The sequence below is a fragment of the Diospyros lotus genome, chromosome 12, assembly GCF_014633365.1.
Source record: "Diospyros lotus cultivar Yz01 chromosome 12, ASM1463336v1, whole genome shotgun sequence".
NCBI lineage: Eukaryota > Viridiplantae > Streptophyta > Magnoliopsida > Ericales > Ebenaceae > Diospyros > Diospyros lotus.
This window is the reverse complement of record NC_068349.1, coordinates 11,101,160-11,162,107: the sequence shown is the minus strand read 5'-3', so window position 1 is coordinate 11,162,107 and position 60,948 is coordinate 11,101,160. Positions and strand designations below refer to the sequence as shown.

The following is a 60,948-nucleotide window of genomic DNA, read 5'->3' as shown; positions in this document are numbered from 1 at the left end:
TTTATGCACAATATTTTAACATTATATTAAACAAAAATATGCATATATATATATATAGATAGTTATTAATATATAGTCAGTTAGTATTCATGTCAAAGGCACCTTACTATATCTGTTAGGTTATTTTGTTCCTATTCATACACATCTGTTAGACAAAATTTTAGGTTTATTTTATTTTAGGGTCTTAAATGGATTGGATTTGTTAGATATCTATCGATTTTAGTAAAAAAGTCTATCTATCCTTGAGGTGGCCAAAATCACAACCCTTTCATTATGGGGCCGGGGAAGCTTAAGAGAGGATTTTGGTTGATGAAAAGGTTTGGATAGGATGAGGGTTTATCGTATGGTGTAAGATCATGGATGAATAAGAGAGGCTGGTTTGTGGGCTGGGCAGCTTTGGGCCAGCCCAGCCCGCGAGCCTTAAAATTTTGTCTTATGAGAAGAGAGTAGCATTTTTGTTTTTTTTATTTAATTCAAAATATATTTTATACTGATTTACATATATTTAATTAATTCGAAATATATTTTATACTTATCAAAAGATATATATATATATACATACGTAAATAAAGCTATAAGTAAAAATAAATACTCAAAAGAAAAGTGATGTGATGATCTCAAATTCAAAATATATTATTTATTCACCAAAATGTTTACAAAATAATAATGACAAATATGTATATTTCTCTTCCATTTTTCCTGTTTCTCTTCCTATTCACGACTACAGATTGTGCAATCACCCACATCATTACCCACTCGTTGTTTGCCACGTTGTTTCGACCAAACTTCTACTGCATCCGTCCGATCCACTCTCCGTTTCGATTTTTGGCCGTACCACCACCACCACCTGCTCCGCCGTGGCCGCCGCCGCCGCCTTCTTCCGCCTCTTCGGCGACCCATTCACCTCGGACGACGAAGACTGCTCCGACGACGACCTCTTTGAGGTAACCCTAACCGGGTCGGGCTCGCCCGAGTTGATCCGGAGCGGGAAATTGAGCAGAGCACGTGAGCCGCGCATGCGGTAAGCCGCCTTATCATACGCCAAGGCGGCGTCCTCCGCCGTCTCAAACGTCCCAAGCCAAACGCGGGCCCCATTCTTCGCCGGATCCCTAATCTCCGCCGCAAACTTCCCCCACGGCCGCCGCCTCACTCCCCTGTAGTGCTTCGCCCTCTCCGGCACCGCCGCCGCCGGATAAACAACCCTTTCCTGCAACTTGCCCATTTCCGTCGCAATCTCCGGCTGCTCCAACTTCACAGAAGCGGCGTCAGTAACCGCCGTGGTCGACGGAAGCCAACCGACGTTCACCGCCTCATTGAGAGCGCCAAAAACCAACATATCATCGGGATCGTTCTCCTTCAGTGGCAAATCTCCCCAGTTCTCCGTCCAGCAAGGGAATAAGCTGTTAACTGCCGGATTTTCGCCGGAAAGGGTCGCCGGAGAATGTGGATGACCCAGTAAGTAACGACTTACAGACTCCAGAACTGCCATGTCTGATTGCCAATCAGCTTCTGTGCAGATATTCATCACAGAATTAATCAATTTCGAATTGAATTTGAATCTTGTATTTGTGTTGGGTGAGGAAGAGAAGGGAATATGGAGCTTTTTCTTTTTCCGGTGGAGAAGAGGGGCGGGGGGTTTACATATATTTATAGGGTTGCGATTGGGAAAGAGGTTCATGAACTTAGTTAATTTAGATATTTCAAAGCTTCAACCCTTTTTCGTATTTGTCAAGTTGAAAAGTTTTGGACTGTTGTGGGATTCGTGTTTTTTGTCCATTCATTATTTGCGCGATCCAAGTTGGCTTGAAAGTTCAGCAAAATGGCTATAAGAAGAAGAGCGTTTTTAGTCACGTGTTTTAAATGGTGGTCCACGTCACACTCTCATCAGCAGCAACATAGCTGTCTCTCGATTCTCAAAGTAAAACCTTTGACAGGAAAGCTGCCTTCACACGTACCCAAGTCTCTTTTAACTAGCTATTTAATTTTGTTAATAGTGTCTTCATTTTGTTAATTTTGAAATACAAATAAATCCATAAAATTTAAAACGAACGAGTAATCCTCATTAGACTGAAATTAATACGAGATTTGGGAGTTAACAACATACAATCTATTCACTAAATTAATCATCTCAATTTTTTACATTTCTCTATTGCTGCACAAACCTAGTTAAAAAGAGTAGAAATTAAAGATTTCTCATCTAATAATCTTAGGGTAAGTTAGATAGAGATGAAAAATGATAATAGAATTCAAATTTCATAAAATTCTAATTTTCATCTAATTCTTAAGAATTCTAATTCTTTAATTTTAAAAAAAAAATATTTTTTGAACTATGATGTAATTTGAATTTCATAAAATTAAAAAATTATTTGATAAATTTTTTTAAAATTTAAATAAAAATAAATTTCACCTTTATTTTCTATTCTATAAAACTCATGCATGTAATAAATGTGAAGAGAAAGGAAAGGAAAGGAAAGGAAAGGGAAGGAAGGCAAGTGAAAGGCAAATAAAAAAATAAGTACAATTGCCAGGAAGCTGCCGACAGAATGGGGGGGGTAGAAAAATGGATTAAGCGACAAGGAAAGGTCGAATGATGGGGCCGGCTGGCCAGCCCAGATTCATCCATCCTAGACATCAAAAGTACTTTTATTTGGATAAGCCTCCCACAAAAGTTAATTCCAATTACATTTTGGCTGACTCCAACTCTCTCTACTCTTATATATATATAAAAAATGCACGGATAAATAACATATATAATAATTAATTTCAATTTAGAACACTAAAACAGTCTTGATATTTCTTTTTAATATTCTTTTATATATTCAGAGTTTATTTATTCCTAACGCTTATGTTTATATAATTTTTTTTTTCAAGTCCAACCGACCTCCACCTGCAGGCTTTATTTCAACGTGTTCATGAATGAAAGGAAGGAAGGAAGGGAAGGTGAGTCATGAAGCCTGCTCTGAGCCTCTTTTTTTCCTGGTCCGAAAAGACGTTTAACAGACATCATGCCACCGTTCGTCCTTGAGCTTGCACTTCCTCCATCCAAGTTGGTGCATTTCATTGGCCATCCCATGCTTTTAAATTTCTAGTGGGCCGGGTAAAGCTTTACTTTTCTTTTTTCTATTCTTTACTTCTTTTTATATTTAATTCTAACAGAGTATTTGTTTTTTTTTTTTTTTAAATAACAGCCAAAGCAGGAGGGACCTTAATTGTGACTAATTTGAGAGCTGAAAATAACCTATCGAAGAAGTCTCTACACCTTTTTGTTGGGTATATCTTTTAGCAATTAAATGAGCTTTATATCTTTTAATAGAACTATTATTTTAATACCTTAAAAACTTAAATAAAGGTAATATATATCGAGAATAAATAAGAAATGAAACAATATCAACTGGATATTTTTTGAACTGAATATAAATAAAAAACTCTCGAGTTAAACATGTTTGAGCTGAAGAAATTTAAGGGTGGATAACCCCTGGGAAGTTCTCATAGGCCCATCAAAGTAAGTTGTTCCGATCTTTTCTATCGCTCGATGCGGGATGTTACGGGTGGTATTAGAACCGACCCTGGCCGTGTGTTGGGATCATGTACTAGTTAAAAGTTGGGAGTACTAGACCGAGGACACTAGATGAGGGAGAGCTGGGACCAATTGTAAAGTCGTATGATGAGGACATTATGTGCTCAAGGGGGGAGAATGCTCAAGGAAGGAGAATGTAATACCCCAAGAGCTCAAAAAAAAGTAGTATATATTGAGGATACATAAGAAAAAAAATAACATCAGTTGGATACCTTTTGAACTGAATGTAGACAAAAAATTCCCAAGTTAAGCATGTTTGCGCTGGAGAAGCTCAAGAATATATGAACCCCTGAAAAATTCATGTAAACTCATTAAAATAAGTTGTTTCGATTCTTTCTATCATTCGACATATAATATTACAATCATATCTATATTTTACTTTTGTAAATTCACTCGCAGCCCATGGCATTCTTTCTTCAATTTTTTTTTTTTTTTGAAAGTAAATACTAAGTTTTCAATTGAATGCGTGCAACACATACATATATATATATGTACAATTGTTTCTGGGGTGATCATACCTCTTACCAAGGATGGATCTAGGAGTAGATCTGTGGAATGACTGACCTCCAGATTCATAACCCATTTCAGCTCTCCTCCCTTGCAAATCTGGGGAGGGCCGAATCTTGGGGGGTGCAGCTCGTGCTGCCCCCTAAATCCGCCCCTTCCTCTTATTAGTCAATTGTTTGGGAAAAAACTTCTTGGTGTGATAAGAATAAGATACTTTACAATTAATGAGCAAACTTTGCCTCGTCCTAGATATGAATGGTTATTTATCCATTGGGCACGCTTGAAAACTTTCCCTCAGCATGGCTTAGAACAATTTTAGAGAAGCAAATCATTAGACAATGTTGATGTTGTGTTGGACAAGCAACAAGTTAGTTACCAACATCATCATCATCCAAGTCATACAAATTCATTGGTGTGTTTTACAGAAGGATTAATTTGATGTAACATATATAAATTATTATTATTATATATAACGTCATTGTCTTTTAATTTGTCCTCTTATTCTTATATATAGACAATTTTTTTTTATTTTATTTGAAGGTACATGAATAACAACCACATGTTATCCATCCAAATAACGCGATGAATGATGAAAAAAATAAAAATAAAGAATCCTTCAGATAAGGCATTTATTTAATGCATGGGCTCACCACGCCACCCCAAATATCTTTACTTTTTTTAGATCAACTTCAAACATATTACTTATTGTATTCCTTGCTAATTAATTTAATAACCATTCCAACATATTTCACATTTTAATTAAAATCTCCCACAATAAGAATATAAATGCTCCATTTCAATTTAACTAAAAGATTAAGTGATACAAAATCATATCTGAATTATTGATGGGTCCCATGATTAGTTATTTTATGAAAAACCAATAGTACCTACTATTATGAATATTTAATATTTAATATATATATATACTTTGATTTATTTGCGTGTCTGAGCGTCGCTTGATTAATCCCATGAACAAGTAATCTTCCCCATTAATGCATATTTCTAATAAATTTGAATGCGATCACAGTCTATGCACATTCAATATTAGACACTCGACGTAGTTCATGTGAGAATTATCTTTCACCCTTTATTATTACCTTTTACCTAAATATTGTATTTCAACAATAATTCTGTCTTCTAAGTTGTCGCATTGATTTGAACCCTGATAATTCATGTGAAATTCTAAGTACTTTACTATTGTGTCATGCTCGTGAAATTAAATATTTAATATAATTGATTCCAACTTTGTTGTTGCTCTTTTTTTGTCCCTAAAATATTTTTTTTTTAAACTCAACTTACTTCTAAATTAAACTATTTTAATAGTCTAATGATGAATTTGATTTTAAAAAAAAAATTAAGAGACTAAATTCACTATAATCTAAGGGTATGTTTAGTTGTAGATTGTTTTTTTTTTTTTTTTAATTTTCAAATTCTATTTTCTATTATATTCAATTTTAACATTTAAAATCCCACACGGACACCTGCGCCTATCTTAGTTGCAGGCAGGCCTGTTGTACGTGGTGAACAGTTATATTCAAAGTTTGATTAAGAAGAAGTCTAACAGATCAACGGTCTAGGGAATATAAAAAGTGGCACGTGCCACCGTAACCTTGACCAATCCGGTCATATTATTTGACTTTGACTGCAGACGATTCCCCATTTTCCGCTTCCTATTATTAGAAAGGACGTTAGGATGCCGTAACTTGGGCCCCACGTGCGCCGCAACCCTTCTTGCAGACTTGACTTTTCCAGTCAACCATCGATACAAACCGACAAAACAGCAGAGTTCGTCCATGCAAAAATTGACCTTTTTGGCTTCATTTTTACTAAACACATTATGAAATTAATATAATAATGCAATTAATTACTATATATATATATATATTTAGGTAAGTATGCAATGTGAGCCGCGCGCGAGGGCACGTCACTTATATGTCTCCGCAGGTTGGCTTGCCACTCTTACCTATCATTTCAAAGTTATGCTCTTAATTGGCTCCAATTAGAACTATAGAAATTCGTAATTTAATTTATTTTAGTATACCAAACCATCAACATTTAATTAAAGAGTCTTCATAGTTCATTCGACTTACCTCAATTTACTTAATTTATAAATTACACCTGGATTATGTTAGAATTACAACTTCAAGCAAATTTAAGTTAGGATTGGCCTTAATGATGAGTTACGCTACACAGACTTATTCGACAGTGACAATTTTAACAAGTTATAACACTTTAATAATGCTTGCATTTCTAAAATATATAGAAACCAGATTGATTATGTATAATTAAGCATGAAACACACACCATGAATGGATGGCATACTTGGTAAAGGATCTCCACATTCTTATTCATTCTTCAACTTCCATATATCTTCTCCATCTATCACTTGCACCTTTGTTTATAGTTATTGTTGTCAAAATATAACAATAAATTTCTTTATATATAGTAGAAGAATGTCTCAATCAGAGTTTAGAATGCATAGCAAATAAAATTATAAGTGTATAGTTTTTAGCATATCTCAATCAAATGAGGGTTCTCTTCTTTATAAAGAAGAATATATTGAATAAATCGTATTTTTCGGGTGGCACATATCAGACACATTTCTGGATTTGTAGGCGGGTACATTGGACGTAAGTTTGATTTATTTTTCATGTGAGATTAGATTTTTTGGGAGTCTATAGTCTCTCAAAAATATTTCTTGCATTGTTTGAAAAGAGACTTCCGGATTTGGATGGCTCACAAGAGTCTCTTGAATATAGATTTTCTTGTGAGTAACCAACATATAAAGCTCTCCTGGAAGGATCCCTCGGTGACATCGAGAGAGGCTTCCAAGTAGAATCATTTGAATCTCTCGACATGAGGTCGATAAATCTTCTTAGTCTTCAAGTCATACCGATCTCTTGGTTAATTACGTGACTAACCTCTCGATTAATCACTGAATTAATCTCTCAGTCAATCACTTGATTAACATCTCGATCAGTGATCACTTAATGAATTGTAGGTCCGAGTCTCTCAATAAACTATGAGCCTTCTTTCTTGGATTTAGATTTATCATTAGGCATAACAATAGCTATTTAACTTTTCATTACGCACTTTGGGTGCCTCAATCATTCGAAAAAGGTTCTCAGGATTCTTGAGAAATTGTTTTGTAGGCTATAGATTGATCTAGCTAGCCATCGTAGCTAAATTAGTGACTTGGTGTCATTATCACCTTACATCTAGATCATATATGTAACGCCTCGTTAATGGTAAATTAAATTAAATTTTGGGTAATTTGATTTAAATGGAATGTCAAAATAATTGGTTGTGGTTAAATAAAATTAAATTTTGTGATTTTAAGGAAATAAGAAATTAAAATAATTAATTTTGTTATTTTAGGAATTTCTGAAAAAAGAAAAAAATTGAAATAAATTAAATTGTGAGATTTTCAAAAAGTTCAGGGTGTTAGTGTAATTAAATAGGGGGTCAGAGTGTAATACAATGAAAGTTGGAGGGAGGCTGGCGTGAATCGCGAAAGAAGCCAAAAATTACTTTAAATATAACTTAATGCAGATATTGGTTGAGAATGCATGCAGGCACGAGCGGTCGCGCGCGAGGGCGACCAGGTTTTGGGCATGGGATCGAAATCGGGCGGGCGACGGGGGGAATTTTGGCTGATTTAATTCAGCTCCTAGACGTCAAAACGACGTCGTTTTGGGCTCAAGTCGGTGGCCGCCCCAGCGCTGCCACGTGGCCGCGCGCTGGCCACTCATTTTGGCCATGATTAAAGCCCGATTTCGGGCTTCTTTTTTTGTATCATCAGTGAGCAAATTTTGACAGAGAATTTTAGTGAGCTCGCGAGGGAAATTTGAGAAGTTTGATGCTTCAAAAATCGGATTTAAACTCTGTTTAATCCCTGATTTAATATTCCAGGTATGTTCCTAAGTTAGTAATTAATATTTTCTGCGGTTGAAATTTTAATTAGGGTCCAATTTTATTAATTTTGATAAATAATTGGGTTATTGCAGTTGTATAATTTTGACCGCGTTTGGTCAAAACGAGTCTAAGGTTATCTCCGGAAAGACAAGTTCTTTATACCTTCATTGTCGATTCTTTCGATGTCAATTTATTTGACCTCCCTTCGTTGATTTCGACTGTTAATAAATTATGGAATTTAAACGGTGTGTTTAATAATTTAATTTATTAACCTGGTTTCGAGGGTATTATTCGTTGGTTGCCTACGGGGGTTTGTATTACCCCCAAGTCTATGGGAATGATGTCGTACTCACCCGAGGCTAGGTTCTTAGCTATCGAGTATTATTATTGGATTTTCGATTATTTATTGGCTAGAATAATTGGGCAATGGGGCAAGGGTTAGCTGTACGGTGACGGTGTGACTGTTGTACGGTCTATTTTAAGTCGTCAGATGGTCTCTCCTAGTCACTGACCGCTGACCGGTGTCAGGCATTGCTAACTAGCTCTACCGTTATGTGATTATAGCATGCCTGATTATATTTTATTCTTGTTGCATGGTTTGGTATGCACATGGGCACGGGCTGCATGATGGGATTATCATGATTTGGTTATGCTTGATCACGGACATTCTAGATTGGTTAGATTGCATCCAGCACGGGCATATGCATCGCGTGTGGTTTATTATGTGGGCGGAGCATGGCTTGATGCCTGGATGTATGGGCGCCTTGTATCACGTTGATGCTCATTACGCCTTGAATTTTATATGCATTGCATGGTTACTGGTAGTTATTAGTTCTCGGACGGGAGTATCGTTCCGACGGAGCCTTTGGCTCGGCTATCGAGAGTACCGGCAGGGATACGGGTGACGGGAGTACCGACCCGGGACAGTGCACACAGGTTTGTGGAGATTTATGTTGCCTTTCAGGGCAGCGACAGGTTGGTATGGGATTTGGGTGCCAGGTGTTTTATGTGGGTCTCAAGGACCAGTATATGTTTTTATTATGCGACACTGTTGCATTGTTGCGTCACATGACTTGTGTATACATGTGGGTTTATTTTTGGGATGATCTCTTCTTCTGTTTCATTTACAGCCTTCCTTTTCATATAAACTTGCTGAGTCTTGCGACTCACCTTGTTTTCCATCATTTCAGGTAAGGGTAAAGCTAAAATCGAGGGCGAGGACCGTGCCGCCTAGCAGCTAGCCGTGTCGGTAGGGTGTACAGTTTGCTGCCCCCATCTTCTCTGATGTTTTGTTAGGAGTTCTGACTCTCATTTTTGACTGTGTCGGGTTGTCTCTTGTATTTCCTACACATTGGCACAAGTGTCTGTATATTTTTATATACTCCGTGACCGCTGTTCCAGCGGGGTACTTGTGGGCGTGCATGTATATTATTTTACTTCCGCTATTGTATTTTCATATGTATGCATGTCGGGGTATTTTTGTCTTATATCTATTTCTCTCTCCTCTACGTAAGCGCTTTCGTTCGGATAGACCGAGTGGTTGGGATATCCGGGCAGGGGTGCTTACAATATAAATTTGTTAATATGATTTTTTAAAGGATAATAATAATAATAATGTTTATAAATTAACCTTTCATGGTAACATAAGGTCTTGTAGGTATATAGTTATAAATTTGAACTCTCTTATGGGCGCTCTTAATGTGTAGATATATATATATATATATTCCTTGTATTTTTTATGTACCAACAAAAGGGATCATATTAGAATAGTAACAGTTCGATAATCAACCTTGAGCTCTTATAATTTGGAGACTTTTCATACAAATTATTTGTGATTTATGTTTAGTATAGTTAAAATCCCAATTATATTTTACTTTGTTTTTCAAAGATTCCATCCGAAAAGTTAATTCCTCTCTTGCGTGCATATATTTTATTCTTATAATTTAATTTTTATTGTTTTCATACTTTTATATGTTGCTTTAATTTTAATAATTTTAATCCAAGTATCAAATCCAATTCCTTGCTTGGGCTATTAACTTAGAAATGAATTAGAATGGGTCATGGGTCATCGGTCATGGATGATGGGTGATGGTGACCGAGGAGAAAGCAAATGATAGAAAGGGCTTTAAGTGTGGAATTTATCCAATTTCATATAAAGAATTTATTATATAATAATAAATCAGCCTGTCTAACCTCTCAATTTTGATGAAAACGTGATGAAATAGGAAGGTGCAAGGGGGCTTCTGGGCTTGGTTTGGGGGCTTAGAATATTACTAAGAAATGTGCCACTTGTGCTAATTAATTACAATATTGAAGAATATTGGAGGATATATATATATATAATTGTGTTGAATGCACATGGCACGGTCGCATCAATACTCTTCAACTATAGTGTTAGTACTACTGCATGAGTAGTTGGTTAGTTAACGAGTTTGAATTTCATTCTTCAACTAAACTAATATTAAATACAAATCAAGTCACCTTTTATAACGGAAAACATTAATTAGTCAAATCATCGCACATATTTTAATGCAGACTTTTCCTTCTTAATATATATTTACAAGTCACATTTTTTTTTTTGTCTAAAACTTTATTATTTTAGGTATGATTCTTTTAATATTGCGGCATAAACATTAATGAAATAATAAGGTGACTGATTTATTTATATGAAATATTGAAAAGATAGCCAGCCAAGAGGCAAGAGCTGTATGTATATATATATATATATCAGTCATGAATGATTTCGTAAAATTATTTTAGGTTTTAGAATTAGCAAGGAAACTAAAATATCATCATCTTTATAAGAGCTCAAGGTTGATAATGAGTTCCACGACATAAGTTTACTCTTTTTTGTTCTCTCTTTACACACAATTACACGCTAAAATAGATTTATTTAAAACCAAATCTAAGGGGTTGTTTATTTGTGGAAAACTATAGTAGTTTTTTAGAAAATATTTTCACATAAATAAAAAATTAAAAGCTATGTTCAAAATAATTTTTTTTTTCTAAATTAGATAACAAAAAATAAATTTTCTATTTTATAAATTTATACTGGACTTCAGAAAATATCTAAAAGATGTTTTTTTGCTGCATTTGTAAATTTTAACTGTGTTTTTTCACTTATTTTTTTTTTTAAAAAAAACATGATTTTCTACTAAACAGTCCTTGTTTCGAATCCTCCAAGTGACATATATCCTTTTTCACTCAATTTTTGAAGTCTAAAAGTGGTTTCATATTCAATAGAAATGAAAGTATTTTTTATTTTTCTCTTATTTTTTATAAAAATAAAAACATGAAAATAAGGATAAAAATTAGATACAAAAAATAGAAATATTTTCTACAAGTAAACAGCCTCTAAAGGTTTCTCTTTCAAGGAAATGGTAACTAGAAGAGTTGTACATTTAAAATTTTTGAATTTAATATTATTTTTAATATTTATATAGGTACGAACAAATCAACAAAAGGTATCTTTCAAGGAAATGTTGTTATTACTTATTAAAATCAAACTCATGGCTGGCAGTAGTGCTTTATTTTCTCCATTGGACAAATGTGGTTCGTTGTAGATTTAGAGTTTTAAATGAAGGCTCCAGCGTTGCGTTGAGTTGAGTTTTGATTTTCAACTCTTAAATATTGACCTGAAATCTTAATTGCTAGGTGTTGACGACTCAGATAAATTCGTTTCTGCATTCGTATTTTGAAATAAGTTACGTCATCTGACTTCCCTAATGACAAGTCGTAGAAGATAGATCCAAGGCCTTAGGTTCCATGCATGGCTAGCTGTGCTGTGCCCTAATTGCCTACGGCCACCATTGCACCGCAAGGCCTAGGCGAAGGCCATGATAGCCCTAGACGACCTCAACCAGTCGTGATACGGCCTCCCGCGCGACGGTGGCCTCCTTGCGGCTAACGGCCATGGCAGATTTCACACCTGCCTTGCCATTTGGTCCCTCAACTTTTGCTCCCTTGCAGTTTGGCCCTGACTCCCCAAGCCCTCAAGTTTTCCAAATTTGCACTTCCACCCCCCCAAACTTTGTAAGTTTACATTTTAACCCTCAAAATTTGAAAAAATTTCTCCTATGTCCCAAAATAATTACACTCGAGTCTTTTAAAAAATTCTCAGGTATTACAAGTACTCATGTTAGCGTGCAGAGCCTAATTATCACTTTGGTGTATATTGCCCTTACGCATATATATTGACCTTTGCAGTAAGGTCAATATGGGGGTTGGAAGGGGTGTGGTAAACCCTTTATCCCGAGGTTAGACGAAATTTTATATGTAATTTTACAATGAAGGCAATTTTGAGTTTTCACACGTATTTTTCGTTGTTCTAATTTTTACTTATATTAAGGTAGTTCTTGGATAACGTTATTGTGCATTCTCTTGTAATCTCCAATTTGGTTATAATGGAAAATCTTGCAACGGTGACAAATGAACGTAACTCTCACATTGAGAGAACCACTATAAATCTCGTGTGTTCTTCTTGTCTATTTTAATTATTTTTTTCTTTCTTCTATTATTTAGGATTGGAACTTTAATCCCAACAAATTAGGTAGTATTATCTTCGTGTTTTAGTTTTGAGTTTTGAATTTATTTTCAGTTTTGTCTTTTGAGTTTTTGGTTTGAAATTGCTGAAAATGTTTTCTTTTTATTATTCTGAAAAACTATTTTTCAAAATAAAAAACTAAAAAATGTGTTTAGTTTGAAATTTTTAGGAAAAATTATTTTATAATATTTTATTTAATGAATTTGAGTATTCAGTAAATTGGAACAGTTTAATACTAGTATATTATTAAGTAATATATACATTTTTAGATTGATGAATTTTGCAATATTTTTTTTTCTCTTACAAAATTAAAATACAAAAAAATAAATTAAGAATTTGAAGTTGAATAATGTGACTGCAACTTCAATGAGAAAACATCGAAATGATCCGAAAGATGTAAACTATTTTCTATTTTAATTATAAATTCGCATAAATTTTGACACAAAAATAAGATATGCGAAATTCATATTGCCATGGATCAATGTTGGCAAAAATGGCATCTCTAGATCTAGGAGCAATGAGAGCCATCAAAATAGAAAATAAAGCTTATTTTAGATCAATGGTGTCCACAGACCTCTTTTCCAAACATCCTCAAGTAATATAAGAGATCTAGCCTGTGTACTCAGTTGTAAAGAAACTTTTGCAACTCATGGTTGAAAAGGCGATCGAAACAAAGTGGTTCATTGATGGTTGGCCCGAATGTGAAGCAAGGATGAACAATGTAGGTGAACGATGAAATGGTAGAAGAAACAACTAGTGAAATACGAGGTGATGCCACAATTCAAACGACGATGGCTGTTTGGCCAAGGATTTGGGTTGCAATAAAGAAGAGCGAACAACATCGACGACGAAAGGCATGGGTGGTTGAATGATAGGAGATGGGCAATGACGGCTCATGATGGTGGCAAGCACGGTTGATAGTCGAGTCTTGCAGAGAAAAAAAGAGGGAAGGAAGAGAAGATATGAGTCAACTTGAATTTTGGAGAGAGAAAAGTAGAGTAGTGTTATTTTTTGCATTTTGGAGATTTTAGTGTGTTTTGTTTTGAATTTTTTTATATATTTTTTTATTTTTGAAAATATGTAAGTAAATATATTTTTATTATTTAAAAAAAATTAAAAATTAAAAACGGGATAAACACAACAAAGAGAAAAAAATCTTAAATTTTCTATTATCTAATAGCAACCAAATTTAATTTGAATCATAAATTTGTCAATGATTGTGACTAATTCAAGGCATGCAGTCATAGATAAGGTGCAATATCTTATTTTCAACCATCAAATAATTTTATTGATTAATTAAATAATTTAAAAGATAATACACTTATCATTAATTAATAAAATTAAAAAATATTATATCAATAAATAAATTTGATAAATAATTTTTATAAATTAAAGTGACATGTATAAATTCATAATAATTTTATCTAAAATTAACAACAGAGACTAACTATAATGAAGTATTGTTAATTTTAAGTAAAATTATTATATATTTATGTGTGGCAACTAAATTTATAAGAATTATATATTAAATTTATTTAAATAGTAAAAAAAATACAATTTTATTAAGAAAATAGAGCATAGAAGGATGAGGCGGCAAGCAATGAATGACTGAATGGGAATGGGTGTGGGAGCGGGACGCGTTGACTCCGACAAAACTGACTTGACCGTTGTACGTTGCATCGAAGCCTGAAACCGAAAGCAACCATTATTCATTCATTACATCACGTAGGCCTCTCTCGGTCCCACGTCTTTGATGCTTTTCTTCCAGTTCTTGTCTTGTCTGCAAAAGGTGACGTCGCTAAGCGCTCCCCGCTAATTATCCCACATGAGAGGGGTTAATTATGATAGACACTGACGCATCATATAGTAGATATAATGCATAATATTTACAAAAAAATTACTCTCACATGAGGATGAAACTCTCATATTATGACTGTCATGACTCGAACTTATATCATTGTTTGTAATTTACTACCTGACTGTCATCCGTGCTATACCCGTGGAGCCTTTTCTTTTCTTCCAGTTCTGGTTGGCCACTTTGACCACTGAAATAGAGAATATTCACTCTAAAATGTAATATTTATTATATATAAAATATGATTAAAATAATTTAATTTAATACTAATATAACACGATAAGATGAGAATAATCTTGTAATATACTGCACAAACAAACACTTATCTTATTTATAATTTTAAAAAATACAAAATAAATCACACGCATGTCTCTGTAATTTAAGTCATTTATATAAAAAAAATCTCTATAACTTAAAAATAAAAACTAAAATTAAACTAAATTATAAAGGTTGTTTGATAGAGGTAAAAAATGAGAGTGTAATTCTAATTCTCACTCCAACCCCTAAGAATTCCAATTTCTTGATTTTAAGGAAAATTTTTATTTTTTTAATTAAAATAAAATTCGAATTCTATGAAATTGAAAAACTGTTTGAGAGAATTTCTTGAAATTTAGATAGAATTCAAATTCCATCCTCATTTTTCACCCTTATCAAACACACCCTAACTTTTATTCAAAATCTTATACTTTCTCTACTCAGCATTCATAATAGAGACGAGCCCTCTAATGCAACGTGTTCAAAATATTTCTTATCCTAAAATATTAAGAAATATAAAAAAATATGCTTTCGATTTGAAAAATACAATTGTTTTTCTATAATCATATTGGAAATAGAAACAATTTTGTCTCCATGGGATAAGACGACCATTTTAGAGACAACAGTAACTTGTATTTATGTATGTTTGAATAAAAAATGAAATTCATGTTAATGTTTGATTAAATAATAATTATTTGTACTATAAATTATATTTATAGAAAGATTCCTATATATTTATTTATTTATATATTTTCTCACATAATTTTCTTTTCATACTTGTAAAAAAAATGTCATATTTTTCATTTGTTACGTATCATATATTATGTTTTCGTGCAAGCTAGTACGAGTGCTCTAATTTAAATAATTATATTTTTTAAATCTCAACATAAATATTGTCTTAATAATCTTATGAATTAAGAAATTGGAAAAAGAAAAGGACTAACTAGTTAGGCTTGCCATTTGTAATTATTATAAGGATAGCAGTTATATATTTTTCGATATTTGATTCTATTCATATGCTTTCATTTAATATGAACTTCCAATCAACAAAAAATTTGATTTTATTTCATTACACCTTTTACAAAGAGGATTATTTCATTAGACTTTTTATTTGCATATTGATTGCTTCCTCGCTCGCTAGCTAGCTATTGGCAAGTTCACAGAAATTAAGAGGAAATTAAAATTGTCCTATCAGTAGTTTAATTTGCGTTATTTATTTTTTGGACGTACAGTGCCTGCTGCGATAGTATTTTCTCGATATTTTGGTATTTTCTGTTATTTTTAAATGATAGCTAGGAAAAGCCCATTCTTAATTATTTTGATCGAAAACGTAAATGATATAATTTCTACAATATTAATTAAAGTAAATTTAGAATAGAGTCGTAAATTAATGATGTATAGTTTGCTTTGTTACGACGTCATTTTCCACTGGGTTTGACGAATTTGGTTAATTTGTGACTGAATGAATGAATATAATTAATTAATTAAGAAAGTGGTGGCTGATGATTAATTAAATTGTAAATGATTATATATATACACAAATGACTGACGTCGAGGCCAAGGCAAAGACTTCAACGGTACGTAAGATTATTATTATGTATTCAAAGACAAAACAGTCAAAATGCATGTAAATTAAATCTTCCTTGGTTAATGACCATCTAATCTGATCAAATAGTGATCTCCGTTGCACGCACGTGTTTTCTTCAGTCTCGCATTCTTCAAGCTCGCTTAATTACACGTCTTTCTCACATCTTCTTCATCCATCCATCCATCCATCCATCCATCCATGCTCTTGCATCCTTTCGTTTCGTTGGAATTAAGGCCCCCTTGAGAAATTTAATCAGACAATCTATTCATTTTAGTGATCACCTACGACATTTTGGTGATACCATTTTTCAACATCGTCACCCCAAATATTAATGGAAACTATTTTTACCGTATATATATATTGGAAAATAATATATACAATAATCTTTTTTTCATATCAATATATATTGTTTTTCAATGTTAAAATATTTTATGTTGGATTAAATAATAAACGATCGAAGAGTATAAAATTAGGTATATCTTCGTATTTATCATTATTATTTTGGTAGTATGAACCCATAATATTAATGACGTTGGTATATATTGAGACCTACCTAGCTAACAAGATATATTATTGGTGCCATAGATAATTCTTTGGTACAATTAACTCATGCAACATTTTTTTATTAATAACTATCTAGAAGCCGACTAATTAAGCGTAACCATGTGAACGATGACTCAAAACTTTTTTTCTTCTACAAATACAATATATAATAAACAAAATCAGCGTAAAAACGTCTACAACAATAGCCAAGGCATAACCCCACGCAAAACAAAACAAAACAAAAAAGCCAAAATGCAGCACAACAACAGCAAGCAACAACTAAACAACCCTCAAACAGATGAGGCAATTAAGACACGAACACAAGGAATACAACATCTGATAATTAAAGATGGCATCAAAAGCACTTCAGCATCGATAGGGCCAGAAAGAGTTGCAGCAAAGCCTTGAGAACAAGGGAAACTGTCAAAACCCGCAACCACCCACCACCAAGAGTGCCCCCCCCCCCCCCCCCCCCCCCCCATTTGCTATATATGAAGGCTGAAAGATGAACAAACTGTCAAACTTCAAGGTACGAAGCTGGCGACTCAGCGGAAAAAGGAACCAGGAAACACCAGAAGAGCCACAAATGATCCAAAGGGGAGGGGGGAACCGTCAATTCCAACACCACCCCCATTCCACCTTCGCCTTGTGGCAGCAAATATCCCGCCAAGCCACCTTCGCCTTGTGGGAATCAACCTCATTCTCGCTCCAAAGGAAGTTCCTAATCATCCTATCAACAATCTAACACTAAAATAAATTTTAATTGATAAAAATATATTTTTTTATTATTATATATAAAATAAATATATATTTCTATATTAAACTAAATATATATAATATTTTTCAAAAATATTTTTTTAAAATTTTTATTATTTTTGAAATATAATTTCCATCTATTTTTAAATTATGCAAAGGTTAATAAAAAAAGAAGAAGAAGATAAAAAACAACTCGCGGAAGATGGGTTTTACTCTAAGATTGCGTTTGATAGAGGTGGAAAATGAGAATGGAATTCTAATTCCATGAAATTCCAATTCTTACCCTAACTCTTAGGAATTCCAATTCCTTGATTCAAGGAAAATCTTCACTTCTTTTAATTAAAATGGAATTCGAATTTCATAGAATTGAAAAGTTGTTTGATAGAATTTTTTGAAATTTAGATGGAATTCGAATTCCATCTTCATTTTTCATCTCTATCAAACATACCCTAAACGTCATTGTCTGGATTGACTTCTAACCTTGTAACCCTAGCAATGGGTTTAATAGATGAAGGAGAGAGGGAGATAGCAATGGGTTTAATAGATGAGAGAGAGGGGGAAGGGAGAAGGCATTGAAGAAAAAGACCCAACTATGGTGGAATCTACTCTCTCTCTCTCCCCGTTTCTTTGTCTCTCTCCCTTCGTTACTAGAGTTATTCTAGAATAGATGGGCTGGGTTTCTTAAGGTTGAGAATAGGTGAAAACTATTATTGTGCCAATCAAAAGGTCTAAACACCTTTATGTTTTTCTCTCTCTCTCTCTCTCTCTTTCCCATACCTTAAACAAGTGTAGTAGAAATCTCCATGTATGGCCAAATAAAGAATTTTTGTGTTTATTCTTGATTTTTTTTTTTCGATTCCCATCATCAGTTTTTATTAATCTTTTTTTTTCTATTCACAAAGATATAATTTTTATTCCCTCATTATAAATATGTTCATTCACTAATCAATGGCATCAAGAATGATATAGGATATTTGCCTATTACTGAACTGGGAACCTGTAAGAGAGGGACAGGGAGTGCTCAACTACCCTGACCAAATAAACTGGTGGCTGATGTCGAACCCACTAGATTGATTGGTTGGAAGGTTGTTAGTTAGCTACGAGAGAGAGAGACAGAGAGAGAGAGAGAGAGAGTATTTAGAAATTTTTAACAGTTGTAAGTTAATTTATAGCAAGGAAAAAATTCAATAAGGTTTGTATGGTAAGGATAGTTGCTATAATTTCTCATATCTTCGGTACTTTTTGTTTTTATGCTAAACGTTACTGTTTATTTTACCCAAAATTTAAAGAAGATTCAAAGAAAAATGTGCGAGATTCAGATGAAAACATGAAATAAAAAAGAAGAGGGGTGTTGTGTTGGCAAGAGATCAAATCATATATTTCATACTTCTCTAAATTATTACAGTTATAGAGTAGATATATATATATATATATATACAGAGCTAGCTTATACAAAAACTACAAGTATTACGACTGTAATTGTGGATCCATGATGACCCTATATATGATTGAGGAATTATAGTTCATGATTCAATAACTCAAGAACAACTCACGCTAACACTCCTCCTCAATTTGGTACGTATATATCGATGAGTCCCAATTTGTCTAATGAGTTGTAGAATATTTTACTACATACTGCATTCGTAAAAATATCTACTAGTTGGTCTTCGAATTAAATGATCTTTGCACGGAGATGTTATTTGATGAAGTGTCAATCTACCTCCACATGCTTCATCCAATCATGCTGAACAGGATTATGTGAGATGTCAATTGTTGTCTTAGTGTCACAAAATAGATTCATCTCGAAGTTGGGAGCAAAGCCAATTTTATTTAACAGTCTTCTAAGCCACAGTAATTCACATAGCCCCTTAGTCATACCACGAAACTCAGCTTCAGCACTAGATTGTGCAACTACCTTATCTTTATTACTTTTCCAAGTAACTAAGTTCCTTCCAATAAAGGTGAAGTAGCCCGAGGTGGATTTCCTATCCATGGTGCTCCTTGTCTAATCTACGTCTGCATACCCTTCTACTCTTAGGTGGTTGCTCTTTGAGAACATAAGCCCCTTTCCAGGGAAGGACTTCAAGTATTTTAAAATCTATATGACAGCGCTCATATGATCCTCACTTGAACAGTGCATAAATTGGCTTACCACACTTATTGCATATGTAATGTCGGGCCGCGTGTGAGAGAGATAAATAACCTTGCCTATTAGTTGTTGGTATCTTCCTTTATTTGTCGGTACTTGGTTGGGATATTCCCCAAGTTTGTGATTTGGAATTATTAGAGTATTTGCAAGCTTACAATCTAGTAATCCAGCCTATGTTAGAAGGTCTTGAATATATTTTCTATGAGATAGAAATATACCTTGCTTTGATCTAGCAACTTTAATTCCCTTAAAGTATTTGAGTCCTCCTAGGTTCTTTATTTCAAATTCAGATGCCAACTGCTCTTGAAGTTTTGCTATTTTCTCTGAATCGTCTCCTGTGATGATCATATCATCTATATAGACTATCAAAGCAGTCACTTTGCCCTGCCTATGTTTCAAGAACAAGGTGTGATCAAAATTACTTTGCTGGACCCCATACTTTCTCATTACTATACTGAATCTCCCATACCAAACTCGAGGCGATTGTTTTAGGTCGTGTAAAGTTGCTTGTAACTTGCAAACAACATTGTCTTTTGTGTTGGCTACATATCTTGGGGGAATATTCATATAAATTTATTCTTTAAGATCACCATTGTAACGACCCGATCGAGCGATAGGAAGAACCGGAACAACTTATCCTGATGGGCTTACGCGAACTTCCCAGGGGGTCACCCATCCCTGGATTACCCCAGGTTAAGCACGCTTAACTTGGGAGTTCTTTGCCAACATTCAGCCCAAAAGGTATCCAACTAGTGTTATTTCCTTTCTTATACTATCCTCGATAAATACTAACTTCTCTCTGGGCTCTCGGGGTATTACATTCTCCCCCCTTAAGCACATGACGTCCTCGTCATGCGACCTTACAATCGGTCCTAGCTCTCCCCCCGATGCATGGCCGATGTGGGATTCGCCTAAGGTGCCTACACGCACCCCCCATAGGGGCCTACACACACCCCCTTCGGGACTCAGCCTCCTCGCTGAGGTTTACCCCACCACCACGCTCAGAGGCTCGGGGGTTGGCTCTGATACCACCTGTAACGATCCGATCGAGCGATAGGAAGAACCGGAACAACTTACCCTGATGGGCCTACGCGAACTTCCTAGGGGGTCACCCATCCCTGGATTACCCCAGGTTAAGCACGCTTAACTTGGGAGTTCTTTGCCAACATTCAGCCCAAAAGGTATCAGCTGGTGTTATTTCCTTTCTTACACTATCCTCGATATATACTAACTTCTCTCTGGGCTCTCGGGGTATTACAACCATGCAGGAAAGTATTCTTCACATCAAATTGATGTAATGACCAATCAAGGTTTGCGGCAAGCAATAGTAGTATTCTCACTGTATTTAGTTTGGTTACGGGTGAGAAGGTCTCCTGATAGTCAACTCCATATGTATGCATAAATCCCTTTGCTACAAGTTTCACCTTATACCGCTAAACTGTTTCATTTGCCTTATATTTAATTAAAAACACCCACTTGCACCTTACTGTCTTCTATCTTTCAAGTAGAGTGACAGGGATCCACGTTTTATTTTTTAATAGCACTTCCATCTCCTTCTTCATAGCTTGGACCTATTTAGGATCTTTCATTGCTTCTTGAACATTGATAGGAATTTAACATGAGAAGAGTTCGTCTATGAAAGCCTTGAGAAGTTCAGGAAGCCTATTTGTAGACATATAGTTGGCAATTGGGTATTTCAACCCTTGGCCTTCAAAGTCATGAGAGTATCTGTCTGGAGGCTTACCTCCGTTGTGCCTTTATGGCAACTCATAGTGCACAGGAGTATCGTTAGCAACTAGAGGTGTACTTGGAGAGTTCGGGGAGCTTACCTTAAGAGTATTCTCAAGAGTTGGGTCTGTGGATATTGTGGGACGAGGAGGCGGTACTACTTCTGCTTCAGTGGTATGCTTTTTCTCTTCATGCTTCTCACTAGTTTCTTCACTAGTGTCCTCAGGTGTATATAAGGCTTGCTGTCCAATCAAATCCTAGCTAATCAAATCTCAGCCAGTTTAGCTTTTCATTCCTAGACTCCCCCTGAAGAGTAGAAGTAGGGTTGGCAGAAGGAAAAAAATACTTGGATTCCAAGAAAGTGACGTCCATTGTCACATGGGTATGACGGGTAGTCGGATTATAGCAGCGGTATCCTTTTTGGTGTGGACCATATCCCAGAAACAAGCATCGAACGACACAAGAATCAAGTTTTATGCATTGATTCTTGTGTAGGTGAACAAAAGTGACGCAACCAAAGACTCGAGGTGGAATCATTAAGGCCATATAGGTAGAGTAATGGCAATGGATAGAGTTTGGAGATGAGTCTGAAGCTTAAAAGCCTTAGAATGCATCCGGTTAATAAGGTGAACTGTTGTAGGGACAACATCGATCCAAAACTGAGTAGGGACACAGCACTAAGAAGAAGAGCACGAGTAATCTCCAAAATATGCTGATTTTTTCTCTCAAAAATGCCATTTGGTTGCGGTGTCTGAGGGCAGGAGGTTTCATGAAGCAAGCCATGGTGGGTGAAATAATTGCGGAATTCTCAATTCACATACTCTCCGCCATTATCAGAGCAAAGTATGCGAATCATAGCAAAGAATTGGGTTTTAACCATCTCATGAAATGAGAAAAAAATAGAAAAAACTTCATTTTTATTTTTCATCAGATATAACCATGTCATTCGAGTGCAATCATCCACAAAAATCACAAACCATCGAACACCAGACACAGTGCATTTAGGATATGGACCCCATACATCAGAATGAATCAGCTGAAATTGTATTTGACTCTTATTCAAACTCAAGGGATAAGTAACACAACGAATTTTAGCTAAGACACATGTCTCGCATTTAAAATTCAAATCCGACAATCCTGAAAATAAAATAGAAAAAACATATTTTAGATAACCAAATAAAAGATGTCCTAACCGACAATGCCACAACCAAATGTGCACCTTATTTCGATCGCTGGTGTTGTTTGCATGGTTAGCTCGACCAATGCCAAAATCTTCCATATAGTAGAACCCCTCCCTCCTTCTAGTACCACGCCTAATTATCTCATTGGTGAGAATATTCTAAATAAGACAAAATGTATGATAAATTAGAACAACACAATTTAACTCCTTCGTGACTTAGCTTACTGACAATAATTTATGTGACAATGATGGCACTAGAAGGGTATTGGTCAGGGAGAGGGCTGGTGATATTCTCACTGTACCAACCCTTTTTACCAGAGATATGTCTCCATTAGCATTAGCAATGCTAATAGGTCGAGGAAATGATCGTTCTGAAAAATCACTAGCATCATATGTCATGTGATCGGTTGCCCCTGAATCAAGAATCCAATTGTTATAAGATTTAGTGGAATTGGTCCCCAAAAAAGCCATACCTGCATCCAAATCCACCATTGTAGCATGGATAAGGGATAGTTGGGGCACAACAGAGGCTATTGCAGCCTTGCCAGTACTGTTTGCTGCATTTTTGCTTATTCCACCATTTTTTTTGCTCCCATCCTACCGCCCTTTTGCTTGTAACTCATGCCACCAATCTGAGTATCGATGTAGTTTGAAGCATGTATCCCTAGTATGTTTTGAATTTCCACAATGAGAGCATTTTGTCCCATCTGGTAGGCCCTTTGACTTAGAAGTTGAATTGAACCTTCCATTTATTGACAAAGAGTTGGTTGGAGTAGAGGGTCCCTATTTGAGACTTCGTAAGGCCAACACCGCTCTAGCCATGTCTTCAACATGATAGGCTGTCATCATCACTACCTAACGCACAACTTTTCTGCGAACATGAGCATATGCTTGTTCCATCGTGGGAAATGGCTTAAGTTACAACACATCACTTCTAATATTATCAAGTTTATCATCCAAACCATCAAGAAAGTTATATACTTGATCCTCCTATAATATATTGTCAAAGTGTTGGATGTTTATTGAACATTTCATGAGATTGAGGTGGCGAAAATCAATCTCCCGCCATAGACCTTGGAGGTCATTGTAGTATTTCTCTAGAGAGCTGTCACCCTGCCTAAGTTGCGGCTACTCATTGTCAAAGTTCATAAACCTGGGCTGCATCACTTTCATCGAAGTAAGTAGTTGCAATTGCATCCCAGACTTGCTTTGCCGTTGAAAAATGGATAAAGTTACCAATAAGAGATGGATCCATTTAATTAATCAACCATCCATTCACATTTGCATTTTCGGTCCGCCACCTACGAAAGGATGGGTCGGTTGTTGATGGTTGCGAGAGATCTCCTTTGATATAGTCGAGTTTATCCTTGCCCGAGATGTACATCTCAATGACTTGTGACCAGAGGACGTAGTTTGTACCGTCCAATTTGATGCCAATCAGTGTAGTTCCTGAATTGGTGGTTGGAATCGGTGTTGGAGCTTTGCTCAAAGCTTCTGTCATCCTTGCCACCAGTTCGTATAGAATAGAGGTAATGGTTGGGGATTCACCCGAGTGGGAGTCGTTGTCAGCCATAAGAGAAGAATCGTTGTCGGCTATAGGAAAAGAATGCAACTTTGTTTCACTAGGGTTGGTTGAATGGAAGACAAAGGATCGAAATTTTCTCTAATACCATGTTGGCAAGAGATCAACTCATATATATCATTCTACTCTAAATTATTACAAAGTTAGAGTAGATATATATAATATATATATATACACACACACAAAGCTAGTCTATATAGAAACTACAAGTATTACGGTTGTAATTGTGAATCCATGATGACCCTATGATTGAGGGATTAGAGTGCATGATTCTAGCCTGTGATATCTCTTCAATAACTCAAGAACAACTCGCATCAACATGTCATTGGTATATTGATGCAAATGGTGGAGAAAAAAGCCTTCAACCTCCAATTTTTTCCAATCTCACCCTAAAAAAAACATTGTTTAGGGGTGAAAGAAAGAAGTTAAAAGCAGTGGAAATTGGCCAATTCAATATTAAGTTCTAGGTTCAAATGCTTCATTCATTAAAAAGTAAGTCAACAGACTTTGTATACATATGAATCGGCTAGTTTTTATATATGTACATACCAAATTAATCTAGGGTTTTGGATTTAACATTGGTGGAGTTGGCTGCCTCTGTTTGGATTCCTCAAAATCGCTTCCTAGTGAATCTAGACAATGAAAAGGAGAAGGAATTAGAAGTGTTATTGGATTGGCAAACGGGAGCTAGCGAGAAGGAAGAAGAAAATGAAATATATAACAACCGAATACTATTTTGGTGTGGAATATAAGATGGCCAAGGATGAAGGATATATGGTTCAACATGAGAAAATTTGTGAATTGAGCATCTTGTTTGTTGTAGGGGACGGGGATGGGGGCGGGGGCGGCAGAAGCAGACACAGCCAATTCCAGACAAATTTCTTTTATTTCTGCAATATTTTATCTTTGCTTCCATTCCATTCCATTCCATTCCATGGCTACTTGTCCTCTACCTCTCGTCCTTTCCGTATTCACACATTCTTCCTGTTCCAATTTTCTAACAAAAACAACACCGTGGAAGCTTGAAAGGCACGCTCATATATATCTTCCAGCTACACTACAACAGACAACATTAATTCTGCTTCACGTACGTACCCAAACCCAAGAAGAATGTTTAATCCCCATTCCTCAATTTGTTAATCAACTTTATCACTCCTCATCATCATAAACCGTTAATTCTGCTTCAATTTATTAGCATCATAATAGCAGTAATAATAATATTATAATATAATTTGTACCGGGTCAAGAGGAATCGATGTGGGATTTTTTCAATGAATATTTAAAGCAGGATTCAGATGCCAGCTCGTCGGGCGGATTGGACCTGGTTGAGAGACACAGGGTCATTCATAAACATGAATAGTAGTAGTTAAATTAATAAATAAATGCGCAGAGCCGGTTGGTTCAGTTGTTTGTTTAATGCTTCTACTTAAAAAAGTAGTAGTTTAACAAAGATGGGGCCGGGTGGTTGGGATAAGACCAAAGACTTAGTTTGTAAACAAGATCATGTGACTGCTTCAATTCTTAGGGAGACTAGCTAGAGGGACTATTGAGCTGAGTGTCTCTGACTCTGGGTAGCTACTCGATCCAAATCACGGGCTCTGTTTGTCTTCATGTGTCTTTTTTAGACGTCTAAGATACCACCAGCCAGCATCGATTTTAATGCTGGAGACTAATTCTCCTCTTCCTCGTGAATTTAATTGAATTGATGATGTTTTTTTTTCTTAAAATTATCAATCTTTCCTGTTTCGTCATTTATGTTCTTAATTTTGATAGATGAGATAAATCACAAATGAAAATTTTATCTCATTATGCAAGATAAGAAATTAAATCACGACTTACTGGTACGAATCTCAACTTATTATGATCCAACCACTTGACCTGTGTGTTAAAAACTGATAATATCTTCTTTTTTGAGAATAAATTGACAACTTTATTATGATTAAAAATATTAATTTATAATACAAATAAATTATAAATTAATATCTGATAAATTTTTTATCATTAAATATTAATAAATTATATATAATTATTAAAAAATATATTTATATAATATTTTATATTTAAATTTAATTTTAATTCATAAAAATTTCAAATATATTAATATAATATATATTAATATATATATGTTATACATATAGAGAGAGAATGACAACGAGTTGGAGATGACAACTCCGTGATGGAAAGTTGGAGGCGGCAATAGAGACCATGAATGAGGAGATAGAGGTGACCGGTTGGGGCAACGGCGATGGGTTTGAGGCAACGATTTTGGAAACTAGAGATAGGGATGGGTTGAAGTTTGTAATGTTTAAAGGCAAAGAGAGAGTTGAAAATATAAGATTTTTGAAGGGTAAATTTGTAAAATATTTGATCATCCATATAATTTGATAAGAAGGTGTTGAGAAAATCTAGACAAGAGAATTTTTTCAAAATACTATTAAAATAGTGTTTAAATTCTTTAATTTTTAATAAATATATAATTAAAAAAATAATAAAGCGTTTAAGCTATTGACAGCTTATAAGCAGTCAAATTGAAACGCCAAACACTCTCGACATTTCAAAACTTAGTATTCAACAATTCAAACACATTAGAGGGAGTTGTTTTTATATCTCAAAATGATAACCTTTTTATAGATCATAAGAACCATCTTAGTATATTAGTGTTAAAACTTCACATCTAATAATAATATAATTTACCAGGGAAACAAACATTTTCATATTTTATTTTCTTGTTTTGAATGAATAATTAAGATACTTTATAAAAATAAAATAAAATAAAAATACATGCATATAACATAATAATGTATTGAAAAATCTAGTTCCCAAAGATTTCGTAATTAAATTTTAGAAAAACAAAATTGGCTGGTTAATCTGACCAACTTAAAAGGCTTGATAGATAGGACGGAGCCCTATTGTGTACAACGTGGAAAGGTCTCCACTGCTATTTATGTCCATGAATGAGCTGAACTTTTCAAATTGTCTCAACTGCAAATTGCACCCCGATTTAAAGCCATGTGACTCAGTTTGCCGGGCGGCTTTGTCCACTACGCTACAACGACAACCTATCCTCCTCCTCCTATCCCATGCAAATGACAATTCAAATGGCCTCACAATCATACCTTTCGCATCACATATTTATTATAAGTCAAATTTTTTTAAACCAATTAAAATAGGGTTCATCTAAATTAGACAACCGAATTTTTAAGGACCCAAATATTTATTAATAATAATATATGATTATATTAAACACTAAAACTAAAGTGGAAGGAATTAGGAAAATACATGACAAATTGTATACATGTTATCTGTAAACTCACTCTATTATATATAATACTAAGACTTGCTTGGTATCTTGCCGGTGCACTCTTCCAAATTTAATTTCTAAAACTCTAAATATTCTTCAATTTTATTAGAAGTTTTAAGAATTTTATTGTTATATGTTTGCTAAACTGAAATTAGTTCGGACTCAATCCAGATTTAATCGAGTTATATTGATTTTAATTTTATTTTATAATTCTATTAATTCGGAGTTTAGATTTACAGGAGATAAGTATAAGATGCTCTGATAGAAATAAAATATAATTTTAGCTTCTTTTTCTTTTATTCTTGTAAAAGGTTATTTTTTTATTTTCACTTTACTTTTATCTTCTGGAAGAATCGAAGAAAGGAGGTTCCGCGCTATCCAAGGCAATGTAACAATAACACAAACCGGAAGTGCACAACGTGACGGAATCAAACTTGCTCTGATTAGACCCGCCCGATGGAGCAGATTGAACGGCCAGGATCGAAGGATGAGCTTACTGGTAAACGACAATCCCATTATTGCATTTGACTCCCACTTGGGGGTGAGGGAAGCTTCGTCTTTGCAGCGCAGAAATCAACCCCCAGCTCCAGCTCCCTTCGTCCTCAATCCCTTCTCTCTGTATATATACCCTTCCAGTCTTATCTTCCACTCTCATTAACTTCTCTCCAATTATCCTCTCTCTTTCTCTCTCACTCTCTCTCTCTCGATTTCTTCAGCTTTCTGTAGATTTATTAGAACTCCCCTTGAGCTTGATTACTGTTTCTCTGCCTTGTGTTTCGACAAAACTTGAACTTGAGCTCAGAAATGGCGAATCAAGACGAAGTTACGGCCCTGGAACTCATCAGACATCATCTTCTCGGAGAGTTCTCTCCTTTAGTTTGTAAGACCGACTCACTATTCTTATCTTCGGACTGTAAAACGGATTCTGTCCATTCTCAAACGGAGAGTTCCGATTCTTCGATGACGATATTCGATTTCCTGAACTCCAATAAAGGAGCTGATAGCAGTGATGATTGTTTGAATTTCGTCTCCATTCCCAATTTGATCAGTTTCGGGCAAAGCCAAACGGATTTTTCCGATTACGAGGCAAAGCCGCAAGTGATTGATCTGACGACGCCAAAGGCGGAGAGTTTGATCGCTCGGAAGCCGTCGTTGAAGATCGATTTGCCGCCGGTGAAGAAATTCGAGTTGTTGGAGTTCGGTGAACCGGCTAAGTTCACCGTTTCGGAGCAGCAATCCGAGAGTACGGAGGGGAGGCGGCACTACAGAGGCGTGCGACGGAGGCCGTGGGGAAAGTTCGCGGCCGAGATCCGAGATCCGAAGCGGCGAGGGTCTAGGGTTTGGTTGGGGACATTCGACACTGCTATTGATGCCGCTAGGGCCTACGATCGCGCCGCCTTCCAGATGCGAGGCAGCAAAGCGATTCTCAATTTCCCTCTCGAGGTTAGCAAGTGGAAAAATGCCTCCTCGACGGCCGTCCCAGTCCCGGACGGCGGCCAGAAGAGGCGCAGGGAAGCCGAAGCGGTGACGGAGCAAAGGCCGATTAAGAAGGAAAAGTCGCCGGAGCACGATGATTCGGCAGAAAGCACCCTGACTACGGGTCCATTAACGCCGTCAATGTGGATGCCGGCGTGGGATCAAAATGGCGATAGCATGTTTAACTGCCCGCTGCTGTCGCCGTTATCTCCCCATCCATTGATGGGCTTTCCCCAACTCATGGTCATCTAAACAAGAAAACTTCATCTTCACCAACTTTGAGCTGTAGTGATCCTTGTTTTATACAAGGACGCCGATCATCTATATCCTTTCGTCGTACAATTTCCCTTCACCGTTTGCTTTGCTTCAACAAGTTTTCAGTACATCTATTTTCATAATCATAAACCTTGCTACGGATATGCAATAATAACCAAAAAAAAAAAAATAGTAACCAAATTGAATCTGTATATAATAATCAAATCGAACTGGCGAATTAATCTCAACTAACGGAGCGAACTGAAATTGAACCAACTGAAATCTAAATCAAATTAATCAAACTAATAATCAAAATTTGATTATGTTAAATTATAAATTGATATAGAAACAAATTAATTTACAAAATTGATACAGAAATATAGAAATAATATCAATTCATACAAAAAAAAAATGAAAAATCATTTATAATGAGGAAGAACCAAAGGAAATACATAGAGATAATACAAATTTGTTTGAACAAATGAAGGAAATATAAACGAAAAATCTGTAATACAAAGGAAGAAATACATTATGAAACTAACCTACCTGTCAATACTAACATCTGTCGACGGTAAGTTGTTATTGGTGTGGGTCGATTGTCCAAACACAAGAAAAAGAAGAAACAAGGAACTGAAGAAATGATGTGGATTAGGTCGGTCGTCAATCTAGGTCTAACGAAAGAAACAGTGAAGAGAAAAACGGGGTGATTGATTGCTAATAGCATAGGAAAAGGCGTCAAAGGTAGAGACGACAATTATCGATGGTGACAAACACAAAATTGATTAGGGTTTGATTTGTGCTGTAGGGTCTCTCTCTATCAGTCTTGATCTCTCTCACTTTCGTCTCGATCCAACCTTCCAAGTGAGTGAATCTATCTTGGGTGTCGGGATGGTGGTCACGGGTTATAACATATGCACAGTTTAGTTCAGTTCTTCGGTTATTTTGGTATAAATAATTAAACTAAATTGAATAATCGATTTTTAGAGAAAAATGTAATCGAATAGAATCGCTCCCTATGAAAAATCGAACCGAGGTTCGATTAGTTAATTTGGTTTACCCGAACTTCTATTCACCCCTATTCATTGCCATACTGAATTATATTGATGCAAGTTAAAACCAGAATTCATGTCCACTCTAATAGCAATCTCTATCATGTATTTATTCTATATTATAAATAATTCACTTTAAGTATAACTATTATAAATTTAAATAAAATTATTATGAATTTGTGTGTCACATCAAATTACAAAAATTATTTGTTATAATATTTTCGGAACAAGAGTTGTTAAAACATTTTGTTAAAGTACATTATATTACACATATTGTTTTCAGTAGTTTATGAACAAGGAAAAGAATAGGAACACCATTCATTATACATGCATACTGCCTGCATGGGCCTAGGCTGATGCCTCAACGATACATATATGCTGGAGTTTATATATATATATATATATATTCACGGAAAAAAATAGGAATACCATATATACGTTAGACATGCAATATTATGTGTGCATGCGCTAGTACTAGTAGTTATCTTACTAGTATATAACAAATACTATATTTTAGTATTATATATGATCAGACACTGTACGTCTGTCAATAACTTTAAGAATATGTTATAATAATAAATTAAAAATACGAAACAGAAATATATATAGCGATACAAAATACACTTATATATTTGGAAATAAATAAATTTAATTATAATGGCAATGAATGAACGACGTCGTGCGTGGTTAGTTTCTTTTCTTCTAAACTCTTCCCCTGGCTCTACGACTTATAGATGAAGATAGATTGGATGAATTGTTCTAAACGATTGATTATTCTTGTTTTTGGGTGACAATTAATGATGGATCGATGTCTGTAATGCATGGTCTTCTTCAACTGATCTCTCACATGACATCGCTAGTAGCGCTAGAGCTGGCTCAACGGCGGTCTCTCCAATGCATGCGATTCATTCAAATTGACAAGTCATCCAGAAGAAAAAATTCACGGGTAAAAGTGACGATGATTGCGATTGAAATTAATGGCGAGATAACGTCCACCTGATCTAATGCTTAGAGCCAGTTAAGTAAGATCAGGTTGACATTTAATTTGGAGTTTAATTTTTGTTTAGTAGGTGATGAGCCTCACGGAACTTCCTTCCTATTCAAGATGTCAAAAAGTATTAATGGAATCTTCGTAACCGTAACCATAACCATAACCATTCATACCCCAAACCTGCTGCAAAGGTCAGAGTCAAAGGGATATTTATTTATTTATTTATTTACTAATTGTGTGAACTGTTTTGAATGGCCACGAGATGTGAGGGAAATGATGACTTCAGACATTGAATGTTGTCACTACACATTGCTTGTTTGTTTGTTTGACGAAGGGAGCATTAATTATTATATATGATGTTGGAGTTTGAGGTGCCCAACATAATAAGATTTTAGTTTTTGATTAAATAACGTTATATTTATTTTACTTAATTAGAAGTGGTTAATTGAGTGCCTTAATTAGGTGCCAAATGTCGCTTTCGCATACTGCATATATACATATATATATAATTTTATCCTTTCTTTAATTAATTCATTATTCTAATTCTAATTTTATCATGAAAAATCTTTTTCTTCTAATTAATTATGCATATATTGTTAGTACGTATTTGTAATTACTTCACTGCAAAGCAAGAATCATGCATGTGTTGCTTCTACGCCATATATATATATATATATATAATTACCGGCCCCTCTTAGACTTTTATATGCATCAACCTAATCATTAATTAATATTATAGTGCAATATTCTAAAATTAATTAATAGAAGGAAGTGATGAATGGAATAAGACAAAATTTTCAAGATAAGAGATAATAATAAAAAAAAAATTAAGAAAAATTTGGTATGAGACTCTTAATATATATATATATATATGTGATCATATGTGTTTTATAGAAAATATAATTATAAATGAAAATTAATGATAAATTAAAATTTTTATGTAATCATTCGATAATATTCTTGTTGTAGAGTGAGATGTTTTTAAAAAATTATAAAAAAATATTTATCCAATAAGCAGCCATTATATATACAAACCAACCTTAATTATATTATAAAATTTTTAATCTTTGAATTATTATAGTAATATATCCAGTTTTTATCTGTTATATCTGAGGCAAACTAGTAAGGGTAATGTGGTAGTGTATGGGCCCCACCACCTCCCATGAGGCCCGCGTCCTATCCCTCAAATTATCCACGGAAAGGAACAAAAGAATTTTAATAATTGTATAGAAATTCCATGAGAATAATGTTTTGCAAATAAAAATGGTTAATTTAAAGAAAATTGTCGGCAACAGCCGATCAACGGTGATGGACGTTGACTTGTCAGATTGAATTTTTCAATATACAAGGGGATGTAACTGAAAGTTGAGTTGAAATTGTTGACCAAGTTAGTCGACAAAGGGCAACCTGGTCAGGTCTGTTTCCAGCGCAGAAATTTCGACGAGCGGGCCGGAAGAAGCTGCTCCAGCGGGGCTCACCATCCTCTCGATTTCGCTTGCCTGCCCTGCCATCCAAATACTAAAAGTTGAATTTCTGACCTTTTTTTGACTGTTCCCCATTGTCTTTTGCCGCTCTAACCATTAATTTTACCCGCAACGGTCCCAGTCGGAGGCATCGTTATTGCTGTATCATTGCAGTTTCAATTGTCACCTTCAAAGGAGGAGATCACAGCAAATGAGGAGACAAACAAATGTGGCCACCACCAAGACCAACAGAAGCTGCGAAACCCAAGGAACAGTGGAGACGAATAGACAGAGAACGGAGGAGATGAATAGTAATATTTATTTATTATTAAATTAAAAAATAAATATTAAAATTTTATAATAATAAAAATTATAAATAAGGTAAAAAAAAATTAGAATTAAAGTTTATTGATAAATAAAATAAATAGAAAGTATGGTTGGAATAAATATAATTTTTGAAGAAAAAAAAAATATTTATAATATAATAGAGAATAAAATAAGAAATGTAATTGGAGATAGCCTAATAACTTCTTTACTTTTACAGTTCCCAACTAATTAATATAAATGCAAATATATATGGTCAATTTTTTATTGTATGTACGCCTTTGATTTTTTATGTTTTAAGAATAACTTTAAAACAATTTGTGATTTAGTTTAATTAAGTTAATTAATTACACCTTAATTAAAAAAAAGGAAAAGAATTCATCAACAATCAAGACTTCCCTATTGAAGCCCTTGCCATGGAGTTCCAATGGGAACCTTATTAGTGATGGGGTTCCAGAGGGATTGAATCAATCTATCGTCATTTCCCTTTAAGAACTTATAGTGTCATTTACCATAAATAAATAGATATATATATATATATAAAATAACAGCTTAGAAATCACAGTACCCCACATATAAAGTATTTAGAAATTGTGCAAACTTAATCCCAAAGAAGGTTTGACTCATCGTGGCAAAACAAATCAGTGTAATTAGGGGTGCTCACTGAGTAGGTTGATTTAAATTTTATATGAAATTAAATGAAAATTAATTATAACTTAATCTGAACTTAGAAATTTAAAATTAATTTAATTGCAAAATAAATTTAAACAGTACAACCTAATTAAATTAACTTTGATTTTTTATTTCAAAATTTATACATTTATACCAGAATTTTGTAGTTCAAAGATTGTGTTACACAAATAAATTAATATCCATAAAATTTGTTTTAACCAAAATTCTGGAAAACAAAAACAAATTTAATCTGAACTCTGAGCCCATGTCAAGTATAATAACAAATAAAACAAAAACATTGAGCCAAATTGAACTAATTAAGCACATTAATTTAATTTTTCATAACATCTCTAATTGTAGCATTTTACTAAGAGCTGGAACCTAAATTTAGTGCCAAGAAATATTACTAAATTACATTATGGCTCAGTTTGTCTGAATGTAAGATATTTTTTTATAATTTAATAAAGATTTTTGTTTTACTTTTTATATATATCCCTCTTTGTCCGTTTGGTTGGGCCTGCCTATTAGATGGGCCAGGCGGTCCAATATAGAAGCCCATATGAATCAAGTGTGGATCCTTTACTTATTTTCTGTTTTGCTAAAGTTTGCTTTCCGGATTAAATCAATAGAGTAAGGCACATCCAAAAACATTCCAATGGCAGATGACGTGTTCTTAATTAAGATTGATTGATTGGTGTGCCTTTGATGGGTTCAATATGAAACAATCAAAGCCTTAAGCCGGCTCACCCTCTAATCTAATCTCCATGGGCCATGCCATGCCACCACATGATCAGCTCACGACCAATTTTCAACAAGTTTGTTTTTTTGCAATTACACTTTATAGGCGGATGTCATTCTATTAATATTTTTATTACTTTTATAATTATGTCTGTTATTGTAGGACGATTTAAGGTATTCAAACATTTTCAATATTCTTTTAAATGGCACAAATTATGTTACTTGATCCCATACTATGTCTAGTCTTCTTAAAGATAGAAAATTGTGGAGAATTATTACTAGAGATATCAAAGCCCCCTAAGCAAGGTAAGAAAGGAACTGATGTTAAATTTGGGGAACATGATGAAGATTGAGATTGTAAAAACTATCCTATCATTACTTGGTTTCCAAATATATTGATTTGTGAAATTCATGAACAATTTGGCTATTATGAATCTACAAAGGAAATTTGAGATATGTTGACAAAATAATATGTAGCAATTGATTTGACTTTTCAATATCATTTTTCAAGTGTTCTACACCACATGACATGACTCAGGAGCTAAGTCAATCTATCTTGGATTTTTATGCTCAGAGGTGTTCCGTTTGGGATCAAATTGCTATGTTAGAACCTTTTCGGGACACCATTGAAGATCGATTAATTCAATTTTTGATAGATTTATGAGATAAATTTGAGTATACATAGCCTCTTTGTTGCACATGGTACAACTACCAATCTTTGATCAAGCTGTTGCTCAATTAGTTTCAAAAGAAACTCGTCTTAGATCCCTATGCTCCCAACATGGTGATTCAGTTAGGATAGTTTTTAATGTTCACTCTATTCCAGTGGTGGTGGTTGTAGCTACATCTGTACCTAAGATTGGATTTAATTGCTCTAATGAATGTCGTTATTGTAAAAAAAAAAACCCAATCATCATATTTTAAAGTGTCAAAAGTTGGCCGGAAAATAGTTTTCTGATTCCACAACTTTTCAAAAAAATCTCCATAGTTTCAAAATAATCCAGATTCTGCTTGTTCTGCTACTAGTGTTGTCAATTTTGATGCTCCTATTGTGTGACATGTGGCAACTAGCATGCCCTCTAGGCTAAGGCATGTTAAGATCCAATTTTCTATTTTAGTTGTATCCTAAATCCTAAACCCATCCTTAGAAGGATTCGCTTTTTCCAACTGCATATAATCTGACTACATCTCCAACGTAAAGGACCACTTTACCCTTATTACACACTGGTCCAAATCAGGAAAAAGGACACACTCGAGCAAAGCATTCCCCTTTTTGTTAAGTTAAATGCAATTTCTATTTAATTACCATCCCTATCAAACAAATTTCGTTTGTATATATGACTTAGTATAAAACAAAACAATAGAATTTGGATTGTAGTATGATACTATGAGTGTGGACTATTATTAGGATAGTATTTATGTAATCGTAAATCACTTTACTAATCATTAATTAACATATTTAATTCGTAATCATTGGGCTAATTTTTAATGTATAAGGTTGCATTCTAATTTGTGCGTGCCAGAGACAGAATTGCGATGGAGAAGTCCACGCCCGCGACGGGCCGGCGGCTGGGCTAGCCATTTGTATCTTAATATATATATATCCTTGTGTGGGTAATAGTGGAATATAAAATGAGACACCGAACCTGGAAGAATTACAAAAACGCCACTGCTTTTCCAAGTAATAGTGCTGCCGTGGTGTGGAACATCACGAGTGATTAGCCTAACTTACTTTAAATTTTAATTTGAAACAAAAGAGTAATAGACAATCACTTGATTTTTTATCGATATATTTTGTATAATTTTTTTTTCTTCAATACCGTTACCATTCCTTGAACATTACTATGGTTTCACAAACCTAAAGGAAATCATTTATACTGATTTATAAAAATTAAAAATTAACTATATAAATAAATAAATAAGGCCATATTCACTATTAATTTAATTTTCTTTCGCTAAGTAAAAATTTTAGCGAAGAGAAGGAAAGAATTTAAGATTTTGCTTGTCATCTAAATAGTGAAGCCCTTTCCCCCCTCATTGCTTTTAGCGATTATTGTCGTCTTTCGCCGTAATCATCGTTATTATTGTCATCATTGTAATTATAATCACCACAAATCATCAAAGTCTGAAGAAGACAAACATGACAAAGTATATTGTAATAGACTTGTCATCGATTTTGTAGACGACTATTGAATCAGGTGGTCTAACATGACAAAAAAGAAGAGGTTTATAGACAGAAAGAAAGTAAAAAATTACAACAAATAAATAGACGAACAGATGCAATGGAGACGGTTGGTCATGACAAAACCCATGGAACAACAAAGAAGAACATATGCAGTGGAAGAGACAAATAGTAATATTTATTATTAAATTATAAATAAATATTAAATTTTTATAGTAGTAAAAATTATTGGTTAGGTAAAAAAAATTAGAATGAAAGTTTATTAATAAATAAATAAAATAGAAAATAAAAAAGAGAGTAGAATAGGGAGTGTGGTTAGAATAAGTATGAGATAAAAAAAATATAGAGTGAATTATTTATAATATAATAAAAAAATAATAAAGAGTTTGAAGGGAGAAAATGTAATAAAAACTAAATAAATAACCAAAAGAAAGTAAAAGGTAGAAAAGGTAAAGGGTATTTTGGTGATTTAAGGATGAAAAACAGGTGCCTTTCCCGTTTTATCCCCACTGGACTTTTCAAGTCACATTTTTCTTCGTTCAAATCCTCAACCTTCCACTGCGTTCAATCGTCTGTCAAAAAGGGAGTCTTCTAAGCCCCGGAAACGCATGTCTCTCTCTCTCTCCCCCCGCTTCACCACACAGCAAGAACTCGAAAATTCCAACTGAAATCTCTGTAAGCCCTCTCTCTCTCTCTCTCTCTCTGTAAGTACAGGCAGAGTTCAAATTTAATTACCATCCTTTCCCATTTCAGTTTCTGGTGTTTTCAGCTTCAGTCCATTGGTCATTTCACTCGAACTGTTCTCGAATTCTCTTAGCCGTTGAAATCGTGATTTTGCCACTGCTGTAATTTATGCCCTTGAGTTTTTGACGGATGAACTGATATCTATCTTTTTTCACCCATAAATTTCTGTTTTAGGGTTTTACTTTATCTACTGTAGTTGATGCTGAGCTTTGGGTCTTGAGAATTCTTCTGTTGGCGATTGAGAATTGGTTGATAGACTGATAGATACAATGCGGTTATTTCCGTTGAGCTCGAGTTCCTCCCAGGGAGGAAGTAATCGTGCTCAATTGTATCTCAATGTCTATGATCTCACCCCCATAAACGACTACCTCTATTGGTTTGGCTTTGGAATCTTCCATTCAGGAATAGAAGGTACCGTTTCTCCTTTCTTTTCTTTTATTTTTTCAAAGATGTTAAATTGTTAATCCTAAAAGATATCTAGTTTGCCGTCCAATTGTTCAACGTAAATTTGGCTACTTTTTCAAGATCTTTTATTTGAAGTTTAATTTGACCAAAAACTATTGGTACTCAACTTAATCTGGATTTTCCATTCAAGTTGTTTAATTTATTCTTGAATAGAATGTTTTTATGTAATACTTACCCAAAGAAAAGAGTAATTTCCATAGTTAGGTTTATATAATTGAAGGCGACTGTGGGACTGTTATATGTCCGTTAGTTGCACTGCATCCCAGTTTGAGTGTGGCAGCACTGTACTTCATCTGCAAGTGGAGAATAAAATGATTGCAATAGATCAGATAAGAAATGAGTTCAAAAGCTATATATATAAAAATGTCGAACATAATATTCACTAATTCTCAAAAGTGTAAAAAAGAAAAAAACAATAATGAAATTCAAATCATAGATTAACGTTGTACGATATATAGAAGTAACATTTATTTCATAATACTACTGTTATACAATAAAAGATATTTAAATTTAAATTAGATAGTAAAAAATTATCCAAAAAAATTAGATAAAGTTCCAGTGTCAAAAACTATCAAGAAAACTCTATTCTTTCACAAAGAATGCATGCCAAAAAAGAAAAATAAAGGCACTAAACACTCCACCAAATCTGTAAGTAGACTGAATTTTGACCAAGTCATCATTATTAGCATGTTCGTTAGCGTGCTTGACATGTATTCTGATGTGTGATGAGGTATCACTAACGGCCATGATGCATGGTGTCCTAGTATATTTTGACTTGTTCGACAAATATGTATGCTCAATAGTCAATATGTGTTGGAGTATCCATGCTTCCTAGATAGATGATAAAATTCCAATTAGATAATGTTTCTATTCATATTCTTGTTATCGTGCTTTCTTTTTGTTATCTCGAGGATCCAATTTATCATGACTAACAGATCTGCATTCGTGTTTTCAATCTAATAAGTATCTAATCACTTCTCTGGGTGCGTGCAAGTCTGTGTGATCACCCATCCATGGTCATGCCTGTGACATGTTTTTTTTGTTCCTATAAATTCTGTTTGGATGTGTAGCTACTTGTACCATGAATATATTTAATTAAAATTTTTAGCTTCTGCTGTCAACTTGGCTTCTTGGTTTCTCTAATTTTTCCTGGTTCGTGTCTTATCTCATCCTTGAAGTAACATGCTTTTACTGCATTGGATGATAGTGCATGGTTCCGAGTATGGATTTGGAGCACATGAGTATTCCACCAGTGGGGTATTTGAGGTGGAACCAAGAAGTTGCCCTGGTTTTGTTTTCAGAAGGTCAGTCCCTTTAGGCAGCACAGACATGTCTCCCTCAGAATTTCGGTCATTCATGGAGCATCTTTCTACAAGATATCATGGGGACAGCTACCATTTGATTGCCAAGAATTGCAACCATTTTACAGATGATGTTTGCATGCGTCTTACTGGAAAGCGTATTCCTGGATGGGTGAATAGGTTGGCTCAATTAGGTAGGAGAGAAATTCCTTTGTTTGTGCGGTCATTTTACATCTTTAAAGCAGAAAAGAGCTCAACTTTATGTATTGCTTTTGCTCCTGGTAAATTGCTTGTGGGTATGTGATGCTGTGTTGGAGTATCTGATACTGAGCTAAGTCTATAAAAATTACAACAATGCAACATCTCATGCTTTAATCATATCAGGCGGGGTTAGTTGCATAAATTCAAGCTCTCCAATTATCTCTATTCATGGCCATATTGAGGCCATTATATTCAATGTCATATCTAATGATTTTTCACCAAGTTTACTTTGGTCTTCTCAACCTCTTTTGCTATAAACTTTTTTAGTTCTATCAACTTATCTTGCACGTGCATCTATTGGCCTTCTTCTCACTGTTGAAACAATCTTAAGCATGTGTTGTGTATCTTATCTCCAATGGATGCCATTTTAACTTTATTACAAATAATGTTATTTTTAATTCTATTTATTCTTGTATGATCGCACTTTCACCCTAACATCCTTTTTTAAGTTAGACTCATAATTTGCATATGTTATTATGGTTTTATAGCCTTTTGACACAGATTCAAAGATCCCTTATTTATCTGGTGCTGAAATTCTTGGATATCTTGAAGCCTGATTTTTTTTTTTTGGCCATGTGAATCGAGGTCTAGCTGTCATTCCTGACTAGTTTTTCTTTTTCTAATTCAATTTCCTTTTGAAGTTTCAGGCTCTTTCTGCAACTGTCTACTGCCAGGAAATATTCAGGTCTCAGCAGTCAGACATCTGCCTGATCATCCAGCTTATTCTGGTTAGTATATTTTTTTGTTTGAACAACCGTTTTTATAGGCTAATAACTCTCTAATTTCTTACATGTTTGCCTGTATGAGATTTCATGGACGTTGGGTGCATGAGAATTAGAAAATCTACTACATGAAAAGCCTACTATATTTTGAAAAATGGTTTAAAACAAAAGGAAGTTGCATTTTTTTTTTTTTGATACATATTTTATTAAAGTTGCAAGGAAAACTTCTTGTTCTGCCAAGTTTTATTTAGCTTAAGTCTTTTTTGCCAGCTATTAGATATCAACTACATGGTATTCTATCCAGGGTTATAGTTTCAATTAAACCACAATATGTCATGCTTTTATTTATTCTCTCGCCTCAATTTAATTTTAACCTCCCGTGTCTCCTAGCAGTTCGCCTATATAGACATAGTGGGTTCTCCTAACTAGGCCATCTATTATCTACCTTAACACGACCAAACTATTTCAACCTTTTTTTTTTTTTTTTTTTTGCATTTTAACTAAAATAGATGCTAGCAATGTTATTCCATGGGTTCACATACCTTGGGAAAGGTAAGGGGAGGGGTGTGTGGGGAGAGAGAGTGAGGGGAAAAACTGCAATGGTCGAGTAGGCATTGGGAAGGAATAATAGTAATAAGGGTAAATTGCCTCCGTACTCCTTGTGGTTTGGGCTATTTGTATGGATTCCTTATAGTTTAAAAATGTCTCTAGAGGTCCTTGTGATTTATTGTTATTGCTGGGACATGCTCTCCCTTACAAATGACGTTAATTGCACTGAAATTAAGTTAAATTAAACCAAAATTATAGGGACCTCAGAGATATTTTTAAATCACAAGGGGTCTTTGTGCAAATGGCCCAAACAACAGGGGGTCTGGGGCAATGCACCCTAATAATAATATTGATAATAAAAAATGAATGATGGGAGAAAATAAGTGGAAGGCAGGAGTAAATGGAAATGAAACAGAAACCTACTATTAAGATTTAGGATCACCCAAGCATTTCCTAAGAGGAAGAGTAGTGCCCACGTATCCTTGATACAATTAATGGTCAGAAAATTGCCTAAGAGGGAGTTCTTCTCCGCCCTTATCCTTGATACAATTAATTCGGATGACAGGGACCGCAGGTTCCCAGCTGCACAATTGTGTCGTGCCCATCATCCATGGAGATGAATCTGACCCAAATAAGATGAGAAAATATGGGATGTGAGGAGTAAATATGGTTAGGAAATTTATGGCCATGTTGAACTGGGTCCCCTCATCAGTGGCAGAAAAAACAGAGGTGAAGAATTGATGATGACTGTTGGAAAATACACACGGGGAAGGGGTAAGGTCATAAGACATCTCCTAGTGCTTGTCTTCCCGCTTTGCCTAAACTTTGGTAATACTTATTACGAACAGACAAGTAAAGACTCCAGGGAAAACAGAACAAGTTCAATTGCAGAGAACATACCTTCATGGCCGGAAGCTTACACAAACATACACACAGAAAATATAAATCGCAAACTGAAAAGAATAAAGGGGAGGCCAAGGTTTTACTGGTTCACCCCAAAATAGGCTATGTCCACGTTGAGCTTCGATGAGAAGAGCTCACTGCACTATGAATGAAGAATGGAGATTACACCCTCAAACACTCTCTGTACATCAATGGTTTTCTACTAAAATGCCCCAATAATCACAAATACAAATTAGATGCTAATCCTGTAGAACCAGAGAACAAAGAAGAAAACTATACAAAGCATTTACAGAGCAAACGAAGGAACTCCCAAAAACCCTAGCCCGAAGACGACAACCTCTCCCTTTCTCCCTCTTTCTTCTTTTCACTCTTCTGACGCTCCATATCCCGAGTGAGATAAATAGCAATTCTTGACGGTTGGGATGGAGCATCATAAAGGTTGGATGAGCGGCTGAGATCACATCGCGCAACACGATCACTTATTCCAACAGAAAGGTAATCAGGCGCCTCATGAACAGAGTGGATGGTTGCTGCGTGTGACCATCCTACAGGTTCCACTTGGCAGCCTGTGGTTGCTGCATGTGGCCATCCTATCCGCTAGACCACACGACACTGTTTGATGCTTCAACTAAAATCACATTAATACTCTCATAAAAAATAAATGCTAAAATGAAGTTGTTTAAATATCGGAAAAAATAAGTACTTATTGTGAAAAGTCCAACATTTATTTCCCAAAGGAAATGGGAAAGAAGGATACTGCCATTTCAATGCAACAAAAAATGATGGATTTGGCAGTTCAAATGTTTGGGCATTTATTAAACTCTTTCACATTGTCTTGTAAATGCTAGTAATATTGTGCAGGAAAATGACGACGTTTTGTATTTGCACATAAACACCAAATATGGATGTTTTTGTGTGTTTTTCATAAATGTTGGGAAAAGTTATTATTCTTGTAGTGAATGTGGGTAATAGAGTCTGCTAGGTCTAGAACATTCTATAAAACTTTCCTTTTAATATGATGTGTTGATCACATGAATCACTGAAATTTATGCCTTTATTTAGTTCATTATGCGTTAATTATATGCATAACGTGTACCAATCTTGTATAAAATGGAGCTTAGGTACTGAAATTGCTCACTTTTGGTATGAGTTGGCCTTCAATATTAGTTATTCCCTCCTATTTTGGCAATTCCCCACATTGTGGGATAAAGGCTTGGTGTCACCCCCCCGGCCTGCCGTGCTGAAACACACACAATTTTGGCATTTATTAAAATTTTGTTCTATATGTTTAGTATTTTTTGTCCCTCTTAAACATGTATTTCAGTTCGATTCTATCATCTTATAAACATATTGAATTACCAACAACATTCTAATCTAAAGCATTTATCCCCTTATTTTCTTTTATCTAATAAAATAATAACTTCACCAAATAAATCCTGGTACCTCATCTTCTTGTATATATTGATTAGGTGAGCATAACTAGACATGTCAAAGGGGCTGGGCCGTCTGTGAAATAGCTTGGTCTACCAAAGTGGCTGGCCTGTTCTACCCATTTAGCACTTTTGGCCTGTTCTGAATTTAAAATATTTTAAAAATAAAAAAATAAACAAAAAGTTGAGGAAATATTAATGTATCCAACATACAATTATTTTGTTCGTGTTTTGTTGCTTAGAAATTATAAGTTGGAACTTAAATCTTAAATCTTCTTAGAAACTAGAAATCTGTTATGAAATATGATAAGTTATGGTTCAAAATATTATTAATTGTGGATAAAAAAGTAATTTTTTATAATAATTAGTCTAAAACTTTTAATTAATTTTAAATTCAACATTTATTTTTACGTTCTATTTTAATAATATTATTTTATTTGGTGTAGAAATAAAAGAAAATAAAATAAAATCTTCTGAGATTTACAATTTAAAATTCAAAACTTAAATGGAAACTTTCAAGATGGTATAATATTTAAAATTTTATAACTAAATGTAAATATATTTGATAGAATTTTATTTACAATTTATAACATTTTTTATTTTAAAATAATTGTAAACAATTTAAAAAAAAAATTGAAGCATTATTTTGAAAAACAAAGAGGCCAGCTCATTTAGCCTGTTTAAATGGCCCATTATGGGCCAAGCCTGGCCCAGCCCTTTTAATAAGGGCCTAGGGGCTGCCCCCCACCCAAACCAACCCACCTCCACCTCCACCTCCACCTCCACCTCCGGAGGTGGTTAGGCCGGGCCTGTTTGATACCTCTAAGCATGTCTAACAGAAAGTGATCAGTACTTGAAGCAAATCCTTTGTGTAACCTGCAATAATATAAGAATAACTAATCTTTGTATGATTGGTTGTCTCTTCTTGATTGTGGCTCCCGCATGCCATATCTTTTGAGCATTTCAATGTCTGATATGATGCCTTTATCCAGGCCTACCATGTAGAGGTGCCTTTTCATTTGCTTCCTCCAACTACAGTCCATTTTCATGAGGGATTTAATACAGTTTGCAGCTTATGCTATCAGTTACTAACTCAACCGTTTCCCTTTATCTGAGTTTTGGATTGGTTGCATAAATATAAAATACTAAATCTGCATAGGTGGAGTTTCATGAATTTCTTTCAACCCAAAAAAGCAGAAGAAAAAGAAAAATTCATGTGCTGAGTGATATCTGTGCCATCAATGGAATGAGAAATCGGCTCAATGATTTTTTTGTTTTATAGTGCTAGGACTCAGAAAGTCATATTACTCTGTTCGAATGCATCTGGATCAAGTCTCTTCTCACATAGTTTAGCATTACTATTTAATTTTGAATGCACCTGGATCCCATCTTTGTTTGGACCACGCTTACTGTGCTCAGAGTTATTCTTTGACTGAGGTGATAGATGCTATTCTTTGCTCCCTAAGGCTCACCTCTAGGGTGAGTTTAGTAACCAAGGAGAATCTTCCAAGAGAGGTATCCTCTGTTCCTAATGGAAGTCTTGCCAATTACCTACTACCTTCCTTCTTGATATCCTTTTCTGCAGCTTGCTATTTGTCCTAAAACTAAACAAAATAAGCAGGAGATACTCAAAGTGGGTTCCCTTATCCCATGGCTTCTATAAAAGTGAAGAACTAGTAATTTTTCTTCACGTACCCGTTGTATCTTAGTCTCTGATTTTCCATCTTGTTTGTTCATTCTGTGAAAGTTGAATACTCTTGAATCAGGTGACATTTGTTGAACCATTCTTCTAGAGTGATAGATCTTGCACATTAACGTCTGTTCAATGCTCATTTGATTTTGAGCGAATATGCTGACTATTGATGTGGGTTGGCCATGGAACTGCTAACCTTTAATGCCTTTTTGTGTTGTGTTGTTTTGTTTTTGGTGCTGGATTGGGGCTGACATTGGGATTCCTTTGCATCTGCAAACTGACATTTATTTGAATGGAGTGTTATTCCTTGAGAGCACATGAATGTGGTGCAGTACTTAATATTTTTAGAGAGTAGCATTACATGTATGTATGTAATATTGTATGGGTTAAATGTGTATCCTTATTTATGGAATGGAATTATACAGAATCTATGTTCATGCTGATATATACAGAAATGAAAGGAAATCTAGAACAATAAAAAGATAAAAAGAAAGCATAATGTTTATAGGTTATAGAATATCGTTATATTTGTGGCTTTTATTTATTTATTTTGTGTCCGCTGATCCAAAACATTTGGATAACAGATGGGGGGACAGATTCAGCTGCGTCATCTGAGAGTGAAGAGGGGGAGCTGGATGATCATCTATTAACTATGACGAATGGCGATGTGGCTTTTGTGAAGGAGAAGACAGTAATGAGGCTGACAAAAGATGTCCTTTGATATTTTATTTATTCTTTTCCCTCCTATCATTAATTCCCTTTCTCGGGTTGCTGTTGTATGTAGCGTATAATCTCTCAACTATCTCACTAAATATGCTCGTCTCTATTAGATTCTTAAAATATATGTTTATCTATGTTATATATGTGTCCCTTGTACCTGTTGGTTGTCTGTTTTATTCTGATTGAAGCTGGCTTTCCTTTTTGCACTGTTGTCCAAAGACAGTATCGAATTCCCTGTTTTTGCAATTGTAAAAATGTTGCTTCTAAATTAAGTGGAAATCTCCCCCTCATGCTATTCATCTCTAGTAAAAACGAACAATCATAATGTGATAACTCATATGAAAATGTTTAATTGATATTATATATTTATTTAAAAATTATAAAAAATAAAATTTATTAAACGCTCTTTTATAGTTTTTAGACAAATATTTTTATATATTTTACATAGATTGTCACATTATTTCTATTTATTTTCACTGAAAATAAATAGCATTACTCTATTTTTCATACTTCGTATGGAACTGAAGTATTCACCACAAATCACAAGGCCATTATTTAGTGAGAAAGAGGATGAACTAGAAATATTGTGTCGCCTACGTCACAACCAAACACCGTGCATATATGGTAACTGTTAATGATGGCCCATTCTTTGTTTGACATGAGAGGAGACCTATCCTTATATAAAAGAGTTTCCATAGATCTTTCCATCTTTGACCTAATGGGTTTTTATGGATCTACATTAATAATTTGATCCATAACACAAAATTTAGAGTATTAATAATTTGATCCATAACGCAAAATTTAGAGTATTAGTCCAATTTATTTAGATTAATTATTTATAGATTACTAAATATCTTATAAGGCCAATTTATCTTAACTTAGATTTGATTTACATAATACAACTCATAATTAATGTAAACCCATTATATGAAAATTCTCTACATTCTACCATATGGGTGACATTAATTGTGATAAGTCTAAGTAAAAGATTCTAAAAAATCATTTTCAAAACTTTAAGAGTCCAAATTTTACAAAGAAAACAAAATTGTTCTTTAGACAACTCTAACTTAACCTTTGGTTGATCTTTCGAATCGAATCATAATAGTCACTATATCATTGAGTGATTAGATGCATCGATGAGCTTGATTGTCAAGTGATTCTCACAGAAATCCATGCCAGTCTTTGCGACAATCATACTAGGGTTTTTATTGACCCACCATGAAATAAGACGCTATAAATCTGGTGAAAAGGTGTGACACATACTAACGATTTGCGAAAATACCACGAGCTCCCTCCGCCTACCTGTAACAAATGAGCAGCCCATGGCCCTTCGCCATATGGGGCATGGACCTAATCGGGCCACTTCCAACGGCTTGCGGCGGATGCAAGCATGCTATTATGGCTGTTGATTAATTCACCAAGTGGGCAGAAGCAAAGGAGCTCGCATAGATATCCACTACAAAAGTAGAAAAGTTTGTATGGAGCAATATTATCTGCAGATTCGGAGTTCCTCAGCAAATAGTCACGGACAATGGAACCCACTTTTCTAGCGAGTAGTTCGTTTAATTTTGAGGATCACTAGGGATCAAGAAGAGCTTCACGGCCGTGGACCACCCACAAGCCAACAGACAAGTCAAAGCTGTCAACAAAATAATCAAGCAGACATTAAAGACCAAGTTGGAGGCCAGAAAGGGAGCCTGGGTGGACGAGCTACAAACCGTGCTTTGGGTCTACCGGACCACAACTCGCACCACCATGGGAGAAACTCCCTTCTTTATGGTATATGGGTCTAAGACAATGATCTCAATAGCAAATGAAGTGATCAGTAAGCATAGAGCCACATTCGATCCAGAAAACAAAGACTAGCTACTCGCCACGAACCTTGATTTACTTGAGGAAGCAAGGGAGCTAGCTCGCATGAGAGTATCAACCTACCAACAATGAGTGGCGAGATACTATAACCCGAGGGTTTAAGTCCGGTACTACAACGTTGGCGACCTCGTGCTGCGCCTTGTTCTCCCCGGAACTTGTAAGAACAATGATGGGACATTGGGCCCAAACTGGGAATGCCCCTACACTATAAAAGAAAGTCTTAGCAACGGAGCGTATCATTTGGCCGACATGGATGGAGCTATTCTCCCATGAGCTTGGAACGCGGAGCATCTCAGACCATATTTCTGATAAGCAACGTCTTTTCTTTACATGATGTTTGACTGATGTTCCGCTTATGCTGATATTGCTCCATTAACGAACTGAATTTATTATCATTGCTGACAGCACTTATCATTTCTGCTTTTCGTTAATAGCTAAGTGGTAAGAAATAATTTTAATCCGGGGTTAAGAGACTATGGTTTGCGAGCTGGGGCCCATTTAACTTGGCCAACGTGCCATGGTTTGCGGCTTATCTAAGCATTCATCTTAGTCTTCGCCCTGGGTCGAGGTTGGTGAACTGGAGTCCGTTCATCTTAACTAGAGTGTCATGGTTCGGCGTCTGTTAAGCTATCACCTCGGTTAAAAAGTCATGGTTCATTAGCTGGGTCCTCTTATCTTGACGAAAGTCATGGATTGCGACCTATCTGGGTGTTCATCTTGACCTCGCTAAAACCCTTAAAAATCATGGTACGTTAGCTGGGATCGAATTATGATCTACCTGGACGTATAACTTGACGACGAAATGTGAATTAATTTAACGTTCAACGAGCTATCGTATGTTAGCTTGGATCATGACCTATTGGACATACGGCTCGAACTAACGATATCTTACTCAAACATATTATCCAAAGTTGCTTGTTTTTAAGATTTATCATTTGTGAGCTAAAGGTATTCTTGAATTAACTAAATTTAAGTTCGTCTCTGTGTTCGGATTTCAGTTCATAACAAAGAATGAATAAGCAAGAAATTCCATTGAAGGAGAAAAGTGTATTGTTTTTTAAATCCAAGTACCAAAAAAGAAAAAAGAAAAAAGAAAAATCCCTAATGGCTTAGAAAAGCTGGGCTCGGAGCAGCCGCATTTTGAGGAGCTGGATTGCCAGCGTCTTCAACAAAGAGATCGACCATGACCTGATTAGGATCGGGCTCGATAGAGACAACTCTTGAGCTCGTGGCATCGATGGCAAATTTCTTCACCGCCTTCATTGCTTTGTCGCCAAAGAAGGAGAAGTCGAGATCTGGGTATGCTTTCCACAAAGTGAAAATAAATGCACTGCAGATTTCAGACTCGACCTCATCACGCTCCCTCACGACCCGAATCTCGACGTCGACCTTTAGTTGTTCGACCTCCTTTTTTGCCACTTCAGCTCGCTGCCTGGCTTGCTCCAAGTCGCCTCGCGTTGTTGCCAGGTCAGCCTCAACCTTATTTAACTTCGAAGTGGCTTGGGAACATGCCGAATCAAACAACTGTTTTTAATGGTACAGCTCGTCTTCGACCTCTTTCTTGACTCTCTCAGCCTCACTTACTCGATGCTCCAAGTCCTCGACCTTGTTCCGGTACTTCTTGAATTCACCGGTCACGAAATTCAAATTCTCTTCTAGCTTTTTCTTATCTTTCCTCAGTACCTCGACAACGGCCTTGAGCTTTTCTCTTTCCTTGGTAGCTCGAGCTCTCTTTTCCATCTGCTTGAAGACTCCTAGGAAGGCCTATGAGGCTTGAGAGATCAGTACAATTGAAAGAGATAAAACAAGAAGTACGAGAGTGGGCAAAGAACCTTACTAGGAGACTATGTCGAGCAACGTACTCGTTGAGCACATCGCCTGATACTTCCTTCCTGTCTAGGTTCTTGGTATAATTACTAAGAACCTTATCCAAGCTATCAAGAAGTGGGGAAAAGTATGTCCCACCGACCGCGACCTCAGATGCGCTCGTTGAACAGACTGCGAGGTTGGAAGAGCTTTCCTTTTGCTCCCAGGAGCCTCCTGGCAAACCACAGACTTACTGCGACCCCTACAACTGTGGTTGTCGGTGCTGCGAGGAAGTGCCTACGGGAGTAGGGTTTGAAGAAGCCGCGGCAATTGGTACGGAAGTAGAACTAGGAAGAATAGCGAGGTCGCGGTTCCTGCTGGCCATCTCGACGCGAGGATCCATCTTTTGGATTTTAGAATGAGAAGATGACGCGCGAACGACCTTGGGTACGCTCGAGATTGCGAAAGAGCCAGGTCATTCGAGTTGGAGCTTCATCGCTTCTGATAACGTTGGCAAGGCCGCAACCGTAACTTTTCCACGAGCTTTGCTCTCCCTGTCTGGGCTCCCGCTAAAATCAACCTCGTCAAAGACCGACTTTATCTCCCTTTGGCCACAAACCCCGATATCCTCCTTCCTAATATCCTTGATGCTGAAGGGGGGGCGAGCTGGTGGTCGCAAAGCAGAGAGTCGCAAAACTCGCAATCGTCTTTGTCAGTTTTCGCTTCTGAAGCTGTTTGATGATCTTGGGCCTCGGAAATGGTCAGCTTGGGCTGCTCGCTAGTGACGTCTGCAAAATTGGAAAGACATGCATAAACAAAAAGTTACAACAAATAAATTGTTACTGCAAGTGCGGGCTGGATAACTACTTACTACGCAGGAGAACAAAGCTGAAGTTGTTAAGGTTTTGAAGAGAAGAGTAGGAAATGTAGAACCATTGGGACTTATAGTCCCCTACATTGGACTTGCCTTTGGCTTTCCCTTACGGCAAGACCTTCTTACAGTCTCAAGAACGAGCTGCCATATAATACAGGCCGTCTTTGGTACCTTTGAAAGAGTAAAGGTACCTTAAGGTTTCATGGGTTGGAAGAGGAAGCTGGTTCTTTTTTAAAAGAAGGGCTAATGAGGTTATCTAGGTATACGAGTTGGGGGTCAGTTGGAAAGGAGCGAGTTTGAGGTCATTCAAAATGGCTATGAGGTAGGGCTGGAGCGGAAACCTAAAACCAAATTCTAAGTGTTGGGGGCTGATAGCGATGAACCCCGCAGGAGGAAAAGTTGCATGGTCACTAGGAGAAGGCACCATTAAACTTGTGTCGCAAGGGAGATGGTACGTAGAAGCACACAACGTTAGCTCGCTGATCGTCAGCTTCAAGGGATAACACTTGAAGATCTCGCAAGTAGCACGCTCCTCGGAAGCTCGTTAGGCCACTACAGGGGTGGTGTGCTGAGGAACTCTCTCAGTGACCTCGAAATCAGATGAAGCCACATTCTGAGCAGACCACGACAACGTCCATTCTCTGTGCTCCGAAGAGCTAAAGGTATCATCGTTCTATACCCTATGGTTGCGGCGTTTCTGACTTGATGTAGACATCTACAATGAAAAGACAAAAAGAAAAACGCATCAGGTCACTGAGAACGAATCAGCCCTTGCGAATCGAAGTTCCTAGGGACACTTCCTACCGATTAGGTCGTACGCTTCGCAATAGGGTATGACTCGAAAGAAAAGAGGCTGAGTTTCTAAGCCTATTAGACCTCCTAAAATGAATGAAAGCTAGCCCTAAGAGACACACAACCATTGCCAAGAGGCAGGGCATGAACATAAAATAGACTGAAAGAATGTGAAGAGCTTACTGTTTTCGATCGATTACTGCAAGAGTCGAGGAGAGGAACTAGCTAAAAAGTGAAGGTGAAGGGCGGAGAAGGTTCAGAATCGTCGACAATGGAGTCCTGTAGTCAGGAGGAAGAAGAAGGTTGCAAATGTAGAAAATATTTTCAAAAAATGACACAGTAAAGGGGGGGGAAGGAATTTCCTCACGCTTTTATAGTTTAGGGCACTCCACCGTTGGATGAAGAAACCGATGAGCTACCCTAGATCCAATGGTGGTGCGCGAGAGCATGGGGCCCACGGACATAATGATTAAGCGGTTATGGGGAATGTGCGCATTAAATGCGCCGCAGATAAGACATGCTTCCTGAAACAACGTGATGTGAAACGATTGAGCAGAGAGCTGAAGGTGTATTAACAGCTGGAATGGCTAGCAAGCGTCAACTCCCAGTCCGAAGATCGCATTGCGAGCTGAGGGGCTTAATGATACGGGTATTTCTTGCTCTACTCCTTATGGGCTGAGCTTAATTCAGCAGGCCGACCCAATAGCATAAGGTCCAGTGGACCTCGAGTTGAGTTCGTTGAAACATTGCTAGAGCTTGAGCTCAGATCGCAGGGCCAAGCGAGCTCCCAGAAATGCCTTTAGCTCGCCGGCCTATCCGGGCGAGTTCCCAACTACACTTCGAGCGAGCTCCCAGCAACTCTTGCAGTTCGTCGGCTTAGCTGATCGGCTCGCATAACGAGAAGGTTGTATGCTTGAGAATATTAATGAGCTAGGGGTCATCCAAGCTGGGCCATTAAGGCCCAATCTGGCCCTACCCTCTTAGCCCATTTGATCGGCCCACGTCAGTCCCATCCTGGTCCTTACAACAACATCATTACAACCGTGTCTGGATTTTCGCGCCTTCACCTTAGATCCCATCTTCATTAATGACGGATCCCATCCACATTAATGAGGGTCCCGTTAGCACCTTGTTGCATGGGCGTCTTCGTCGGCGTTGGATATTCTGTCCCACCACCTGCAGATGTACGACACATGCTGGAGGACATCCTTCCTCCTCCCATATATTAACCAGCTCTTCCTAGGGCCCTGATATACTTTTCCTGCCAACTTGCTAATACTCTGCATTTTTACTTATTCGTTCACTTACTTGAGTATCGGAGTACCTTGCAGGGATTGGCCGGCGGGTCAACAAATCGAACCAGATGACCAATTCTCTCATTCTCGGATTCATTACACCAATGCGAGCTAACGAATCACGGTCAACAAATTTCGAATGTCGACATAGTCTAACTGATATTTGATTTATTCAAACCAGATCTAATTGACACTTGACTTATTCAAACTAGATTTAGTAGTATCTTAAGTCATAATTCAACATTATGTCCCATAGATTGTATTTCATCTTTCATTATATACATCCACAAATCATATTGGGGACTAGAAATAGCTTCTACAAAGGATATTAGATCTACTACATGACCAATGTAATAATCACTCTATCTCTCTCATATAGACCATATAATTTGAATGAATAACAAATCTTATTTTTCTATTAGATCTTCTAAGAGGAATTTGTGCCATTGTATCCTATGCTCGAGGAATCTCAATTATTATTGGCTGTGGATCTTTTCTCTTTTATAAGAGTAATCACAAGTATATGGACCATTGTGTCTTGCTGTATAGGCAAAGGAACAAAAATAGCTTTGGTTTACATATACTCATTAGAGGTGTTAGAATCACTACTATCATCAACCAAATAATTTAGTTGTCCGTGATTCTACAATTCTAGAATTTACTTCTCTACAGTAAAATCCATATCCCCGAATAATTTGGGTATCTAATAAAATAACAATGAGTAGATCTTGGATGCAACTTATTCTCAGGGGGATTATAAAGGATGTATTTTTTAAAGACATATCAACCATATTTATGACAAACTCCATGTCTTTATTCCATTTATTAAAATTTGAGGTAGTAAAAAATTTCAATAGTGACCATATTATTGTTGATAGAAAAGGTGATTGAAAATAGATTAAATTATGCAATATCATTAGCATATAATAAGGAAATCATATTATTCAAAACCACAAATAAGTATCATAGTTGAGAGTTCTGATATATGATTATACAAACACCTTTGGACAAGATGCAAAACATGCAATTTAGAATTCTTCACATAAAAACAATCTAGAGAACCTATTCCAATCAAAGTAATTCTATCATTTTTGGATAAATGGATCACTTAGACTAGTCAATTCATAGTTATGTCTTATGTGTCGTCTTTAAACTAAATATATAGTCAACATCTTTAGGCAAAATAACTATATACTTGATCAAAGACATTCAGAGCTGGCCTTGGCCTAGGGTTACCAAGGCTATAGCCCAGGGCCTACAACTGAGAGGGGCCTAATTTTTTTTTTTTTTAAGTTTATGTATATATGTGTATAAAAAATTAAAAAAAAAATAACAGAAATTGCTCTGCCAATGGCCGCTCTCTCACGCATCCCAAAAGTAACTCTGCCCAATGCCTATTTTCCCTCTCTTCTTCTTCATTTTTCTGGTTATTTCTTCTTTGTTGCCCGACACTCAGTTAAGTTGTTGCTCCTGGTGCTAGCCTGGCCGCTGTCCGCCGTTCCTTCAGTCAATTGCTGCCGTCGCTCGCTCATTCTCAGGTCGTTGCCGCTCTCTTTCTTTCTTTCTCTCTCTCTCTCTCTCTATATATATATATATGTATTCATTACTGTATGTGTGTGTGTGTGTTTTGTGTGTGCGTTATGTCCTCTCTCTATATATATATGCATTACTGTGTGTGTGTTCTATGTGTACCTATGTTCTGTTCTTTATATATATATATATATTCATTACTGTATGTGTGTGTGTGTTTTGTGTGTATTTTATGTTCTCTCTCTCTCTATATATATTCATTACTGTACGTGCTTTATAGATATCTTATCAAACAATTTTTGAGGAAGGGAGAATTAGAATTTGCTTTGTCACTGGTTGATTTGATGGAGAATTGCCAGATTGAGCATGATTTGCTCACTTATATCACATTATTCAGTGGCAGTTTGCAGAACTATTAGTTGCACCAATTCAATCTGGCATCTCGCACATTAAAATGGTGGAACAGGGGAGGGAACTGTTGTTCCATTTGCTACATCAAAAAAGTTTGGTGAAAGAGGGATAGAGAGAGACCAAAAATGGGAGAGAGAGAGAGAAAATGGGCGGGTATATTAAAGACAAAAGTTGAAAAAATAAATTAAATATTTCAATAAACCTTTCTCTAAACTGTTCTCTACGAGTAGCATTACTATTTGTTTGGTTTCTGTTTGGTTTTTGTTTGGATTTGGTTTCTTTAAGTGTTAATAACCTCAAGCATATAAGGAAATAGTCTTTAATTTTTTTTTATTTAGTCTACCAATATCAAAATTGGTGCTTGCAAAATTATTCATATCAATAATATGGCATATTGTATTAAGTCCCGTGAATATCTTAAAGTTAATGGCTAATTTGGAATTTTGGCTTTGACTTGAAAATTATAAATTATGAACATTAGTTATTGACAATTCACTATTCTTTTATTTATTTACAGATTTATTAATTTAATTCATAGGTTTGTTTGAATGCATTGTGAAATTTATGTTTATATTTATTTGAATGCATTATTGAACTTATGTTTATTGTTTATATTTTTTTGTATTATACTTGAATTATTTTGTATAAACTTTTTTTTTTATTATTTGACTTATTCTTCTTTATTATTTGATTCAATGGAAAACTTCATTGGGATTCTTGTTCTTTATAATTGGAAGTTTCAAGTGAAAGAAAATATGCTCAAAATTCAGGTTTTATTGTTCTTAATTTGTTAATTAGTTTTATTTTTTTTATTGTGTTGTGTTTATTATAAAAATTAAAAAATATTTCCTAAAAAACAACTTTCCGAAAATCTCAAGAGACAAAGAAAGAAAAAAGAAAAAGAATTTGCTCAAAGTTTAAGAGGATCTTTGAATAAATATTTTGTTAAACAAACAAATACTTCACTTGAAAATTTAGATGAAGATTTACCAAATGAATGTGAACAACCAATTCAATTGGAAGAATTAGTAGAAAATGAGAATGAAGAAATTGGTGATCAAGATGAAAATGAAAATATTGATGAACCTTGCCATGAAAATGAATGTCCCGAAACAAGATTTGATTTGAACATTTATGATCCACGAGTTTGGGATAATCTTGATGCAAAAATGAGAGATTTACTTGTAGAAAAAGGTCCCATAAGAGAAGTTAATCTCAAATTTCCCATGGATAAACACAATAGACATTTTTCTTCAAATTATTATCTTTGTATGTTACCAAATGGGGAAATTAAGGATCGAAAATGGCTAGTGTACTCAAAGGAGTTGGATAAAGTGTTTTGTTTCTGTTGTAAGTTGTTTAAAACAATGAATTCTAGAAGTCAGTTAACTAGTGAAGGAACTAGAGATTGGAAACATCTTGGTGAGAAGCTTAAACAACATGAAAGCAGTATTGAACACCTCATTAACTTGAGATCTTGTATTGAATTGCAATACAAAATTACAAGAGTTAATCAAGAAAGATACACTACACTGGAAAAATGTTATTGTCAGAATCATTGCTGTTGTGAAATGTCTTGCTATACATAATTTGGCTTTTCGTGGAACAAATGAAAAAAATTATGAAGATGGTAATGGTAACTTTTTAGGCATACTTGAAATGATTGCAGAGTTTGATCCAGTAAATGTAACACCATTTTCGACTCATTCAAGATAAGAAAATTTATTATCATTATCTTAGCCATAAAATTCAAAATAAGTTGATAGCTATTTTAGCATCAAACATTAAACATGCAATCATTGAAAAAATAAAAACGGCTAAATATTTTTTAGTGATTCTTGATTGTACTCCTGATGCAAGTCACAAAGAACAAATGACTTTAATATTAAGGTATGTCGATGTTTCAAGTACTCCAATAAATATAGAAGAGTACTTTCTAGAGTTTCTAAATGTGAAAGATACATCTGGATTAGGAATTTTTAATGAATTGCAAAATGTAATTGAGTCTCTTACACTTAATATTGATGATGTGATGGGACAAGGTTATGATAATGGCTCTAATATGAAAAGAAAAAATCTAGATGTACAAAAAAGATTACTTGATATAAATCTTAGAGCATTTTACATGCCATGTGATTCTCATTGTCTTAACTTAATAGTTTGTAATATGGCCAACTCATGTGTTAAAGCAAAATCTTTTTTTGGAGCATGTCAATGCATATATATGGTATTCTCTAATTCAACAAAGTGATGGAATGTGTTACTTGATTACATAGATGGTTTGACTTTGAAATCATTGTTAACTACACGTTGGGAAAGTCATATTGAAAGTGTCAAAGCAATAAAATCTTAAGCTTCCCAAATCAGAGAAGCTTTATTTAAATAAACAGAAATTAGTGAAGATGCCAAATTGAGTAGGGATGCTCAAAGTTTAGCATCAGGAGAGCTTTCAAGTTTTGAATTTATATTAACTTTGGTTATTTGACATGACATTTTACATAAGATTAACTTAGTAAAAAGTTACAATCTAAAGACATGCATCTTGATGTTGCTGTAAGACAATTAGAAGGACTTGTTTTATTTTTTGAAAACTATAGAATAAATGGGTTTATTTCGGCCATGATTGATGCTAAAGAAATTTCCCTTGATATGGGAATTGAGCCTATATTTCCAAAAAAAAGTGAAGTTTGTAGAAAAAGGCATTTTGATGAGGTTTCTAATAATGATAAGGAACAACAATCAGCTGAAGAATCATTTAGAACTGATTATTTTCTTGTTATAGTGGATATTGCTCTTGGTGAATTGAAGAGTAGGTTTGAACAATTGCATTGTTTTGAATCTATTTTTGGGTTCTTGTTTGATACTGCAAAGTTGACTTCATTTTATGATGATGAATTGAAAAGTTTTTGTGTGAATCTTGAAAATACTTTAAAATATGGTGATGTTTCTAATGTTGATGCAAGAGACTTATTTTCAGAATTACAGGTGTTGAAAGTGATGTTACCAAAAGAAGCATATGAAACAAATAAATCTTGGACATCCATTAAAATTCTTGAGTTTGTAAAGAGTGTGAATATGTTTTCTAATATTATGGTTGCTTATAGGGTATTATTGACTATACATATGACTGTGGCATCTGCTGAAAGAAGTTTTTCTAAATTAAAATTATTAAAATCTTACTTGCAGACCACCATGACTTAAGATAGACTAAATGGGTTAGCGATATTATGCATTGAAAATGATATGTTAGAAAACATTAAATATGATAGTATAATTGATGATTTTGCATATAAAAATGCAACAAGAAGACATTTTAAATGATGTTTTGTGGTTGAGATTTCATTGCTATTTTTATTTTGTAGGTACATTTGATGATTGTTTTTGCTTCAATTAATTGTGAAGGATGAAAGGAAAATTGATCAAATCAAGAAATGCTTACGGAGATTCAGGAGAAAGCATGTAGACTCAAATATATAGTTTTCGTTTTTTAATGCAATGTTTACAATGTAGGGTATTCTTTTTTCTTCGTTTGGGGTTTTGTCCCATTGAATTTTTTTCAAACAAGGTTTTAATAAGGCCCCAAAGTATTATTCCTTATTTTTTGTAAATTTTTATAATTTTAATAAAATTAATTAATTAATAATTTTTATTTAATTTGTATAAAGGTGCACATTTGAAAAAATTGTCTTGGATCTTAGAAAGCTGAGGACTGACTCTGAAAACATCCTTACACCATGTGAAAATAAAATTCTATATATTCAATAGATAGACCACTTTGGTGGTAACAATCTAACCAATTTATAAAACCTTTTCACATTGGGTATACACCTTATAGTACATTTAAACTTAACTATAATTTATGGTGGGTTCAACTTTGTAGATATGGGGCCTTAATGTTCTTAAAAGATCACACTTTAACATGTGACACAACCTTATGAGATAAAAAATTTATTTATTTATTTGACATCACACTATATTTGTTGCCTTGTAAAATATTTATTATGATAAACAAATGCTTTATTCTCTTTATTTGTGACAAAATCATGTAATTTGTATTAAATAAACTTATGAGATATAAATAAAATAAATTAATTATATCTCTGTTAATCTCACAAATAAACATGCTAATAGCATGAAAATACTTTATGATGGCTTTAGTTTGAAATTATAATAAAAATAAGGGCTAAACTGAAAATTTTCAAAAAATAGAGTTAAAGTATAATAAATAGAAGTTTTAAGCGTCTGAAAATTACAAAAACAACCTATCTTCAACCTAAGCCCTAATTTACGCTGAAACAAGGCAGCCATTATTTTAAAATCCATTGAAATGGAATAATTAATGCATTGTTACAATAGAATAATCAAAGCAGTTATTACCTTTAAAAAAGTTCATTTGAACAGGCCATTATTCCAATAGTATTTAATTTGATTTTGCTGCTGATTTCGCAATTGATTCAAAATAAATATGTTTTATTAGGTAAATTATTTTCACTTCTTAAATCCGATTTTGTAATTTGTAGAAAGTAACATACAGCAATGGATGTAAGAACCACAATAATAATACTATGATTCTTTAGAAACTCTAAAATCTTGTGTCCGATGCCAGATGTTAATTAATAGTTAACATGATATACAAATAGAATTGCATACATGACTATTTAGAATACAGAATAAATTTGATTTTCTAAACAAATTTGATTTTGCATCGTAACGAAATCTGAAAACAATTAACTTTACATTATAAAGTTTCCTTTCTTTTCTCTTTATAAGCTTTTTTTCAATCGGTGAGATAATAATAGTTTGTTCTCGGTTTGACAGAAGAAAGATTTAATTTTACCTTTATATAGAAAGTTTTCATAGGTCTCCCAATCACCGACATGGGTCCACACTAATAATTTGACCCACAATACAAAATTTGGAGTATAAACTCACTTTATTTAAATCAATTATTTATGAGCTATAGAATATCTTATAAAGATCAATTTATTTTAACTTGATTTAATTTAATTAATAAAGCTCATAATTAATGTAAATCCGTTGTATGAAAATTTCCAACAATAGCGACTAGATCGTTTTGGAAAATGGTTTGACATAACAAAAAACCAACCACAAAACAGCATCCCAATTTAGTGACACAGAGCAGCCCATAATGAAGAACTAAGCACCATCCATGTCTCCATCCCACTTTAGAAAATAGAAACAAGGGCCTTAAGGGCTTTGAAGCTATCTGGAACCAGTGCATTGATGGCTTTGAATCCTCTTCGGGGCTTAAAATCATTAGTGAGGAGCGAATATTTATAGTGGGGGCAATTTTACTGTGTTACCCCTAGAGGTTACTATTAATTTGGAGTCATGTTGTGCTAGTAAAGGCCAATCGGCGATCGCCACATGTCAAGTCTTAGGAGCTCCACTTATCCTTATAATCTTTATTATGATTTTGAACTGGCAAGAGATAAAGAGGAAGATTCAGTCAACCAAAAATATCTCCAACATCCCAAGAATTATCTCTATTAAGGAATATTATCTCTTTTCCCCATAGAAAGGGGATCGACCTCTATTTTTGAAAGAATATCTTATCTCCTAAGGGAAAGGTCAAGGGACATCTATAAATAGAGGACAACCTCTATAGGTATGGGGATCTGATTCCTAAGGAACTCTTCTTTTATGATCTTCCATGATTATTATACTCCTCGAAAACTCTATGAACTGACTTGAGCGTTGGAGAGATCACGGGGAACAAGTCCTCACCCTTTTTGCAGGTACTTGGTTCAAGACAGAAGAAGATGATCGGCTCTGCATCATCAATTGGCGCCCACTGTGGGGCCCTCATTTTTCTTTTTGTCTGCCAAGTATAATCTCAAGCCACTCGAAGCACAATCAGATTGAGTGGGAAAGAAAATGTTTCACGTATGTGGCCTCATTAACGGTATGCTCCCTAGTTTAATATTTATACATCGATCACTGTTACATAAAAGGAAAGGAAAAAAATAGCTGGAGGCACTATGCGTATCAACTATTAATTTATGTGTGTAAAGATCAATTTTTGTATATGTCAATTTTCGCTGTTTTCCCATAAGCTCGGCTCTTATGTGACCTCATTAACGGCTTCCGAAAAAATGGGAGAAGAAATTGGGAGCGGTAATCCAGGAGAAAGAAGATGTTCATCTTATTTTATAGATCCTATGAGGTTTGATTTTGCCATCCTATGCGGCTTTATGTTAAAATAAAACCTTTTAGAGGCTGAGAAAAAAAAGACAAGCAGAATCAATGGATGAAGTTTCACGGCAGCAAGGTACTGCTAATTTTTCTAATCCATTGAGTCTATGTGTTTGTTTATCATCGTTGCTTATTAATTGCACTTGTTGAGATCAAAAACCTTAAGATGATGAAGCTTGATTTTGTTCATGCTGTATACATTATATTTTTCTGGCCTATCTTTTGGGCTACAACGTCAATAAAGGGCTTTTCCAATAAGCATACCATCTTTTTCTACCCATGGGGGTTTTATTCCATGACGACAGCAAGGGCCAAATTGGGCTAGCTCCGAACCCTCAAAGAGATGGCCAATGGTTAGTAGGATGCATCTTTGCATGACAAGACGGTAGAGATGGCTATTGCGGATGTATGCATCAAGACCGAACCGCGAAAATAAAATATGAATATTATTTTGGATTGCGGACGTAGGCATTTCGCCGAACTGCGAAGACAAAATACGAGCATTATTTCAGAATATGGACGTAGGCATCAAGATTGAACCGCGAAGGCAAAATATGAACATTATCTCTGATTGCGGACGTAGGCATCAAGCCGAACCGTGAAAACAAAATATGGATGTTATTTCGGATTGTGGAAGTAGGCATTTCGCCGAAAATAAAATATGGATATTCTTTAAAATCCCGTCATCAACTACAATCCAAGCCAGCATGTGCACATGAAGACCGAGGGTCTGAA

The 60,948-nt window shown here is 35.1% G+C and overlaps 3 protein-coding genes across 6 annotated transcripts; 2 read left to right on the top strand and 1 right to left on the bottom strand.

Annotated features, from left to right (window-relative positions):
- Positions 1 to 609: 609 nt before the first annotated feature.
- On the bottom strand, positions 610 to 1,644 carry LOC127813959 (ethylene-responsive transcription factor 1A). Its single transcript, XM_052355118.1, has one exon. The coding sequence runs from the start codon at positions 1,523 to 1,525 to the stop codon at positions 749 to 751; it is 777 nt and encodes a 258-aa protein (XP_052211078.1). The 5' UTR covers positions 1,526 to 1,644; the 3' UTR covers positions 610 to 748.
- Positions 1,645 to 28,036: 26,392 nt separating this feature from the next.
- LOC127813965 (ethylene-responsive transcription factor 5) lies at positions 28,037 to 29,353 on the top strand. The gene has a single exon (XM_052355124.1). It carries the CDS (start codon positions 28,284 to 28,286, stop codon positions 29,205 to 29,207), a length of 924 nt encoding a protein of 307 aa, XP_052211084.1. The 5' UTR covers positions 28,037 to 28,283; the 3' UTR covers positions 29,208 to 29,353.
- A 7,814-nt stretch (positions 29,354 to 37,167) lies between these two features.
- On the top strand, positions 37,168 to 45,719 carry LOC127813862 (deSI-like protein At4g17486). Of its 4 annotated transcripts, none has more exons than XM_052354955.1 (5): positions 37,168 to 37,304; positions 37,548 to 37,784; positions 39,046 to 39,333; positions 40,042 to 40,128; positions 45,282 to 45,719. In XM_052354955.1, the coding sequence occupies exons 2-5, from the start codon at positions 37,643 to 37,645 to the stop codon at positions 45,416 to 45,418; spliced, it is 654 nt and encodes a 217-aa protein (XP_052210915.1). In that variant the 5' UTR covers positions 37,168 to 37,304; positions 37,548 to 37,642; the 3' UTR covers positions 45,419 to 45,719. The 4 variants fall into 4 exon arrangements, with proteins under 4 accessions (XP_052210915.1, XP_052210916.1, XP_052210917.1 ...); XM_052354956.1 differs by having other exon boundaries at positions 37,194 to 37,304; positions 37,570 to 37,784; XM_052354957.1 differs by lacking the exon at positions 37,168 to 37,304 and having other exon boundaries at positions 40,048 to 40,128.
- The last annotated feature ends 15,229 nt before the right edge of the window (positions 45,720 to 60,948 follow it).

Bases quoted from the DNA above. Each gene is read 5' to 3' on its own strand.
- LOC127813959 (XM_052355118.1), bottom strand. From the start codon at position 1,525: ATGAATATCTGCACAGAAGCTGATTGGCAATCAGACATGGCAGTTCTG.
- LOC127813965 (XM_052355124.1), top strand. From the start codon at position 28,284: ATGGCGAATCAAGACGAAGTTACGGCCCTGGAACTCATCAGACATCAT.
- LOC127813862 (XM_052354955.1), top strand. From the start codon at position 37,643: ATGCGGTTATTTCCGTTGAGCTCGAGTTCCTCCCAGGGAGGAAGTAAT. The intron at 37,785-39,045 runs GTACCGTTTCTC...ATTGGATGATAG, and splicing joins CTTCCATTCAGGAATAGAAG to TGCATGGTTCCGAGTATGGA. The intron at 39,334-40,041 runs GTAGGAGAGAAA...TTCCTTTTGAAG, and splicing joins GAATAGGTTGGCTCAATTAG to TTTCAGGCTCTTTCTGCAAC.